The 70,679-nt window shown below is 46.1% G+C and overlaps 3 protein-coding genes and 1 long non-coding RNA gene across 8 annotated transcripts; 3 read left to right on the top strand and 1 right to left on the bottom strand.

Annotated features, from left to right (window-relative positions):
- The first annotated feature begins 12,532 nt into the window (after positions 1–12,532).
- Positions 12,533–19,791, top strand: cxcl12a (chemokine (C-X-C motif) ligand 12a (stromal cell-derived factor 1)). Of its 2 annotated transcripts, none has more exons than XM_049008459.1 (4): positions 12,533–12,691; positions 14,200–14,317; positions 17,179–17,262; positions 18,114–19,791. In XM_049008459.1, exons 1-4 carry the CDS (start codon positions 12,625–12,627, stop codon positions 18,148–18,150), a joined length of 306 nt encoding a protein of 101 aa, XP_048864416.1. In that variant the 5' UTR covers positions 12,533–12,624; the 3' UTR covers positions 18,151–19,791. The 2 variants fall into 2 exon arrangements, with proteins under 2 accessions (XP_048864416.1, XP_048864417.1); XM_049008460.1 differs by having other exon boundaries at positions 17,179–17,285.
- Positions 19,792–35,616: 15,825 nt separating this feature from the next.
- Positions 35,617–40,794, bottom strand: LOC125738928 (uncharacterized). 2 transcript variants are annotated; one of them, XR_007396933.1, is made up of 3 exons: positions 40,500–40,794; positions 37,232–37,515; positions 35,617–36,127 (listed from the first exon to the last, which is right to left on the bottom strand). It is a non-coding gene; the product is annotated as an uncharacterized LOC125738928 (long non-coding RNA). The 2 variants fall into 2 exon arrangements; XR_007396934.1 differs by having other exon boundaries at positions 35,617–35,760.
- Positions 40,795–41,649: 855 nt separating this feature from the next.
- On the top strand, positions 41,650–55,366 carry ercc6 (excision repair cross-complementation group 6). 3 transcript variants are annotated; one of them, XM_049008433.1, is made up of 21 exons: positions 41,650–41,744; positions 42,394–42,783; positions 42,943–43,063; positions 43,234–43,342; positions 43,695–44,370; positions 45,158–45,289; positions 45,486–45,644; positions 46,245–46,380; positions 47,156–47,326; positions 47,669–47,845; positions 48,871–48,987; positions 49,292–49,387; positions 49,969–50,187; positions 50,798–50,908; positions 50,986–51,105; positions 51,190–51,284; positions 51,825–51,970; positions 52,164–52,640; positions 52,851–53,052; positions 54,204–54,279; positions 54,452–55,366. In XM_049008433.1, exons 2-21 carry the CDS (start codon positions 42,404–42,406, stop codon positions 54,884–54,886), a joined length of 4,155 nt encoding a protein of 1,384 aa, XP_048864390.1. In that variant the 5' UTR covers positions 41,650–41,744; positions 42,394–42,403; the 3' UTR covers positions 54,887–55,366. The 3 variants fall into 3 exon arrangements, with proteins under 3 accessions (XP_048864390.1, XP_048864389.1, XP_048864391.1); XM_049008432.1 differs by having other exon boundaries at positions 54,201–54,279; XM_049008434.1 differs by lacking the exons at positions 41,650–41,744; positions 42,394–42,783; positions 42,943–43,063 and having other exon boundaries at positions 43,672–44,370; positions 54,201–54,279.
- Positions 55,367–59,476: 4,110 nt separating this feature from the next.
- drgx (dorsal root ganglia homeobox) lies at positions 59,477–64,893 on the top strand. Its single transcript, XM_049009791.1, has 7 exons — positions 59,477–59,612; positions 59,916–60,015; positions 60,940–61,040; positions 61,466–61,567; positions 63,136–63,308; positions 63,399–63,511; positions 63,946–64,893. The coding sequence occupies exons 2-7, from the start codon at positions 59,958–59,960 to the stop codon at positions 64,263–64,265; spliced, it is 867 nt and encodes a 288-aa protein (XP_048865748.1). The 5' UTR covers positions 59,477–59,612; positions 59,916–59,957; the 3' UTR covers positions 64,266–64,893.
- The last annotated feature ends 5,786 nt before the right edge of the window (positions 64,894–70,679 follow it).

Below are 70,679 nucleotides of genomic sequence, written 5' to 3'. Positions count from 1 at the left end.
GAAATGTTCTGTTTCACATCATCATTCCCGTCATCATCCTGGGTCTTTAACTCCTTAGCCCCACACTTCATATCTTGCTACTGGTCTGGTTTATGCAGCAAGTATAGCAGGGACTCTCTGCTTCTCCTGTTAGTTATCGAATCCAGATTTCCATGATCCCACCCAAATTGAGTTTGTGATTGGCTCTCTTTAATCTAGTTTGTGTTGGGCCCACCTAAATCCAATTTGTGATTGCCTCTCTTTAATACAGTGTGCCATTGTCCCACATAAATCCAGCGTATGACAATTTCTCTTTAATCCAGTTTTTGATAGTCCCCCTTTAATCCAGTTTGTGATGGTCCCACCTAAACCCAGTTTATGGTAGTCTCACTTTAATTTAGTTTTTGGTGGTTCCACCTAAATCCAGTTTGTGATAGCTCACTTTAATTCAGTTTGCGATGATCCTACCGAAACTCAGTTTTCCATGGTCCCACCTAAATACAGTTTGTAATAGATTCACTTTAATTCCGTTTGTGATGGTCCCACCCAAATTTATTTTGTGAAAATGGTTCTCACATTTATTCATTTTACGACAGTCCTACCTAAATCCAGTTTGGAAAGAACCAAACTAAATTTAGCTTTTGGTGGTCCCACCTAAATCCAGTTTTTGTTAGTCCCCTTTTAATCCAGTTTGTGATGGTCCCACCTAAACCCAGTTTATGATAGTCTCACTTTAATTTAGTTTTTGGTGGTCCCACCTAAATCGAGTTTGTAATGGTCCCCCCCTAAATGCAGTTTGCAATAGCTCACTTTAATTCCATTTGTGATGGTCCAACTTAAATTTAGCTGGCCATGGTCCCACCCAAATATTGTTTCTAACAGCCTCACTTTAATTCAATTTGCGATGGTTTCTGAGAATCAATCTTGAGAATCCAGTGGCTTTCCAAATCAGAGCATTACACACATTGAGTAACTGACAGTGTGGACATGAGTAACATGCATAATAAGCCCCTCAAAGGAGGTTATTCCAAACATACATTTGTGTTGTATTATTGTACAAATCACAGAAATAAGCAAAACAAACCATCCATCAATCTATATGTCTTCGAGCCAATCATCATGGCCAGAGTCATGAGGGGCCTGGAGCGTATCCCTGGCAACACAGGGCACAAGGCTGGGGTACACCCTGGACAAAATGCCAGTCCAAATAAACCATCAAATCCCAAATTGGACTGAGGTAAATCTTAAATGAAAACATGGAGAGAACATGAGAAAAAAAAACCTGAGGTGAGTCAAGCTCATAAATATATTACAGATGTGTGGGTGTGAGTATTTATGCACAATTCAGTCATTAAAGTGGAGGTCACTGTAAGGTCACTTTAAGGTCGTTACAATTTCGTGACACGTTCGAAAAAGCAAACCCAGCACGGAACAAAGCAAGAGGCCTTGTTAGCTGCTGCCTTTTATGCTCAGTCTTGCATTATCAGGACGTTGTTTGGTCATCTAAATGCCTCTCACCTGCCATGTTAACCCTGCCTGCAGCTGCAATAATACAGGGACCAGTCTGGGGGGGCATCCAAACCCCCATAAGCGCAGCACTGTGTCTGTGAGTGTAAATCAGCCACCCCCCACACACACAGTCCTGTGATGTCCCATGTCTGGAAAGTATCTTCACTTTCTCTACAGGCCGTGACTCTCCCCCCCGACAGACTAAACAGTGACTGTCTGATTACAGGAAACCTCAGAAGATGGTGCATGAGACCAGCTGCTGGACTGGAGCTGTAGGATGTATATCTGCTTACCCATAACCCTCTGCTGCACCCTATACCATGCCATCCGTACAGAGTAAATCACCACTAACTCGGTCGAGTTGCCACCCTGGATCAAATCTGCATTGCTGGCAGCCGTGGCAACAAGCAATAGGGGACCATGTGAAAACACATGCATCAAAAGTGCGTTAAGGAACACTTGGAGGGCGCTTTAAACACCAGGATGAAAAGCTATTATATCCACAAAGACTATGTGGTTTCAGACTGGTCTGCAAATGACTTTGTTGCTTTGGTTTCAGCCCATGAAGATTAAAGCACCTTAAAGCATTTTAACAATGTTTCTATGTGTGCTTTACCTTTTGCGGCTTTGGCGTGGGTTGTCGAATGACGGTGTCGCCGGTTTAAAGCTGGCCCCTTTCACAGGACACACCCAGGCTGGCTTCAGACAGGAACCTGCTAACAATTTTTCATTCTAGGAACATTTACCGAAAGTTATGATTAAGGTATGGAAACGATCAAAGTGTCCAGTGTTCCTGATGTTCCCAGAATGTTATCCCACTATTACAGCTATGTCTAGTAACATAAAAATGAATGAAATGCCTGATAGAACAGAGGATAACACTGTCGCTTTATACATAAAAAGATGGGTTCTAAGCTGAACAGTATGTTTGCAATATAAAACTTTTACAAATTTATATTTTATTATCAAACAATAATTTTCAATGTTAATTGCATTAAAAGGGTATTCAGGAAATTATGTTAGCATGCTGATATTAACAGAATCTATGTAAAAATGTAAAACATGGAAAAAATGTTCCAGTGATGTTGCAGTGAAAGTGCTCTTTGCCACCATTGAGAGAACCTTCATATAACATCGGCTAACATTCTGGGAATGTTCCCTGTTAGCTGGAAAGTGGATTCGGTTTGTTCTGATAACCCTGATCGCTGCACTGGTGGACAGGATGAGACCCAGGGGAATTCCATTTACTTCGGAGGTTGGAACTCGGAACTGGGAATGACGTCACACACGAGTTAACAGCGTTTCGGTACAGCAAGTCAGAAAGCCATTTAGCAATACCAGAAACCCGTTTCAATCAGTAAGATTTCTTGCTTAGCCGGATAACTTATTGGATTAATTTACCCCCCGTTTTAATGGCCTTTATCTTCATTCAGCCCAGGCTACCTTAAATCCAACAAGCTGTTCGCTTAAGCAAGAAATCCTGTTTAATGGTATTTTACGCATAAGAACACCATAGCAAGAAGTCCACAGATAGTGGTTGGACAGTACTGTGTGTAGAACTGATTTAATGAGCAACAAATAAGACGTAAGCGCTAATGAACAGTATAGAACTACAGCTTTAACTTTAACTCAAGTTTAAATTTCCAACTAGGAACTCGGAATTTCCAAGTTATGAGTTCAAACGGAATTCAGCAATAGGTCTGGGGCAGGCTGATGGCTAACACAAAGGGGACGGGGGGGGGGGGGGGGGGGCACTGTGTGCACTAGTGTGGATGGGAATCACCCAGCTGCCCCTGCAATCTTGCAGCTGTCCGTAGTTGTCGGGGTGTTGAAGCTCTCCTTATCTCTCAGGCAGTGCTGAAGACGCCTCAGTGCTCCCTGCCTCATCCCCCAGACCCCCAGATGGTACTGACCCCGCTCAGCACATGTTCTTCATGTGGGTTTTCCGGCTACGCCTCTACAATATGAAAGGCTCTCCATCACAGCTAGCTGCTTGTGTTACATGTCACTCGGCAGTTAAAGTTTAATGGCAGGTATTATTGGAAAGGGATTTTTTGGAGGGGCGGGGTGTCCCCATTTTACTGTATACCCCGGCTCCTGAATATGTAATGCATACCACATGGCTGGCATCTGGCCAGCTGGAGTGCAGCGTAAAATTAAAGAGTGAGAGAGTAGGAGAGAGTATGTTTCCCTATTACCGGCAGCATGCGGCTTGATGCTGGACAAACTAGCTATACATATTTTTTAGCAATCTACACCGCAGGATTCAGCTAATGCCCAGCGGCACAGGACCTACTTTCAAACGCATCCTGTTCCGTTTGGGAGCCTCCTGTTGGTGCGCTGGTCCACATTGGCAGAATACGGAACATGGAGGTATCTCTGTGTCTGGAACAAGGCAGGAGAAAGAAAACCACGGAAGGATTGCGATGGGAATTTCTCCACCAAGCCTACAGGACCTGGCTCCCAGAATTCCATGGATGCCGGTTTCAGAGACGCCCTCTCTCCATGCTGCTGGGTCCATCAGAACCACGGACTTATTCTGGATGGGCGGATCTATGTGTTTTCACACGCTCCCTCCAGAAAAAATCCCAGCAAGACAGCGAAGCGAAGCTCACACAAAGTACCCCAGCTCCACAGCGGACTGCCCCACAGGGGCTCGGTATGGCTAGCCCCTTTCAGAAATGCTAATTAACCATTACAATCATCACTGATTCACTAAGTGAGGCCCTGGTTCTGCCTTCGCAGTCTGACCCCAATCCTACAGACTGTGGTTCCCCTGCAAGACAAACCAGGATTCCATTGATCTAAAGACCAGAAGAAGGGGGACCGATGAACATCCAGCCTTTAATCCGAGCAGCGTAACAACATCGTTATAACAGATAAACAGGCCAAAAATCCCCAGAGGCTTGGAGGGTGGGGGGGGGGGTGTGTCCCCATTTACTCTGGTTTCCACACACCACAGAAACCACACTGCTTTTGGTGTGGCTCCAGTATGGGTTTGTTCCCTAAGATGATGAGTTTTACGCTTCACTTCATAAGCAGGGACCAGGGAGAGAGACGCGTGTTTTGCAATATTAAACAAAACAGTGTTTAAGCCAGCAGCACAATCAGAAACACAATGTGCTATAATAAACGACATACATTACATAATTTGCCAGATGCTTTTTTCCAAAGGGACTTACAAGCGAGGATCAGGGATTGGGTCAGACAGCGTCCCTGGAGTAGCTGGGGTTAAGGGCCTTGCTCAAGGGCACAATGGGGAAATTCCTCTGCCAATCACAGCATTTGAGCCAGCAACCTTCCGAACACAATAACAGAGACATAGAGTCAGGTCCTTACAATCCCATAAAAGCTGCAGTATAATTCATTCTGAGTCAAATTAGTTTCAGTTAAAATTATGTTGAAATTCTATAAAGATCGTTTTCATGTTCCCATGCCTCAGGTCCTCATTCAACACAGACCTGCCGGACAGATGCGGTGAAGCAGGTTCGAAACAGCGGAGAGCTCGGGTTGGTATAGGCTCCCAGGTCCAGGGGAGGCATCGCCAATGTCCCACCCTCCTCTTTCACCAAACCCACCGCCGCAGCTTGTCTTTCCCTGCTGGGCCTGCAGCCGGCCCGGGTGACTCCTGGGGAGCCTCTGACACTGGCACGGGGGTCAGGGGTCTGAGGGGCCAGCTGGAGATCAGAGAGCACCTGCAGGGGGCAGTACGTGCCTCCCGCGCGCCACCCGCTGAGATATGCCCTTTCCATCAGTGAGAGGGCGTGGGGGTTTGCTGCCGATTTTATGGCTGGGGGGGACACAGGAACACACACATTCCTGTGGCCGGTCGAGGAGCCGGGTGCTGCCCCCCACTCGCCGAGAGGTGGTCCTAGGACAGACAAGCCATTCCATTCTGGGGGGTCCATTTGTCGGTCCAAAAGGGCAGATAAAAGCCTTTAGCATACCCAGAAAGTGGTTAGATTGGGGCAGAATTACATCGTTACATCTCCCACCTACCCGAGGATCTCTGACGGTAGCTTGGCCAAAAGGAGGCCAGTCATAACGGTGGAAGATGCCCCTCCCCCACCTCTTCTCCTGTATCCTTCATTCTGTTATGTATTTGCAATTGCAGTGAATTACACACATTTCGATTCAATGCAAGGAGCCTGTTTAGTATAACTTGAGCACATTACCACTGACTCTTTGCATCTTGGGGAGTGGGGGGGGGGCTAATGACCTAGCCCCCCCACACCCCATGCTGCTCCAAAGCCAGGAGTATCAAAACAGAGGGGTAATGGGGAACAGAGCGTGACTTCCTGGCTTATGTCAGCAAGAAGCCGGGCTCCCGGGATCAGCATGGAACAGGGATGAACAGGACGGACCAGCCAAAGGCCACGTCCCATCCTGAAGGCGTGGTGAAGGAGTCAAAGAACTGTAAGTCACATGACCCATTAGCCCAGACCTGGCAGACAGACCTGCCTGTGCTCACAGTCCTGTCCTTACGATCCGTTTTCACACATCCCTCGTCTAAGTCGCGCTGCAGATGCACAGATCCGGGGCCCGGGGAACCAGCAGGACCGTCCCACAGGTGTGCAACAGGGCATGGAAGTTCTCAGACGTGGCCAGGTCCGACAGAGGAGCCAGGAAGTCACACACCATTACACACGAGGCGGCTCGTGAGCTGGGACTGCTGGTGTTTTGACCTCCAGAGTCGTTCATGTGCGCTCTGAAACGCTTCCAGGGTACCGCTTCACTAACATAACGCCCTCACCTTTCTGAGGCCGGTGTGACTGTCTGAATGTGGGGGGGCTGGAGCTCATTCACTCCCCCTGTTTACTCTTGTTGAAATAAACACCTAAATTGAGCGCGTGACCTTTGAGTCTGTGATGTATTTAAAGGGGTTCTTTGACGGCGCTGGAATGACGGCATTATGCTCTGAGGTTATGCTAAGCAGCTGCGCGTTAATGGAAACGCTGTTTACACATCTTTTTTTTTTCAGACTGGAAAATCCCCCCGAAAGACATTTCGGCCTCCATGGGCGCATTGTGCATGGGGCAGGCATTGAAAGAGCCGCCTAAGTGGCCCTTGTGCGACGGACTGCTTGTTTGACACGCCGCTCACGCTCCGTCTCGCCTTGCTCCGCTGCACCTGCCCATCCTCCCCCTGTCAGCGCTGCTCCAGGCCCTGTGTGCCACCCCCCTCTGGTACCCCCCTCTGCAAACACTCCAGGGGGGATGTATGCCTGCAGGCGGCACACAGCTGAGCTTTGCATGGATCCACCATTCATGTCTCCAGTTCTGTACTGCGTGAGGATGCTGAGCCAGGAACCCGTCCTTGTTGCTGGGCGAGTGTGATGCCGTGCTGCCAGTCTCTCTGCAAACTCCAGTAGCGTTTGCCTTTCCGACATTCCGCATTCCTCTGGATTTGGCACGTGAGCCCTCCCCAGGTCCGCAGTCCCCCACCGCCACCTCACACCCTGACCTCTGACCCCGAACGCCATGGCGATGACTTGTGTTGTCACCAGATGCCGGTCCTACGCCCACACAAACAAACTGCGCTCATCCCTTGGGCCCTGGAACCGCTGGTGATCACAGCAAACAGGAAATGGCAATTTGGAGCACTGTCCTGGATTCAACCGGACGCTCTTATGCTTGTGTTTCTGTGTGTGTGAGATCTCCAGGCTGGTCGTGACTGACCAGCCCCCTACAGTGCAGCCTACTTAAGCATTTCCTGGAATCTCAGCACTATTTAATAAAATTAAATCAAGCTGGGATTTTCTCATTCCGAAAATCCTGGGTTACACGCACACATCTGAGATGGTTTCAGTCTCCTATGATGTTCTTGGATTTGGATTAGTGATGATGAATCTGAAAACATGGAAAGATGAACAGTGGCTAGATCCCAGAGTGCAAGGCCCACTACCAGCGTTTACTCAGAAAGAAACCAGAATTCCCATGATGCACCTGCCCAGACTGAAGAGTGGGTCTTTGTGACTTTGTTAGCCTTAGTGGACATGGGCCCGGGGGCCTGCTGCTGTGGTCCATGTTTCCGATAGGTCAGGCTGCAGAGATGCTATCATGTTACAGGGATCCATCATCTGCACACATCTGGAGAAGGTTTTCAGGTCTCGTCCCCCCCTTTGATGGCCACATCGCTGCACCCCGATTCCAGTACACTCTCGTCATTCTCGCAAAAAAATTATCAGTATTTTTCTACTTCTTTAACAAACCTTTTAATCCAAACAAACTGAACATGACTCACAACCTTTCACCTCGCTTGGATGCACGACTCGCAGTGATTTCATTCACTCCCATGGAAGCAGAGATCTCACATACTGTGGCGGGCGGCTTTCTCAGACTTGTGCTCGCTTTAACTGCTACACCACCAACCGCTCCGTGCCAAACAGTGCACCTCTATTCGACTCTAGACGAGCAGGTGTGGAATACCACAACATGTCTGGCTGTTGGACTCCACTTTGTTCCCCCGTCAGAGTATTGTGAAATGAAAACGGGTTACATAAACGCACGCTGTGAGCTCTGTCGGAGGCCTGTGTCAGCCTGTGTGGTGGCTTTATTGTGAGACGTACCTTCAGCACCCCCACCCCCACCTCTGGACTGAGCGCCTTTCACAGAAACTCTGGAGCTATTGGGTAATGCAGGAGAGTAACGCCAAGCCAGTCCTAGCCCACATTGAACATCATGTTTTGTTATACTTGACATGATAGCATTTCACTCTGGCCATAAACTTGTCAGAACAAAACTTGGCAACGAGAAAAAAAATGCAGAACTTAGAAGCCCCGTCATCCTTAATAAACGGCTGGGGAAGGAAGAGAATTAAAAGGGGATCAAGAGTCAATCACGGTTGTGGGGATTGAGTGAAGGCGTCACATCTGTAAGCCAATCAGCCTCTAAGGGCCCTGCACGCGTCTACTGTGTGGCCTTTGTTTGAACACACCTGGAATGATTGGTTTTTATCTGCCTCGGTAGATAGGGGGATCTTCATTCAAACAACACCTTCAGCTGTTTCTTTCTGAAGAATAGCAGGATGGATTTACAGGTGTCGATTTCAAAAGAAGTGCACTTTTAGATGTCAGACTCCCTCATGTTATCTCCTGCTTGTTATCTATAGAGGACGAATTTAGCTTTTCATGGTCTTGGATATTCATCGGAGGCACAAGACAGTGAATCTGAAAGCGAACGTGGTTCTGAGAGACATCACACCCCCCCCTGCCAGCGTCACTCTGAGATCGTGATTAGTTTGATTATTTTTGTTATGGGAGATAAGGTGGTGGCATTGTGGGATTGTCACCAATTGGAGGCAGATAACCGTGGGAAAGCAGGAGAGTGGAAGAGGGGAAGAAAAAGCCTCTTTGTGGAGTGGTGGAGTCACCCACCCACCTGCTGTCTTAAAGAAAAGAGGCTGAGGCGTGGCACCTCCCATCCAGTTAGGCTGCTTAGAGCTGCTTAAAGAAACAGACTCCACCAGAACGACTGTGTTGATATCAGCCTGGGCCTGGTAGACTGGCAACTCTGGGACAAAACAAAGTGGAACCTGTAGCAGAGGCAGCACAGCTAAGCTTGCTAAGAATCAGAGGAACCACATCTCAGCTGACCGACGTAGCCCTGTTTCCTGGAGCTCAGGAGACAGTGAAGCAGACAGCTATCTAGCTGGTGGTCAGGCCACCATGTAAATGTGATCTTCACAGCATGAGAACAACAAGGTTTCTCCTTATGCATCTTTGACCTGGACCTACGTCCAGCACCTTCAGTGGTCTTCTGAAGACATTCTGAAGACCACGCCTATGAGTTTGGAAATCTCACACGTCTAGCTGTCACAGACATTCGGTGTCTAGGAGAAAAGATGGGCAAACGGGGGGGCCTTAGGCTGTCACAGTCACCTGACTCTTTTACTCAAGATGGAGGCAGTCGAACCCTGGTGTACCTCCTCTGCCAAGCTCAGCGTGCAGCTGCTGGGCTGCATTCAGCCCTGCCGGTGTGTGGCCCCCCCTCGTTTCCGTGTCAGGGTCCGGACATTCTCAGGGGCACGGCAAACACCGCTGGCAGTCCACACATGCTGCGTTAAGGGGCTGCCCTTCCTGTCCTATACAAAACAGCCTCCCGATACATATCTGGTTATATGCCACACTCTCTAATGCATCTGTACAGAGCAGTGTTTTCTTTCCACCAATTAAACTGATTTTCTTCTATTACCAGGGGGTCATGGTTCTCAGATGCATGTGTGATCTGGCTCAGGAGGCTGCCCAGGGGGATGCTACTAATCAGACATCCGAAATGGTTGTTTGGAGAATCTGCATCAATATGAAATCCAGAATTTTATTAGTGTGATTGTCTCGTGAAATCCTGCTCTGTATGACTGGTGCTGCCATGGGATGGTAGGTATGTGTGCGTGTGTCTTTGTGTGTGTGTGGATTAGGTTTATGTTACATTGTGGGGACCAAAGGTTGAAATAACAATGTGGAAAAACTTGTTATTTTGATGTTGTGTGGACCATTTTTCAGGTCCCCACAAAGATCTGTGAATGCAATGAACAGAAGGTCCCCATTTAGATTTGTTACACCAACATGTGTGTGTGTGTGTGTGATTGTGTGTGTAATTGTGCGTGTATGTGTACAGTACCTGAAAACAGACATGAGAGGAAGTTCTGCATAGACATCAGATGGACGATGCTCCCCGTGAACTTGGATAGCAAGCTGCCAGGGCTTAGATTACTGGATATTAAGTAGCTAAAAGCTGACTTTCACAAGCCCATTTACAATCTTCCTTCTGTCACCAAGCCCTCCCCTCTGATTTATGCCCCGTGTCAGGGCACAAATTACGCCACTTTTCTGACGGTCCCTAAACGATTATTGATTGCTGTTCCAGGCTCTGGGGGATGAACATGACTTACCCAAGCCCACAACCTCTAACTTACTGAGCAATCAAATGCAAATATATCTTTTAAAATAAACAGAGATGGTAACGAGCTGGAGACCAGCCCAGCGGAAATGAAACCGTAGATTTCAGAGCTAAACTAAACTTAGCAAACGCAAGCAAGTTAAAGTGGCTCTGGATCAAAGGCGAGAGACCCCTGAATGCATAGGTCCTTAACCTCTGATTGAGGGGTTGTTGGCCCTGCGTTGTCAGGAGGCCAACCGCTGGTGGCGGTGGTGGGGGATGGGGGGCGGAGTAGCCAATCCGTGGGGGGTTTACTGCCACTTATCTTAAAAGAGCCAAGTGGAGCTGAAATGGTGCTAAGTGATAGCGGCGCACGGTTCCCTGCAGGATCGTCTGTTTACAGAGCTCAGGCCTACAGCCTTAAGCAGGAGCATAGCATGCCTGCCTGTCCTGACATCTGAGATCTGTGATTAAGTTGTGATTAAGTCCTTTATCTCACATGGCTGATAGACATTTACTCAGCCCAAGAAACAACAGTGGATCCCTTAGGTAATAAAAACTTAAAAGGAAATATTTCTGGCGGATAAAAGTATGACTGCTTCACTTGAAAGCTGACAGCACCCCGATAGATGTTACTGCACGGGTCCTGCAAGCACTGCATTTCCAAAAAACCCCATCGAAAGCATTTGGATTCTCATAAAAACCCGAAGTGCTTGACAAATTGCTTGCCGCGCAGACGTTACGAATTACACATTATTACAGTGACAGCATTGGGACCTCTTCCCAGTTTTTCTGATTTATTCAATAGACCGCCAGGCTCTGTGTTCTGCTGTCGCATTTCGGCTGTGGATCAAGCTGCACCGCTGACGTGCTGTTTCCCGTGAGCCTCCAATACCACGAGGCGCTAGGAGGATTGATACCGGAGCGCGGGAAACGTTAGAACGTGTGTACATTACCTGCAGAAAATAATATACAGAAGTTCTTAGGCCATTGCTGAAAAAATGTCAAGGAAAACAGTTCATTAGAAGAAACATGTGTTATTTTTTCCAAATGTTATTTTTGCCATGGTGTGTGTGATGTGATGGTGTGCAGTGACTTACACACACTTACTGGACCCACCGGTCTGCTTTCCGTGGGGGCGGCAAATTATTGCGAGGGAGGGGGGCTTGCCTGAAACCTTATCTCCCCAGCCCATCCTCCATGGGTTCTAGAAACACTCACGGTCTCGTCAGGTCAAATGGAGCGAACCAGAAACTGCTTTACTTTTATTGACCATTGGAAAACGTATCTGGAGACTTTCAGTGTGAGTGTGAATTCACAGACACACACACACACATACACAGCCGTCCGTAAATTCCATCTGCATCTAGAGAGGCCTGTTACTACACATCTTTTTCTAAGAGTAGGCGGGGTGGGGTGGGGGGATGCTAACCTGAGCAAGTCTTTTTTTCCTGAGATGTGTTGATAAAAAAGACGATAAGTAAGGAAACATGGAAATTTGTAAAAGACAAAGTCTGGCTCAGGACACAGAGTTGTGTCAGCGCAACTGAACCCAGTCCTCATACAGGAACTGGACTCACATCTGCATCCTCTTATATGTCCAAATAATTCAGTGCCATTAGGTTATTTGCCAAATTAAACTGGAAAAATAAATGGAAAATGTTACCTGAAGGTGAATGTAACTCTTCTGGGATTCAATAAGTGCTGCACGCAGCTCTTTTGGCCAAATGACAAACCAGTTATTGGAATATAAATGCTGTTTGCGGTTTTGCGTAAAATCACTACCGCAATGCATTTTAAAAAAATAAATCATTGGAATGTTGGGTATAGTGAGAAAACTAAATACAATCATGTACGAACAAGCATTTAGTATTATGTGTGCGGAATATTCATTTCATGAGTTGCGTAGACGATGCCCGTATTTTTACGACCGGGTAACCAACGTGTATAACATGAAAAAAACTCGAAGGAGAATGGATGTGTCTGTAAATGCGTCGTCAAGATTATTGCACCAGTGAGAGTACAGTAAGAATTGAGTAAGGGGGCATTGAACCGCTACCTGGCGTAAAGCCAGACATTTTCACAGAGGAAACTTGCCGTTCAGAAGGTGATAAATCAAGGAGAGGACACGCCCCCCGTCTCGCCCCCCAGTCTCCTGCCCTACAAAGTGGGAGTTGCAGAAGGGAGTGGACTTATCACCGCGACGAGACTGCCCAAGACAGACTTTGCTAGGAATCTAAGATCTCGGACGCCACCCGCTATGGACCCCAGAGTGCCCCTGCTGACCACCCTTCTGCTGCTGGCGGCGTGCACGACTCTATCACACGGTGAGTTTGTAGCAGACATCACGCAGCCTGCCCTAGGCGGCCAGTGTGCGTCACTCGGCACAGCATGCATTTGCGCCAGATCCCTAACTCCAAAAACTCAATTTACCTGTCACTATGCCTATCTAATAAGCTTCGCCCGGGCGGTGTAGCGCTGTATTGCTGAGTGTCTCTGGACTGGATTTGTTCAGTTATTCACGTGTAAATTTAAATGCACTTTTTAAATTAAGATCAATAAATATCATATTGCATTTCTATAAATGCGGGATTTAATACAGTGTATCCTGCAGCGCTCTTGTTTTTTATAAAGTTACTAAGGTTGTATTTTTGGCGAAATGTTTAACTATATATTGTTCTAACTAATGCAGTGATAAATAAAACATTTCGGACTAGGGTGAGCGGAATAAATTATATCCGCATAGTGATATTGAACCTGCAGCCCAATGCTATGGCGTTTGGACAGCATTTCCACTTAGTAAAAGTTGCCTTGCTGATTAATGAGTGCGCTTCTTATCTCCTTTGTTTTTATTTAATTACTCCCAAATTGGGTTAGAACAAAAGTTGCAGTGAGAGCAGCAGGTACTCACTTCAATCGCTTCGGTATGGGTTTTATGGCTCTGGCTTTCACATGATAATATGTGAGTAACCATCAGCATTTTTGAGGTTTGCGGCTGGGATGCCGATGATCCGGCGGCATCAGGCTGGTTCTCAGCGTGTCTCTCCTGCAGGACATGCCTGCTGAACGACCATCGCACCCTAACAGTATTACGAGCTCTGGTTTCAATTTAACATAAATAAACGTATTTTTAAACAAAGTATAGAGAGTACAATCCAACTTCTTTTAAGGCTTGTTTAAAAGTTGCACCTACTGAAAGACGACGCGTTTAAATGAATTGTTTTTGTAAATGACCCAAAGCAAAGGGTCGTTCGATAGTAATGAGATGATTACAGAGATTAGGCTTTTTTCAGGACGATAAGCCGTGTGAATGTTATCGCATTTGTTTTGTGTGATGAACTCATTTAGGTAATTTACATTGTTTTATTTTTACTCACACCATCTCCGAAAATGCAATCTCCAGTATCCGGTTTTTATTTACCGAATCATCCAGAAACAATAAAGAAATGGTGACTGATTTCATGAAACTTTAGCTATTTTAATTAAATGTTTATCTATATTCATCTGAATTGGCTGTTCAAAGTTAAAAGTATATGTTCAGCTGCAAATCGTGAATTTTGAATGCATATTTTATTCGTAATATTTTTATATCGGTCCCATTGTGACTATTTACTGTTGTGGTGTCCAGTTGGTGTAATGTCTGCACTGGTGGTCTCACTCCACTTTTTAACTTCCATTCTGCAGTGTTCGTGTTTGCAGTGCCTGCACTGGGGGTCTCACTCCACTTTTTAACTTCCATTCTGCAGTGTTCGTGTTTGCAGTGCCTGCACTGGGGGTCTCACTCCACTTTTTTCAACTGTCTGTGCTCACCCCGCTCGCTGTCCTCTATCCACAGCCAAACCCATCAGCCTGTGGGAGCGCTGTTGGTGCCGCTCATCCGTCAGCAATGTGCCCATGCGGAGCATCCGCGAGCTCAGGTTCCTGCAGACCCCGAACTGCCCCTTCCAAGTCATGTGAGTACCGCACATTCAAAGCAGCTGCTCAGCGCAGTGTCATTAACATAGAAAGATGGAGATCCCTGCATTCAATAGGTTACCCTCCCCCGCCCACATCTGAGGCTTGTGGAAAACGGTCATCTTGACATAAAGGCCAACAGGAAGTTAATGCCTGGGGACAGTCCTCCCTTGAGCTGGCCCACTGTCCTATGCACTGTGTATAGCTTTGCCCAGTGACACTGTTCTTATGGGGACTGCTGCCCTTAACAGTGAGATGTTAAGTAAAGACGCCCTCCTGGCCTCCGGCACCAAGCCCCTGATTCATACACGGGAGAATCTTAGAGCGGAAAACTCCCCCAGTTACTGCTAAGTGTCTCCCGGGTCGTGTTACAAATGACTGGATCAAAATGAAGACCGGTGTCTGAGTTTGATCTAACACAAAGATCTCTAAGGACAGGAACTTCTCAGTTCCCCTCTGTTCTTCAGCGAGGTTGGTTAAAGGGTTAGCAGTCGCTAACCGTTTGATGTGTGTGGGGTTCTGTGCAAACTTCTTATGGGATTCGTGTGTTCAGACGTCTAGGATGAAAGATATAATCAGTAACGACCTTCAGGGAAGTAGTGCGAGTTCAAGTAATGTGTCCTAGAGCCGAAATTCTAGCTACACTTCGCCCTCGGTAAATACTATAGGTTTCATCCGGAACAGAAAGCTATAATCAGAATATTGCCGTGTTTTTGTTCATACGAGTGTCCTTGGCCCAATTTAAATAGGGAACAGCCGAAGATCAGAGTGGATTCGAAGCCGTTTGTGTCTGGGCAGAAATAGGATTACGGATGGTGTGGTCTCCATGTCCCTTTGAAGGCTCGTCACAGGGGCCCACTAACGAAGCCCAGTCGGCAGCCTCTGACAGCGGTCACGCGGGTCGCATCGCGCGGGCGAGCGTGGGCAGTGTCAAACCACGGCGAAATCAAGGCAGGAGAGTGAGAATATCGCAGGGGAAGCGGCTCTCACGGCACACAGCAGACGTGTGCTGGGCAGTTACTCCCACGCGTGACCTGGGGACAGTGCCCCCGTGGGCGTCTGCCGTCTGTGATGAGGACCACATGCGTGGCATCGCGTTGGGCTGCCATGAGTTTCTCATTGATTATTATCAGAGAAGAGAAGGCGGCGTCTTTCAGGATTAAACGCAGGCAGCTCGAGTGGCTGCGGCCTGCATATGGGGGCCTCGCTGTGCATGTGCCTCAACGCCAGACTGTTAGCTTTAATGTCAGCCTCAGATATATGGTGCGTGGGGAGATACACTAAGGTCACATCCTTCTCGCTGGTTGTAGTGCTAATGAACGCGAGTAATAAATATAGCATAAATACTGAGACATTTGGTAACGCTTTACATTAACTGCACCTTCATAAAGCCTTTTTAATGCATTCATAGAACATTCATAAGCAGCATGTAAATGTGACAGTTTAAATATACATTAATAATAAACATTATACAACTATATAATTATAATGTTTGTTGTTATCATATAAGTGGTGGTACGGTTGTGCAGTAGTTAGCACTGTCACCTGGGACCCGGGTCCGAGTCTCTGTCAGGGTTTCACGTGTGTGGAGTTTGCATGTCCTCCCCGTGTCGTCGTGGGGTTTTCTTCAGGTACTCCGGTTTCCCTCTCACAGTCCAAAAACAAGCTGAGGCTAATCGGAGTTACCAAAGTGTGTGTGGGTGGCTGGGTGGGTGGGTGAATGGTGTGTGACTGTGCTCTGTGTTGGGTTGGCGCCCCGCCCTGGGTTGTTCCCTGCCTTGCACCCATAGCCTCTGGGATAGGCTCCGACCCCCCTGCACCCCTGAACAGGGTAGGAGATTTCAGAAAATGGGTAGATGGTGTTAAGGTATATTAGGATGTTAAGGTATACTTACATGCTGCTTATGAATGTTCTGCAAAGGTATTATGAAGGTGCAGTTGATATAAAACGTTACCCATAATACAGACGTGATTTTTCAAGACAGAGACATTATAGCAGAGATGGAGAGATGCAGTTCAGACACCTGATTGGTGGGGACAGACTGTGCAGATTTGGTTTCCTGAGGGGTGGTCATGGCGTCCGATGTAAAACCCAGTCTGGCCCACTGCCCTCTCAGTTCTTGTACTGTGCCGCCTCATTCCAAACAATGCAACATTTTTAAAAGTTTTTAAAATACTCTAGTTATGAATCACATCCATATTGTAGCAGGTGGCTGAGCTATGTCATGTATGCAAGTGAGAATGCAGACTCAGTAGGGGGATAACGGCTCCCCACGTCAACCTAACGGCGATAAGTTCTGACTTATTGCCTCACACCACCTCACAACACAGCTCGATAGAAAGGATGACGGCTTTGTGGCAGACATTCCCCAACATTCATACAATTACACAACTTCAGCACATGAACATAAACACTAAACTACTCACAGTGTGGCGGCCACAAAGCATACTGGGAGATCATCTTAATGTTTAATGTTATTTGTAAATCTGGTTGTTTTGAAGTTCTCCAGACAGTTAGGCATAGTCCCCTCTATCAAACTGCAGTATCGAGCGAATCCTACGCGTCGAGTTAAATATTTACTTTCATTGAGGTTATGAGGTGCTGTTCTCTCCTTATGTAATGCAGTTATTTTAATTCGCCTGTGTGTGTCGCCGTTTGCCTTTATTAAGGCGAATTAAAGAATTAATTCTACCTGAACTGAATCACAGGGTCTCTGTCTCGTGGTTTACTTAACCTACTTGCCACAATAACATGCCCCCTCTGTAATTTCCGTTGCCCTCTTGCCAAGTCGGTATCGCCCCCAGGCTTGGGTGAAACGCCCGGCTGACGCCTCCATTTCCCTCACCCCTCCCTCCGCAGCGCCAAGCTGAAGTCCAACAAGGAGGTGTGCATCAGCACGGAGACTAAATGGCTGCAGCAGTACCTGAAGAATGCCCTTAACAAGTAAGGCGAAACCCTTTCGACAAGTAAGAGAAGCAGCGGGTAACCGTGGGAAACGGGAGATGAAATACGAGCCTGTTTCAATGCCAGCTCTCACCTTCCCAGAATGCTCAGAGGCGTGTGTGTGTGTGTGTGTGTGTGTGCGTGTGTTACTGGGGCTCGCTCATGCGGCCCCGTGTGTGGCATTAAAACAGGTCGCCGTGGTATTTCGCTTCTCCTGTTTCCTACCACTGTCATTGACCTCGTCATGTCCCAGCCCGACCTCACCCCTCCCAACCCAAACTGAAACCCTAAATCCCTTCACTCCGTTTACCCACCTCTGTTTCCTTAACACGAACTTCTCCTCCAAACAAACACCCGTACGCCGCATACCTCCGTAATCTCACAGGTTCTCCTGAAAGGCATATTTCCCAGCATCCTTTGAAGATCCATCTGTGTACCTTTACGCAGATCTGTCCTTAAAGGAAGGCGGAGCTTTGGCTTACATTAAGACAGGCGGCGTGAATGTCAGTGAGCTGCCCAATGGCAGACAGGCGGGGTCACGCGAAGGGCAGCTCTCTGTCCACGAGGCCGGGCCTGAGCAGCACAGGCTTTCTGAGGAAGCAGCTTCTCCGCTCCCATCTTCCCGTCCTCCCCCCATCGTGTTCTCCTGCCCAACTTCCAATTAAGTTCTTCCAGTTTGTTTTTAAACATCTTACAAGTGGTACAGAATCCAGCTTAGAGACAGCAGCTGGCTGCTTACCAGGCAATTTTCAGCTGCCAGGGCGACAGTGTTGATTTGATGGCTCGACTCAGCACCAGCTCTCCTTGTTAACTTATCCCCCCCCTCTCTCTCTTTCTCTCTCGTTTTGCAGAGTTAAAAACGCCAAGAAGGAGCAACAAGCCAATTAGCAGGCAGACAGAAGTAAAGATGGCCTCACTCTCCCCCCTCCCACAGCAGACCACACAGACTCCTAACGCTCATGGTCCCGGTCCTGATCCAGCACTTACCTGCCAGCACTGGGCCGCCGCTGCCAACTTCCCCGCGGCCCAACAGCGCCACGCGGCGAGACACGCGTCTGACCGGGTGCGTCTCCAAGGCCCTGAACATGAACTCCTGTTTCAAAAAAGATGGATGCCACCCCTCCCCCCCCCTCCCCCCCCCCCACTTCCTGTCTCAACGGAGGGTGAAAGGTCACTGAAGCGCTCTGCTCCGCCCACGCCCTGCACATGCTCCGCCCACTTCCCCGCCCACACCATGCTCTGAAGCCTGCAGCAGCGAGCCGTGTGCACGCCCAGGAAGGCGGGGCCATAACCATGCAGCCGCCACCCCGTTGGTATCCTACGCAATGGTAGCTCAGCATCCCTAAGATTTGGTGTGCAGCACACTAGGGATACTGCCTGTAAATGTGCACGCAGATGAGTATCTCCTTTATATACTGTCCTACAGCGCACCTCTGCATATCAGCGTATCCAAGGTGTGTGCTGGGAACACATACAGACTTTATGGGCCTACATACCTTTATGTAACAGATAGGCCTGAACTTTTATTTTTGTATGTTTCATAAACCTTATAAATGAATATCTGTTGTATTGATGTCGGCTTATCTTAACACTGAAGTATGATTCAGTGGAACTGGATTCTTGGCCAGTTAACAAACAGCTCCCCACTGTGGCCAATAACCCCCACCCACACCCCCCCCCCACTCCCACCACATTCAATGTGAAAGTAAAGACACCACAGCCAGCGAGTGGTGAACATGCCGTCCACACTGACCCACTGAAGGAATACCACGTTGCATTTTTCGGTTGTTTGTTGAACAGACTCTCCCCCAGGACCGGCTCTAGCTATAGGCGGAGTAGGCAGCTGCCTTGGGCCCCCGACTTACCTGTGTTGTGGAGGAAGTGAAATGATCATCAATTTTCTTGGTAGGGGTCCCTGCCTAGTATAGCTTTGCCTATAGAGCCCCTGAAAAGCTAGAACCTTGGTTCAGAAATCAGACTTAATCTCAGTGTTTTGTGTCACCTGAGCTCTGATCCGCTGGCCGGGTTTCCTCCGTCGCGCTCGCTGTTGCTCCATCAGTGAGACCCATCCTTAGCCTGTTTGTCCACCAGAGTAACTGGAGGTGCCTAGGAGTGCCTTATCCCTTTGTGGGGGTCACAGCGTCACACTCCATTGTGACAGGCGGGACTCGCCGGATTCAGAGAAACTCTCCAGTCTAACGTGCGGCCCGGGCCAGGAGAGTGAGTCCGTTTGATAACTAAACGCGTTAAACGTGACGTTAAACGCGTAGCCCGGCGCGTACCCACGGAGGACATGGTGCCAGTTTCAGAGCCAGCTGCCTGTCTGTACACTTTTCTCGAAGTAACCGGACCCTCTCAGTCCTCTCCTAACTCCCCAGACAATGTGAAGACACCTCGAGTAAGGCAGCCGCCACTCACATATTCGACGACTCCTTCCGCTTGTTTACTGTATCTCTCTGTCTGTATACCGCCGTTCATTGCTGTTCTTTTTTCACTTTTATATTTTTTAATAAAGACAGACAAGTAAAATGTTGTTGGCTCCCCTTCTTGCCGTCTTTGCCCATCATCGCTCCTTAAGCGCACATTAATTAGATGTCATGATAATCCCATAATCGCATTACAGCTCCGATGCCGGTGCCAGCCTAACACCGCGCACAGGTGCCAGGAAGCTCGGCTCCAATCGGATCATTTAGCGAGCTGTAGCCGGGGGGTGGGGGCAGGAGGTCAGGCAAAGGTATTCCATCGTGGCCAGGAGTGGGGTGAAGCCAGGAGAGCTTGGCGTCTTCTTGGGTGCTTCTGTTCTGTTTATGGCAGAACGTCTCTTGGCATGGATCTTGGAAATCCCAAAGCGGTGACCTGGGGATCAGGATGCCCCCCCCATCCCCGAATGCCTGGCTCATCAAAGCTGTCAGTGCCGATAACCAGAAAAGCCACACAATGAAAACATTAATAGGGATGTCACAAAACACGGGCAAACGTGTCCTTGCAGGTCACGATGACACCAGTTGAACCTCGGTGTTGAAACAAATGCAGGCTGGCGATAAGATGTGTCGTATCGGCGGTCCCACTACCCCGCAGTAACACACCCCTGCCACCGGGGATACCAGTGAGAAGCAGACCAGGTGTGAGCAGGAACCCCGAAACGGATCAGCTTTCACAGACTGACGGAGCATGCGGTGACCGTGGCTCTGAGCTGCCGGGGTCATGTGACCAGCAGCACCCTCCAGTCAGTGCTACGTTCCCAGAGTTTTATCAACAAGCTGCGTAAAATGAAAACAGTGTGCTGCATGTGTGGCTGGCGCCATAAGAGCCGGGGCCGCAAGAGAAGCTGCGGCTGGGGTCCTGCCTGTCCCGCTGCAAGTCGCTTGTGGCGAGAACGCAGTGTGGTGCATGTTGGTGGGACCCATGAGGATTATGGGAAGGCAAGGAGAGACACACACTCCACTTTTATCAAAGCAGCGATTAGTGTTTTAGAGACTTGTGGTATTCAGAGTCACATCTTGGGGTCTAAGCTTCCCGCACCAGCTGTTGGTTCAAGTCCCCACCACAGTACCATGTACACTAAAGGTAAAAGCACCAAAATTGGCTCTGGATGCCTGCAGCACTAGGAAAAGACACATAATGCATCATGTGTGTCACTTGGCTCCCATGGGGGGGGATTGTCATTATTAGCAAAGTCTGGAATTCCCCAAAATATCAGCCAGTCAGCTTTGATTGTAATACATTGACCCTACTTTCCAAATTCACACAATCAGGCTCACCCTGAGACAAGCTCAGGCTTGCGAAACCTCTCTGCGTTTGGCAGAGATCAGCGTGTGAGAGGCTGCAGCAAACTTGAACACGTATCATACACCCAGCACCACTGCCTGCTTTGATTTCAGAAAACAATGGCAGGCAGATGTATTTTGAATCCCTGCCCGGCAGGGGATGGACTTACTGGGGTTAATATCGGCAGCCATCTTGGGCTCTAACAATCGCTGTGGTGTGAAAATAAGATGGAGAACAGCTGTGGCACGGACGTGATGCATGCTGGGATTGTTTCTGGATGAGCCACACTCAGCATGCAATTACAATGAGATCTGAGTGTTAGTAGCTTTTGCGGTGTAAACCGTACACTGCTTAACGTGACCACAGAAGTTAACGTTTGGCCTATATGCACCGCATAGACACCGCGATCATTTTAAACTATCATGTCAGTCCAGTGTGTGCATTGTCACACCCCTCACTGTGCCATTCCTGTCTCCGCACGTGCGTCATAATGCAGCCAATCGCAACTGGATGCTGCTGTTAGCTGACCAGGTCAAAGGTCGCATTTTAGCCAGAAATTTGTCAGGGTGGTCCTCAGGTAAAAATCAGGGAGAAAACTGGACTATTAATGCTGATTTTATGACTCAATAATTCTCTGTGAGCTAATGTGAGCACCCCCACCTCCCCGGCAGCTCATGGCCCTGGGTTATTGTAACGGAAAATCGAGTGTTTTCATAAAACCATGCTGAGATCCATCTATGGGGGGTACATTATCTGCAGCCTGCCTATGATACACGACGCCAAGGGTAACAACCTATTAAATTTGCATACATCATGGTGGTGTTCAATATTCATGGCATGATGAACGTTCTCCTGCTGGCCTGCGGCTCGCTATCGGAGGCATCCTCGGCCTCCACGCGAAGCCCCTGCTCTCTGTCTGCGGCCTGCCCGTGCTGCCCTGCAGCCATGTGTATTCAGCCCGTCCCTGGGGGACTGTCACCGGAACACCCCCTATCTGATGACCCCAGGGCGACCCCGGGCTCGTGGTGACAGAGAGTCAGGATGGGGGGCATGTTCAACACCACTGATTACATCCACTTACTTAATGGCATTTAGTCTCTAATTGTGTTAAGAAATGGGACAGAGCTCAGGACATAAATCACTGCTAAGGACCAAAGGGACCAAGAGACATAATCCAGGGCTGCAGACAGGCCCAGCAGGACTGGACAGAGGGAAAGTGATACAGAGAGAGGCCCAGCTGGGGTGGGAACAGGGCAGCGGGGGGCAGCATTGATGTGAAGGTGAAAACCGTGAAAAACCCCCCCCATCATAACTCTCGCTGTCCAGCCCAGCTTCGAGGCTCAGGCAAAACTCCACACAGGACAAAGACACTTTTACTTCTTACTAGTTTGGCAAAAGATCTGTTGAAGATAATCTGCTAACCAGCCAGTGTTAAAAGCCGACGAGGTGGGGGAGTTACTTGTCTGCTATCACTGACTACCAATAATACTGAGAAATTGCACAAGGCTAGAACCACACACGCACACACACATACAGGCACGCCCTTTCGCCCTATGAATGGCACCCCCACCTTGCTCGTGTGCCGTATGACGGGGACACAAAGGCCATGCTGCCATACGAGGCTGCATGTTCCATGTCCCCAATGAGCTGCCGTCCCACAAACCGCACTTTCCAGTGTACCAGGGAGGCCTTCGTCACTGAACTCCCAGGCACCGCACAGCTGGATGTGAAGCAGGAATCAGCGGGCACACAGACCGAATCTGAGAGGTATTAGCTATGCTTGTTAAGAGAACAAGCACCGGATGTTTAAGGGCAGAAATGGGGGCTGCTGTCAGAGACGCACCGTGAACCAGGAAATAAATAATGTGCTAAATGGAAAAGCGCTTGGCAGAGGTTGACAGAAAAACTCATGTTTGAGAAGTAAATGTTTGTAAACTCCATTGATATTTATTTTACCATATACAGTCACAGTGCCAAAAAGTGCTTGGTTTCAAAAAAAATCTGCAAAATATAAAAAAGGTGACCATTATTCCTTTTTGATTCCACTTGGGCCTAATTTTAAACGTACTAATTTCAGTAATTGAAAACAGTCCATTTACCTTTGGTCTGTCAACCAGCGTCGAGACCTCCCTGAGTTTCCCAGGATGCATTTCTCTATAGTGACTGTCACATGTTTGGCAGAGTAACTTGTTTTGAATGCCTTGGGTCCTGTGTTGTATGTACCGGCTCCAGGCCCTGCCGTGACCCAGACGAGAACACTCAGCTGGAAGATGGATGGCTACTCGGTATCAGGGGCACCGTAAAGGGGGGAAGTTAGAATGATTCCAAGGGCCCCTCATTCAGGGGCCCTAAAAAAAATTGGAAAATAACTGGATTGGGCTGGACTGGGGGGCCCAATATGATATGCTTCCAAAATCTCTAGCAAAGCCCCTGTTTGGTATAATGTATAAAATATATTCTAGCCGATATTATCAATTATCCAGCTATAGAGGAACATTTGGTAACACTTCACTTAAAGCACACATGCACTGTATCATGCATTATAGATACTTTCATATTATGATCAGTATAAGAATTAAGGATGCTTTGTACTGCATTATGAAAGTATCGATAGTGCATTATAGATAAGAGCTTCATAGAGCATTCATAATGCATAACAAACATGTCTATAATGTGTTGTGCCTTTTTAGAAATAGTTATAACCATGTAATTTATGACTACATCACAATGCATTGTGGAAGTATCTATAATCCAGGGGTGCCCAACCTTTTTTAACTCAAGATCTACTTTTCAATGGCTAGTGTGCCGAGATCTTCCAGTTCAAATAGGGAGCCATAGCTATTACTCTTTTACTCTATTATTACTCTAGCTATTGCCTTTCTACACAGTTAACAGGCACATAGCAAATCCAAGCAAATCCAGGTTATTCTACTAATTGAAAAAGTGTAAATAAATGAATTCCTCTACCTTAGTGGAAGATGCAGCTGGGAAAAAACTGACTGCTGTGCTGCTAACTGCCCTTTCAGGTCTCGCACCTTCCGGCTGCGTTTGGCTGTTCTAGCAGGGAACTCGGCCTTGTAGCTTTTGTGCATCGTTTAGAAATGCCGCTCCAAATTGCCCTTCTTTGGTAAAGCTGCGCTCGCATTGCATATGAGACATATGGACTTCGAATTTGAGTAAACAAAAACATAATCCTCTTCCACTCTGAATGAAAATGATACGTTTTTGATCTTTTGGCTTCTGACATATTTGCGCGCTAAATGTTTACAGTACACGATTAGTTGCGCACAGAGAAATGGGCCTGTGTGCAAGTGCATGGATGATCGTGATTTTGCGATCGATTGAGAATTACTGTGGTTGGGCACCCCTGCTATAATGCATTTTACATGACTGCTTTAAGTAAAGTGTTAGCAAACATTCCAGCTGCGTTAGTAATTACACAAAGAAATACAGAAAAAGCCATAACCTCTGGGAATTTTGCAGATGATGAGACACACATCCTGAAAGATGGAGGGGCTGCCCGCTCGAAGGACGTCCTGCTTGTGGACAATGGGAGCGGCCTGGCTGGCCCTCAGCCTGCTGCTGACCTTGGCATTGCCTGCCACTGTATTGCTTTTAAATCTTTCACCAAATGCTGCCCAGGGCTCATCACATTCAGTGCCCAGAAACGCCAAGACGCCTGAGCGTTTCTGCAGGTGTGGATATTGGGCAGTTACATGACGGGAGTGGTGACTAAGAGTTCAGTGAGCCATCTCCTGCTATACCAGTGTTTCTTAGCCCAGAAAGTCCACAATCCTGCTCCTTCTCTGCTCCCAGCACACCTGTACCAGGAATTCGGTGTTCTTGATTGTTCGGTTTATGTGTGCTAACGCCATTAAGATCACCTGCTCATTTACAAATGGTTGAGGGTTTCAGAGAACCAAGATGGAAAGTATGACAACACAGGGACAACATGGAGTCCCCTGTAGAATGCTGAGAATTTCAGGTGCAGCCCCGTAGATCCCAGAAAGATGTGAAATCAGCAGCTCTGGCTGAATACGTATCTTGTCTGCACGGTTCAGCATAATCTGCTCCCGCGTCCATTCAGCCTGTCTTCCCGGCACGATGGGCAAGACACCCTCCATTCCAGACACTCTCTGCCACGTCCCAGCCAAGGTCCAGATTTACCCCATTTCTCGTGGTTGTCTTTTGTAGAGTTTTAACAGTTTGGCATGACTTACACTGATGTTAGGCTTCAGAGGACAACATGCCGACACATTCAGAGTTAGAAGCCAAGTACTGATACTGCTCAGAATGAATTATAAACATTAGCGTCTGGTTCAGCAGTCATCATCTTGAAAAGCCCAGCATCTTTTGTAACCGCAACTCTGTTTCATCACATTCCAGCTCCATATTCACTATGACGATGTGAACTGGGTCTCAGGACCAAGAGGAGGGATTTCGGGTATCCATCCCTCCCCCCCCCGGTCCCCCACTCAGCCACTAACTTTTACACATTCCTCCTGTCTCTGCATTCTGCCAAAAGCCGCCTTGACTTAACGCCCCCTTGTAAATCTTCTCCTCTTGGTCCCCCACTGAAGGCTGTAGATCAGCCTAGACATGGCAGCTCCTCGCCGCAAAGCAGACCTCCTGCTGAACTGTATCTCCTGTCTCAAAGTGTGCCCTTCATCTGGCCGCCCTTACCACTGACCTCACATCTTTCCTTAAACATCTGCGCAACAAAACATCTCTGAAGCATGGGAAGTTCCCCTGCAGAACACCTTTCTAGCAGAAACAATCCCTCCGAAAAACAGGCATGTGTCGAGGTCTTTGCAGCACCTACAAAACCTCAAGGGGGAATGGGCCGCACCATCAATGAACGTATCGGTTTCCCTCGGTGGGTGCGATGTGCGCGATTAGCACAGGCAGAAGGTGATTACATGAGTCCTGTAATTGTGTTCAGTGTCAAGGCTCTTGTGACCCAGGCTGCATCATGGCCACATAACCACCTTCCGGGGGCCGTGACAAAACGAGGGTCGGCTTTGCTCGTCTGATGTAAAGTGGCGGTAGCTCTCTGACCCGTAGTTTACATAATGACCGGCTACCCATGTGGCCGGGAAGGGGATGCCAGTCCCATCTGGCATGGAGCACTTCACACTCTCTGCAGATTTATGTAATCTGAGACCATCTCATGTTGTCCAGGGACTAGAGTAATGTCCTCTTAAGGACCCCTGAGATCCAATTTAGGTGCAGTAGGACTGCCTGAGTAAAGGTTACTGTCTCTGCCATTCCTCCGGGCCAGGAAGTAATTACGCTGTTTGCGAAGGTGTGCTTTTAAACCTCATACTTCCTGAGTGCTGCGCAAATCACCACATTCGTGTGCGCACCGGACCGGCATGCAGCCGCAATTTAAAGAAACGTCATGTAAAGCTTGCTTATCTCTAATCGACGTTTTTGTCCAAATAAACAGGCAGGTTAACAGAGACAGTGTATCCAAAATTTTCAGGTTCTGATTTTTCTTGGACAACATCTCTGTCACCTGTGCAGTTCTGTCTGCATTTTATTGGCTCGTCTGAAGGTCGCTTTTGGTTCTCAGACTAAGGCCTGGTTCATACTTACTGTAGGCGTGGCGACATAGTTCTGGACCAGCCACGTTCCTGGATGTTCATACTTCTTGCAATAACGCACCAGGCAACCGTGAACAGCAGGCCTGGGGTGGTGCTATAGAGCAAAGCTGTGCGTTTATGAAGCGTGGCGCGGATGTTATATTAAAAATAATGATTTTACTAAAACTAATTGCGCACTATGTACTTATAGTATTTACAGTACATAGACAGGTATATGGTGTTGCAGTTACAAACATATTTTATTTTAGTTTGCAGCCATCTGGAAGTCTTTATAATCCCATAGCGCGGAACCTTATACTTGCTGGCATTTCCTGGCTTTCTCAGCCAAGCCTTCTTTGAATCTGCTAGCCATGTTTGTTTTCAGTCTGATCAGCTAGGTTGTAAAAGGTGTTTATGTGCAATCTTTGTCCGATTTCCTTTCTGACTTTCTGCTACTTTTCACCTAGCTGATGGATGATAGAGGCGCGTTAGCATTATGAATGGATCATACACGTTGCTCAAATTTTCAAGTGGTACGTACACTTATGTATGGTCCCCTAATCCGGTTCCCCAAGTGGGGTACCCCTACCACCAGCCACTTGGTCATATAGCACCCAGCGCATGACCATGTCTGACACTAGTAGTCCATCAACCAAATTGCCTAGATACTATCGAGAATCAAAAAATGGTTTGTCATTCAGTACCAAATTTGAATAACTAAGGAGTAAAGCTCATCAGCATCAGTAAGCATGTAGCATGCCTGAACCAAGACCTAACAATGCTGATGACTGGTAATGTTGCACGCACATGTCTTAGAGACACGCAGGAAAAAACACTACACAGCTAGAGACAGTGCTCACATGTGTGCAGATTAGGAGATGTGGCTGACAGATCTGCATGTGCACACAGCCAAGAATGCCCTGATATTAAATGCACATTTGCAGAGCATGATGCATGTTTTGTTTTAAATGGCAGGCCTACTTTAGTGATAATTACTAAGAGAGTAATTTGACAAACCGCAATTAACTTACTGCTCAATACATGCAAATATCAATCACTCATAAACATTCTGTAAGTTCTTTACGACCAGTTAACCCTTAATGGGTTCATGGGCTGCTCAGCCTTTTACTGTAGGTGAAACCAAACCAGATTCTGGACTGTATTCAATAGTTCTTCTTCTTAAAGGAACAAAATCTCAACCTTACTATTTTTCAGATAACTTCAGGTTGAGCCCACATGACATTAGCCTGCATTTCAATATAAATTAATATATCAATGTCTGTTTTCACAAACCTACAAGCAAACAGAGATCTTTGTTTTTAAAGTATATGAATTTTGATCATATTTATGCTGCTGCTTTATCATTATTTATGCAATTTTGTACTTAAGTAATTTTTCAAGTACTGTCATGCAGTAGGTAAAATAGGTAAAACGCTGACAGGGAAAAAAGGATAATATGTAAGCATAGCCAAAGAAACATATGAACAAATAAATAAATATAGATTGGTGTAAGAATGTTTTTTTCTGTAGAAATTTCTTACCTGTTTTGGAATGTGGCTTTATGGGTAAGGCCTCTTCTATCCATGATCAGAAGGTTATTGGTCCAAATTTCATTGTTGACAGAGTAATGTTACCATTAGGCCCTTGAGCAAAACCCATCTATTCATTTTCTGTAAATTCAGGAGGGATTCTGGTCATGGAGGGGTCTGGAACCTATGGGCACAAGGTAGGGAGCAACCCAGGATGGGGCACCAACCCATCACAGGGCACAGTCACACCATTCAATCACACATGCACACCTATGGGCAATTTGGTAAATCCAATTGACCTCAGCATGTTTTTGGACCATGGGGGGAAGCTGGAGGACCTGGAAGAAACCCCACGACGACACGGGGAGAACATGCAAGCTCCACACACATGGAGATAAAGCCATGACAGAGACCTGAAACCTGGCTGCCGAGTTCAGAAGCAACAGTGCTAACCAATGCACCACCCTGCCACCCAGAATAAAACACATCATTTATAATTACATAATCCACCCTTTGTATTTGTGATTTTGGAGGGTGAATGACCTGGAATTCATAACAGTATTGAAGTTACGGGATTGGTACTGGTACTGAAAATTTTTGAAAGATACCCAGTCCTAGACACCAGTGCTCTTCCACTGAGGGACAAGAATGCCAACGCAAACTTCAAAGAGACTGATATGTCCAGCAGAAACACTAGGATTGAAAACAGCACAAAGAGAAGAGAGGTGAGCATCGTCAACATTCACTGTGCTTAGGGAACTTATCTCTGCCACCAAGGACTAGATGGCATGAACCGATAAACTGATATGCACCCCCAGCACAAGACAATATGAACGACTATGTCGACAGGACAAAGTGCAGGAACACTTACAGATACAGGACCTAGGAGTGTCACTCCCAATGCACTGCTTAGTAATGCCTGCTTAGTGGGACAAGGGTCCCCAATCGGGCAAGTTCCCTAATAATAATTAGGTCTAATTAGGGTCATTAGCTCTGTGATTTTACTGAGTACGGTCACTGAGGTTCACTTGCAATTAAGCGCCTGATAGTCTCCGCTTCCAGCAATGACTGGGCCCTTGATGGGAGAAACAACAGGCATCCTACAGCCTCACAATGAAACAAATATTTCACAATGAAATCTAGGAGGTGCAGAAACACCATCCGGCTTACAGACGCACCAACAGACTTGAGACTGACCCATCTACTGGGCCCTGAGTCTTGTGACGGTCCCACAATTCAAAGGCCGGCCGCATGTTCTCCTTTATTGCTTCACCGAGCGGGCAGACATGCTAAACTGTTTAGCGAGTGTCGCTCTCGTGCAACGGTACTAGATCACTAGTTCCGAGGAGCCGCAGGGGATGGTTAGTGGGAACCAGAGCCTCAGGCCCCAAGTGAAGGAACATGATTTGAAGAGGACCCATAAATACTGCATTAAAAATAACGATGCAGGACCAAGGGGTGCTAACAGCCATGTCACATGAGGCACAGCAAGCTGAGCTGACTTCCCAGCTCAGCCAGGGGCAGTCTCACCCCCCGGCACCAGCTGCAGGAAACACTGTATATTTGTCTTCCTCTAGAAGCATCTAAGGCTGTTATTAATCAATACACATCTACTTCCAAAAGCTGTGTGATTAATCTCCGCAGGGAGTAGAGAGGTCACCTGGGGCCTGGGATCCTTTGTAAAGATGCTGCCACCTTGGCACACGCTCAGTATGAGCGCTGCACCCTTTGAGGTCAAGAAACGAAGAGCAAGCTCAGTCTATTGTAACGGAGAAAGAACCCCAGAAAGCCAATGGTAAGAACACGAGGTTAAGGACGGTCTCAAATATCTCACTTTAATCTATTACTGCAGCTGAAGTTTCAGTGCACGAGAAGGTAAGACTCATCAGTCCCAGATGTGCTGATGTGTTTATGTAGCACGTCTATCTTGACTTGACCTGGGTGGAACACAGTGAAACTAGCGCAGGACTTTCCTCTAAGCCAGCGCTGCCCTGCTCAAGACAGAACTTGTCTTTTCTGAGCTGGTAGCAATCAGACTCTGGATACCAACCCCCTCAACAACACCTCCGGGGCATGTAGCCGGATCAGGGCCTGCTGACCCCTCCCCGGCAACACCATCGTATCCACAGCATAGCCCAGCTCTGGGCATGAGGGCCCCAGACGTGCTTTTTTTTTATAGGCATGACATATAAAGCCAGAGTCGTGTGAGGATTAGTGTCGTTTTAATGGCTGGACAAATTGGGCCTCAGCGACCTTCTTGAGGACAGGAAAGCAAGGAATGCGAGGACCATGAGTAACCCTTCCATCTTCATGACACACCTGAAGATCCATCTGTCCATGAATTCCTCTACTAACCTGATGCCTCCTCATGCTCTTCAAATGCTCTTATGTTACACTTCCTAGCCCTTGAGTAGTCTTATCAGGTTCTTACTTTGTCAATAGTTATCGTTTTGTAGCAGTTGTGAAGCTTCTGCTCTAATTCTGCTCACTCTTGTACCTGGACATTCACTGGACACTCAGTCTAGCTTCACTTGTCCCTAGGTGACTCCATGACAGCATGAGTATTTGCAATATGCTGTTTGTCTCGCGTTGGACAAAAGTGTCTGCGGAACATGTAAATGTAACTGAAGCCAAGATGATTGGGAAGGAACTAGTATGGGATCGATTAGCATCACATGTACAGCCCAGGTTGCACAGGAAAGAGAGTCCTAGTGCAGAAGCAGAGCAGGACTGTTGGGTTTGAGAAGCTCAAGAGGCCCATCACACCTCCTGCTGTTAATGCAGGCATCTGTGTGGAAGGCGGGAAAGGAGCCTCAACGCCGTTTCAGCTACACTGAGGGACCACACTGCATCATCTGGATCTCAGTCTGCTTCCATTTTCCTGAAGAGGTTTGATGTGTTTCATTTGGGAGCCTTTCAAGCTCCTGCCAAACCCTTCACTCTTCGGCACATTTTATTTGTTCTCGCAAATAAAAGGCGTTTCTGGCTAACATTCCCATCTTGTAAAGCACACTATTATTAAGCAGACATAACTAAACAGAGGGATATTTAAATAATGCCAGTAAAACTCAGGCGTGTTAGAACTGAGGTCCTAACATGCCTCAGTGGAGTGGACTTCAGTGCCGGTACCATAAATTTAACGAGGGAGAAATGCATTTAAACAAGTCTTACGTAGAAATAAGATTCACCAGACTATTTCAGTTTGTAAAGATAAAAGTTTTCCCGGTAGGTTTTATATGGACTTAAAAGCTAAACTGCTGTATTAAAGTTTTAAAGTTCATCAGGTTTTTCTCAAGGTGTGGAAAACTCTCACTTGTTTTTTCCCACTTGTTTTGTGGGGGTGGCGGTGGGAATGATATATTACATTAAACTATGTGTTAGTGAAATCCCCACTGTGTCAGCTGGCGCTGTTGGTGAAAAACATGCATGGAGTTACTATACTATCATTTAATTACTCTCATCAGACAATGAGTGCATAAAAAGAGTTACATTGTATTTAAAGATCAGATAATAGGAAATAATATCGAAACCTGTTTCTAAACGTCCAATAAAAACACTGATATCAATGGCTCAAGTGCCTTCAAATGATAAAAGTCCAATAAAAACACTGAAATCAATGTCTTGAATGCCTTCAAGTACTCCTGTTTATAGAAGCTGAGTTATTTCCTGTACACATGATCAAATCAAAAAGCAAAATACTTCGCCTGCCAATGAAAACACACAGTTGTTTTACTGCCCTGGCCTCACCGCCTTTGACACCACGAGTGTTACCACACAAGCGGCCGCCCTGCTGGACACGGAATGTGGCCGCCAACGTGTCAGAGTCCACTACAGCAGCGTCTCTGGGTTTTACGATCCATGTGTGTTACTGTCCGCCGAGTAGCAAAGAAAGGCTAACAATGCTGACCAGGCTAACAAGGGTGTTACAGTTCAGGCAGGCTGGTCTGTTGCTTAAAAATGGCTAACAAGGCTAACCAGGCTAACAAGGGCATTATGGATAAAGTAGGTTTTAGCATTAGCATTGCTTATGGCACCCTGAAGCCAAGCAGCCTTGCTAACAATGCAGTGTTGTCCAGTGTCCCTGACGTTCCCGGAACATTATGACACTACTTCAGCTAAGTTACTCACAAAAGTAATCCATTACAAACAGAGGTGGAAAGTTCAGGTCCAGAAAGTACAAATCCAGACCAAGGTTATCTTTCAACTAACCAGTTGAGTATAAAGAGTCACAGGCAGTTACAAACTCAACTGATTATCATTAACAATTAATCCTATTCCTAAAAAGTGTTATGAGAGCTACTTATTGGCTCCCTGTAAGCTACCAGTAGCTAGCGGGTGACGTGTTGGCTGCCACTGACCCACAGACACAACAATGCTCACGGGATTAAAAAACAATACTGGGAATACCAGCGGAGAGAAACTGCTCATATCTGTCCCGTGCCCCTATAAATACTGACAGGATGATAACCTTCAATGAATCTGGTCTCTTGCTCAACTGCTTCTGATTAGGAAGTACCATATTATAGCGGATAAACAAACAGTGTGATAATGACGGTGGCCTTTTCTGTGACACGGGGACTATTTGGCAGGGGAGGATAGAAGGACTGCCAACGCCAGGGCCAGAAAGGACGCAGAGGCCTTCATGCCAAGGTCCTGCTCTGGGTTGACACCGGAGGAAGGCCGGCCACCAGAATCCTGTTTTCAGCACAGTGCTGACCAGGCTCTCCAGCACAACAGACACTAGGTCAGGCCCCTTTGGATTTCCTCCCACGGCATGTGACACTTTGCAAGACATGGCAGTGGGGGACCTACAGAAAGTGTGAGAGAACATTACCCATCAGGCCCTGCACGGGCGCCACTATGTCAAGCGCCGTCAGCAGTTCAGCTGGGATTTCAAAAGGTCGCCGCTGGGTTAAGAATGTTTTCAGAATGAAGAACCTTCTCCCAGTCTGGGTACAAGATCCTTCCGAACATCTGCTCCCAAAGGACCCATACACATAGCGGACCCATGGAATCCAACATTTGCCACTAGAAATAATGAATGGCTTGTCTGGTTCACTGTAATCTGCATATGGATGACAAAAATCCACTGAGGGCTTTGACATCTCGGGGAAGCTCCTGTTGACCTCAATGAAGGCTGGAGAGAACGTCAGTAAGTCTGCTTCTGGAATACCCATGGGATCAGATACCCCTGCAAGATGTTGTGCCAGCACCATGGCTGGACTCTGCAGAGTCCCAGAGGGTCTATGGTGCTTTTCGAGAATAAACACGGCTCAGCAGAAACAGCTCCTTCAACAGCTAGACACAATAACTTAGCCGCCATGAACGAATCAGCACGAAACCTCTAATCAGCAGCTCTATCTAAGCTATTCCATTAGCTTGTGTTTCTCCAGCCTTTGAACGGTGACCCGCGGCTGGGTGTATCTCGCAGAAGTACAAAAGCACACTGGGACCGTTATGTGGACAAATGAAAGCCATCCCTGATGGCGTGTAAACAAAGAGCGAAGTGCATGAAAGCTGATCACTCTGCTTAAGGCTGAAGTGCAGAGCCCAGAAACATCACACAGGAAGAGAGAGTCCAGATACAGTGAGAAAGATTCCCTTGGGAGAGTTTGGAAAAGAAACAAATCCTCCAAAATGATCCCATGCCAATCCTAGAAAATGTCTAAGTAAAGCCAAAACCTGATTAGATGCTGTTTAGCCTGAAATGCCTCCAGGTTTTACTCACAGAGAACAATACAGATTGTAAAAATCAACTGGGTGGAGGTGGAGGAGGAGGCGGGGGTCTCTTACGGTAACAGGCACTTGGGAGTTACCTCCCTGGCCTGAAGGGGAGCAGGACTTCCAGCTAGCTTCGCAGGACACGGGCAGGAAGGATGAATCCGTGGATGGATGAGGAACTTGCTGCTCTCAAACGCCTGCTGGCAGCAGGATCGATGCTCACGGTCAACACCGAAAACAGAAACTGAGTGAAGCGGCGCCAAGAACATATCCTCCTGTACAAATGAAAAAACAACAAGGAAGAAAATGTTTGCTTGCATTACCAGGACAATTAATTACAACCTGTATGTCGACAATAAATTTTTCCACACGCAAATTTGCAATGTTTATTTAGGGTCGGCAGAAAGTAATTCCTGAAAACACAACAGTGCGTTGAACTTATGTTTCTTTTAAATAGATGTACTTATTTGGCCTGGTTTTCACCTTCTGTTCATAATCCTCTTTAATTTTTTGCTCAAACCCCCAGGGAATGCATTTTAAACTCTTTGGAAATGCCATATATGATATAAAACTAAAATACGGAAGACGGACACGAGGAATGTGTTCCCTGCAAGGCACTGGCCTCCCATCCAGGGTCCCCCTTGCCTTCTTGCACTGTTTCCCCAGAATCGGCTACTCTTTACTCAACAAATGGCCACACCAAAGAAAGAGTAGAGAGTGAGAACTTGTGGTACGTTCACAGCGGCCCCCTTGACAATCGTTGCATTTAAGGCAGAGCTTGAGTTTCCTGGGCAAACCGCAGATCCATAGATGTGGTGAGAGCCGACTTAATGGGCCAGATAAGCCAGGGAGCAGCAATGACACTGCTCTGGCCTGCTGGGTTGTGAGGCAGCGCCTGGGCCCAGAGAGACCCTGGCTCTGTTACCCACTCGCCCCAAACCCATCAGCCCATCGCCTTCCTCCCTTTGTTGTCCAGATTCACAAAAGCCGTCTGTTTCCTGACAGCTATGTGGAATATGTTTCTGCTTATAAAATGGTGAGGGGGGGGGGTGGGGTTCTTTTTACAGCTTCCATTTATAGCTGCCCCCCCCTAGACCCCAACCCCCAGTGCCCCAATGAAAAGCTGCCTTCCAGATCCGTTCCAGTTATGGCTCCATTGCGGTGGGGTTTTTGGCCTGCCGGGGCCGGTACCCTGGCCTCCTGAGACCTGGCAGCAGCAGGGACACCAAGAATCAGCAGGAAGTTGCTTGAGGTTTGGCTGTCTGCTGATTTCCTTTGCCTGTATATTTTTTCAAGGGTACGATGTTGACGACCAAACTTAACCTCATGCTGTTTGTATGTAGTCATTGAAGTGCCTTCACACAAAGTGTTTAAAGAGTCTGTGTGTGTGTGAATGTGTGTGTGTGTCGGGGGGGGGGGGGGGGGGGGCAGCCTAAAACCGAGGCATACCTAGTTAGGATCCAATTCCCCCAGCAGTTACCCAGTCCATGAGCAAGCCCATTCACTCTAACTGTTTCATATACATAGTTAAGAGCTTGTCTGTCTAGCATCTAGTATTGCATTTGTTTAGACTAAAATGTTTTCCATCAGGAAGGAATGTGCAGCAAATATGCCGCCACAAACACACAGATTATACACACAGAAACTCCGGCTATATATGGTGATGCAGGCGCTGAACTGACGCGAAATCTGTCAAACTGGAGCACACCTCCAGGCCACACACAGACAATTCATTTTTTATTTGTCTAGCAGTTTTATTAAAGAAAACAAATTAAAATACATAAACAGGCACCGAAAAGGAGCGCAATTGCAGCATGAGAGTTGACAGGGGTCAGGGTAATGCGTTTCATCCATGGGAACACGATTGATCACAGCAGCACTTGGCGGGATTTGACCTACAGGGAATAATACATTTAAAAAGCATAGGTACGTATTTATTTCAGTGTTTACAGGAAACATTGCACAAAATGACCATAATCAGCAACAATTTAACTTTAAGGGGCGTGACGTCTGCAGCTCATTTTCCCGCACATAGCGGAGTGCTAATATTAGTCATAATTTATCTCGATTTGTAGGCTCCAGGACAGGAAATTAAAAGTTATGCAACAGCTGCTCTCTCCTTTTAAAGTTAGCATGGAGACGGGGCTGCAGAACAATGGCTGACAATGAGCCACCAGCCACGAGAGCTGGAATAATAAGCAGATCCCACCAGGGAGGACAGAATCTCTCATCGCTCTTCTCAGTGGGGAGGATCTCCAACACCTGCCTCACAACACACACACACACAGACACACGCACACAGATTTTTAATTATATCTTTGTGGGGACTCTCCATTCATTTCTATGGGGGAAATTCTAACCCCCAACATGACAACCTTAACCCCTCCCAGACCTAACCCTAACCATAAGTAACAAAATATGAGACTTTTGGCATTTTTAGTTTTTTGATTGCATTCACAGATCCTTGTGCGGATCTGAAAAATGGTCCCCACAATGTCAAAATAACAGGTTTTTATTACATTGGGGAGAACATTTAGTCCCATGATTTAGGGAAGGTCAAGTGTCAGAAGCAGGATACTTGACTGTATAAATGGCCAGTGAGATCCCATGTCCATCGACTGCCCCCCCATCGAGCCTTGGGTAAGCACAGGGCCACCTCAGAGGCTCCGATTTTAAGTTTAGGTTTTCTAGTGATGCCCATGTCAAAAGCTCTGATCCTGCCGAAACTCAATCTGGCTGCTCCCCCCGCTGAAGCTGCTGTCAAAAAAGAAACAGCAAAGCTTCACCAGACAGAGTGCGAACGAGGTGACAGGGTGGCAGAAACGGACGAAAAAGGAGTTTCGCTTTGCCACCCACTCCTGGAAAAGTATATCTGAGGCCCCAGAATATCTAACCTGCAAGTAAAGTTACGAGCTTCATTTCGTTTTATTATTTAACCGTAAAGAACCTGGAGATCCCAAGCACTGTTCACAACTGGTGCACAAATCCAGCATAAATCCTTCCACCATGGGAACGACCAGAGAACAATAGAGTTTTTTCATGAATTGTCCCTTGTGCTGAAACATGCGTGCCGAACACGACACGGATGAGACAGTGGAGGATCTTCAAAGTCGTTCACATGAGTTACCACGGCTGCAAATAAATGATATGTGGTAGCGAAACACTGTAGCTCTGCACATGAGCTTATAATCATGATGAACCGAGATCAAACCAAACCTTAACTGTGAATAAGTGCAGCTGTATTTCACTAGTGAATACACCATGTTACCACTAATTATTAACATGTAGATAATACTAGTTTACAGTGCCAGTCAAAAATTTGGACACACCTACTGAAAATCATTTGATGGTCAACGAGATATTTACCTCAAGTCATGTAGTAAGTATTATCCTGTGAACAAAGAAAGAGATGAAGTGTTGTGACAGATGACCTGGGCCCCACACCCCCCAACCTAAACCCTAAAGAGCCGGCTTAGGATGAGCTGCATTGAATAGTAAGAGCAAGGTAACCAATTTGTGCCCAGAATTTGTGGAAACTCCTTCAGGACTGTTGGAGAAGTATTCAGGTGGCCACATCTGGAAGCTGGCTGAGAGAATGCCAAGAGGCTGCGATGCTGTCATCGAGGCAAAGGGGGGCTCTTTTGAAGAGTCTGAAATAAAAAAAAATTGAGATGCTGAAAACTTCTTTAGTAGTCACAATATTTGATATGTATTACATATTATGTATATAAGTCTTTTACTAAAAGGTGACTCACATAGCTAAAACAGAGACCAGCGCGTTAAAAGCAGGTGTGTCCAGACTTTTGACTGATACTGCGTATGCAAATTGCTGCACCGTGTCAGCCAGGTATGGCTCATTAGCTTAGCATCACACCACAATTCTACTGCATGTGGTCACTAAGTGAGAGCCTTATGTTAATGGGGGGGGGGGGGGGGCTGGATGGCCAATGAGAGGAGAACACCCAGAAGGGACAAAGTCCAGACCCCCTAGATCGATTATCTCTGACCTTCTGCAGGTCTACAATCTAACACCATGCGTCCCAGACAGCGACCACAGTCCAGCCTTAGAGGTTCAATAAGCTAGCAGCTGATAGCATTATGTCACACAATAACAGTCACAGCAGTCAGCAAAGCAACATACTTACTGATCCTTAACAGATGCAAGAAGCAGGGGCACAAATCAGGACAGGCACAGCGTGATGGGCATGAGGGGCGTTAGGCTGAGGCGTGCAGTGTTTTCAGTGTGTCTACACCCTACATAACCCTGCTGTGAGCATCAACACCAAGCTTGCAGCTAGAACATACACTGCTAGACAAGTTTAAGACACAGCATACGTTGTGAATGGACGAGTCCTGAGTCGGCTTGTATGCCCCAAGGCACCCAACATCTGCTTTTTGTACTGCCCAGCCTCTCTGGGCCATGGGCAGGGACACACACCCTAATCCCTACTATATTCTGAAAGTGAAAGATGCAGCCTGCAGTTTGCAAGGAAGACACACCTGTGGCCTGGGGTCGGGCGGCATTGATTCTGTCGCTCGGGCTCGCAAGCCTGGATTCTTTCTGCATCATGATAGTTCTGACTACAGCTAGGAGTTTCCTTTCAGACTCTTCCTGAATGGGATGCTTGCGCCCCAGAGCCCAGCAGCAAAACCTGGTCCAAAACTCATATGGAGTACAGAGCATCCCCTTGTAAGTTTCACCCCCACACAGGCCTCTCTATATCTACACTGCCTTTATTAGAAGATGTGTTTCACCATCACAGTAGATTTACAGCAAAAGCCACTAACAACCGGAGACAAATTCCCTGTATATGTGAACATACTTGGCCAAGTAAACCTGATTCTGATTCATTATGAATCTGAAAGTATACTGTACGTTATTAATCTGAATGAGTTTACTGCAGGTTATGAATTTTAAGGAGATTACACATGGTTATGGAATCTTACAGATCACAGAGTAGGGTATTAATATGTAACATGCTATAGAATTCAGGTAGTGAAATGTCATCTTATGAGAAAGGACTTGATTTCAGTTTTACTCCTCAAAGATTAAATAGGATGCAGATGTTGAACAGAATAATTTAAACTGCAACAGCCATGCTGGGGTGGGGAGGAGTGTCCACAGGTTGCCACATTATGGGATGGTTGCTCGTTGAGAAGGACAATGTGCTGTCCAACTCAGCAAACCAGAATGGTCACAGTCAGTGCAGAGAGCTCTGAGAATAGCTGTGCATTTGAGCAGGTTTGCATTTCATCACCTGACCTATGGCACCAGTAAACCCAAGCCAGTATCAAGGGGTTATGGAGCAGAGCTGTGCGCCTGCAGTCACTAACAGGAGCAGTAAACCCACCTAACAATCGTACGAAAATAAACTTCAATTTGGCTATACACACCTCTGACAGGAATCCTTTCTGCCCAAAGTCATTGTACTCACAAGCTGTTGGGACATGCTGAACCCCACAGATGTTTGACAAATGTTGAAAAACGCATATTTATCCAGGGTAAAGGATTAAAATCACAAGTTTATACTGCTTACAACAGGGTCCCCATATCCCACGAGGCACCCCCCCCCCCAAGTCATAAGGTGTGGAACAGTGTGCTTCAGTGACCACTGGGTCTGGGCTGGTTTGATGTAGTGGGTCCAAAGGCAAATTGGACAGTTCAGCAGAATAGTGTATCATCTTATAAAATTTCAGGTACTTTATAGTGAGAAATAATGACCCAACCTCAACACAATCTCCACCAATGGCATAAAATAGCATTTGATATAGATGGGACTCAACATAATAATATAGAAGCAAAGGTCCATTTGTAGGGGGGATGAATAAAGCAAAATTAAGTTCTGAGGGTAATGTTTTCCCCTTTTATGTTATCACCTCTAAAAGTTAATGCTATGGTACCACACAGGTCATGTGGAGTGAGTGAAAAGGGATTCCGTTAAAGTGTCCGTGCCCTCTAAATAATTATATTCTCCCACATGTTTGTACATTATACTGTAAATCTGCAGGTAATTTTACCGGTTCATATTCGGGCCAGTCTTTTGTATTTAACGTCAACATAACTCAGCCAAATTGAAGAAACGAGCTAGTAAGCGGGTAAGGTGACAAAGGGATATTATTTGAACGATTTCACAGGTGCGCAGTTTGGGTTAAATTAGCGGTGAGTTTCAGAGACTCTAACTGTTTAGTTTTTCCTCGCAGAAACATCTGCCGGTCGGACCTACTTCAGTTGATTCTGGTACTTTCATATAAACAGTTCAATCCGATGTAAACCTACAGTTTTGTTAGTTATTCAATAACGACCGAAGGGCTCCAAAGATGAAGTCAGCTAATAAAAAACATCAGAAATGTAATTTAAATAGTAAGTTAATACTACCTTATTTCGCATAAACGCTTTAAAGACAAGCCCACCCCCAGCATGTCGTAAGAATAACATTCGGGCTCTACAGTTACATTTTGTAACTGCGGCACCTTCCTATCGTTACATGCCCTGTCGGCCTGCGATGTGAGGGGTAATGACTTATGTTATTAAGGTCGCCCTTCTCATTTTATTATACTGGACCTCGGGCAGCCTGTGACCCCTTTTCCCGTCTTACCAAGCCTCAGCCAGGCTCCCCACCCCCGTTCTACTCACTTCATCTGACGGTGACAGCACGGTGCCCTTTCCCGGGCGGGAGGTTTCCAAGCCTGACCGTCAGATAGGAGGCAAAAACAAACAAAATACGCCGTAGTTCCAAAATACAACGTTATTTCCGAGAAAGAGGAAGGACCGTCGCCAGCTGCATGGACACTTTGATTACCCAGATGGGCAGTGTGATTAAATCATTTTAACAGGAATTTTAAAGCTACATCCCTACCCTTAATGCATTGCAGACTTGTGCAGATTTTCGAGTTTCATAAAAGCTCTACACTATATGAAATGCGGTTATTAAACTGATCATGCCCACACTTTGCATTATGTTACCTTGAGAACACGCAGATAGGATTTGTGTACTCCCATTGTAAAGCTTTTTTTCATGCCCAGACAGAAGGTGCCAAAGATTGTTCTTCCTAAGCGAACGCGCTTCGTGAAATATTTAAACGTTGATTTAATCTAACATTGTCTCATGCTGCAAATGTATATGTATGTATTGCGTGTTATTCTGTTAGACATTTTTCAGTTTATCGGTGACTTCACAGATTAAAGCTTTATACCACTGGCCAGATGGCTGTATCGTAAAATCCAAGCAGACCAGCTAGTGGTGTACCTCTCAGTTTGCCGGACGGCATACATCCATTCATTAAATGCTCATCCTGCTGCGCAAGTAAATCTAATGCTCGGGGAAAATGTGGTCATAAGCCAATTTTCAGACTGTGCGCGCCATCTATGGTTCACTTTACAAAATGCTAATTATTATTTCCAAATTTGACGGCTGCCGTATTAAAATAGAGAAATACAGAAGCCAAGCACAGGAACACGTCATTAACAGTGAACCGTATATCTTACAAAATTATTGAACTTGAAGGCATTGAAAATAAAGCGTATTATAGGCGTGGGATTATTAGTATTTTCTAGTAGTGTATTATAGATCTGCACGTGTGAAGAATGCAGATGAAAGACCTGAGAAGTCTGGATTATATGAGTGGCTTTTTGACCTAAGGCTTAGGTCCTACGCAAAATGGGTACGTGAAGCCTTAGTGATACTGCTGAAAGGGACAGTAAAATATAGACGCCTCCCGGACGCACAGAATGCCGCGACCCTCCTCGCCGCATGGGGGCGCGCTCGGAGTTTGGGCAGCCCTAGCGGAAGCTTCAGCACGTCTTTCATTGTAGTTCTGTTCCGGAAACGGACTGGTGGTGTAATATGCTAGTGAACATGCTTTTGTAACAGATCAAGATGTAAGTATCAAAGGGCGAGACGCATTTTGTTATGCGAATCTAACTTTGTGTATTAATAGCGGCTGTATTAATTTGGTCTAGAGTTCACTGGTCGGCCAGTCATGGTTAGCGTGCCGCTGTGACAGAGAAAGGTACAAGACAATAAAACTGTGGCTTTCCTTACCTGAATTCAGTCTCATGTCATGGGCTTGAAAGTATCAAAGCAGACAAGTTGGCGAAATGTCGTTTCCCAGTTGAATAACAATGACAGGGTTCAGTGACTGGTCTGGAGCAGGGAGATGTGTGTCAGCGCAGGATGCTGTCTAATAAAAGCAAATACCGGAGTAGGTTGGTGAGACGCATCGTGTGTCGGTTTTCTGATTGTGTTTAATGCTTGTCTTTCTGTAGTCACTGGCGCAAGGCTCGATTTTCAAGTTGTTTGTTTTGGACAAATTATTTGTTAATGAAATACTTCCTCTAAAAATGTTTCATTTTCAGTTTTTGATCATTTTTTTCCGTTCGTTAAAACGGCCTGAGTGTCATAGTTCGTTTAATTTGACTATTTATTTGTTATTTATTTGTTCATCTGAAGGATTCTTGTCTTGAAATGTATTATACACTTGACATACTAAGATGAGTGGATGTAGAATGATTACTTTTTACTGTGCAGTAACACCGAAATGCCAGCAGATGGTAGTGAGGGCCAAGACCTCCAGGTGCTGGCAAGCCCTGGATGCTCTACTAACACCAGAGGGACAGAGATGGGGGTTGAACATGGACCTGGAGGACGGGTTGTTGGCCCTGACTGGCTGGCCACCCCGGAGCCGGAGCTGCACGCACGGCCCCGAAACTTGGTCCACATTGACCGGCAGCAGATCCAGGCTGTTTCTCAAGGGGCACAGGCTGCTGAACTTCAGGGGCTGGGCGTGGATGTGTATGACCAGGACGTCCTGGAGCAGGGCGTTCTGCAGCAGGTGGACCGGGCCATCCAGCAGGCCAGCCAGGCTGCAGCGCAAGCAGAGGCCCAGAAGGAGTACGAGAGCGTCCTGGACGACCTGCGGTACGGGCGGTGACCCGGCCTACATATGCATTGTGATGTTTAGAGTTGTACATATTCTTGAGATGCTTCCTTTGGCTTATGCTGATTGTCAGCATGTTGTGGATGTGTTGCCATGGTGCTTTGGGGCTCATTACTGAACAACTGAACTCGTCTGTTCAGGTCCTGCACCATTGCGTTGAAACACATCAATAAGATCATTGAGCAGTTGGCCCCCCATGCAGCCTTCAGCAAAGACATCAGCAGGAGGATGGAGTCTGTCAAACGGCAGAAGGAGAACAAGGTGATCTGGTGTCTCTCTGAGCCAATGGGGCGTTGCCATTAGGGGGCACACATAGAGACTTTTTATTGGTCAATACGTGTAGTTTTAGTGCTTGAATGTGCACATATTTCGCTTGGGTCCGTGGTGTTCAGTAAAGGTTTCTGTCTGAACTCCTCAAATACACATGGCAGGAGAATCAGCTGAAGAAGATAAGAGCCAAGCAGAAACGACTACAAGCCATCCTAGGAGGAGATGATGTTCAGAGGATGGAGGCTGAGCTGCTGGTTGAAGGAGATGAAGGTGAGACTCATTAGTAAAGCCGGGGTTTCTGTGAAACATGAGCCCACAGGTCAGATTAAGCCTGGTGAACTTTTTGCATCATTCCCTGCCTCCTGCATGCTCTACCCAAACACCACCCCTCACCAATCCCATCTAGAGTGTTTCTAGCAGGTATGAACATGTCTGACATGGACAGTCTCCAGTTGTGTGCCACATGTGTGAATGGCCGACTTCGGAAAATGTCCGGACCTGATTCTCAGGATGACGTTCATGTGTGGAAATGGTTTAGATATGGGATCACGGGAAGTTTTAATGTAATTAAATGCATGGTTTTGTCACCAAGCCTGCAGTTTTCCCTCTCTCCCATTGTCAGAACCGGGCCCGTCCTCACTGGGCAGCATGCTGATGCCTGTGCAGGAGACGGAGTGGGAGGAGCTGATCCGCACAGGTCAGATGACACCCTTCGGTACCCGTGTGCCCCAGCGGCCCGAGAAGGAGCCCAGGAAGGTGATGCTCAGCGAGGGCTCGGGGTTCGACCGCTACCTGGCTGACCAGGCCCTGATAGCCATCAGCAGGAAGAAGCCGGCGGTCAAGAAGAGAGATTCCCGTCGCCTTGGTAACGACACTGCGGGGGATGAGCGCATATCAGTGAGGGACCGGAAGTTGCAGAAGCGCATGCGGAAGCTGCAGAGGAATGCACTGCGGACGCACCCTAAAGCCAGGCCCAGCAAGGAATGGGACCACCTCCGCTCGAAAAAAAAGGGGCCAAGGGACTCTGATAGCGAAGGATCAGAGTATGTGCCCAGCGACGAGCTCATGGACCCCGATGAGCCGGACCGCGACGACGGGTTCAGGGTTGATGAGGAGGAGGAGTACGAACTGAAGCCCTATGTGAGGAAGGCTGAGAAGAAGGCCAGGAGGCCCAGGAAGGCCCCAGTGAATGAGGAAGACTACCCCAGCAGCTCAGAGGAAGAGGAGGTAGCGAAGAAGGGTGGCGTAAAGAAGCGTAAGGATGATGGCGATATAGATGTGTACAAGCAGAGGATAAGGTAAGTTTGTGAGACCGTGGTCTCGTGCTCGGCTGGGCCCAGCAGCGCCCCCTCCTGCCAGCCGGCCATAATCCCATGATAGACAGCTGTGCCTTAACTTAGTGGATTGTTGGGCGCCTGAATTTTCATTACAGCTTCTTGTTCGTTAATGCCTAAGTGAAAACCAAAATTACTGCTTGCTCCAAAATTGAATATTCATATTTATAGAAACTAAATGACATTGGCACGTTTCCTTGTGCGGCTCTAGGAAGCGACGTAAAATTAAACAACGTGTTTCTGCTTCTTATTGGTGCGAGGAAGCGGGGGGTAGAGGAAAAAAAAATGTAATTAACTGAACTGAAGCTTAGTCCTGACTTAATTACAAATATAGTCTGGGCACCGAAATAAAGGGAATGGTTTCATTGTCGAGTGACAGGCCCCGGACTCAATGAAGATGGATTTTTTCCCTCTCCCTCTCACACCTTTCATGGGGAGCTCAAATGCTTAATTGTCTGTATCAATCTTAATTTGCTTCCTGACGACACTGCCACTAACCGGCATATCGCTGCAGTCGGGGCAGATCAATTAACCACCACCTTGTAGACTGGCTAACGCGGCGCAAGGGCGCTGGATGGGGGCCCTGGCAATCTGTAGGGATCAGGGTGCTGGAATACGGGGGGGCAAATCGTCCCCGTGACGACTGACGGTCTGTGCCGGTTTGTACTCTTGATAAGCATCGATTGGGGGAGCTGTAGGTGTCTGGGTGGTGAGGACCTCGGCTTAACTGCAACGTGCTTCTCTCCTGCAGGAGGTGGAAGCGTGACCGGCTCAAGGAGAAGGAGCAGAAGCGGCAGCAGGGGGAGCAGGAGTCCGAGGACACAGACGCTGAGTTTGACGAGGGCTTTAAGGTGCCCGGGTTCCTCTGGAAGAAGCTTTTCAAGTGAGGTCCCGCTTTGCGGCTCCCTGTTAGGAAACGCTGTCTTATTGAACAGGAAGGAATTAGCCAACAGGCTGATTGATGGTGTAGAGGCAGAGTTCAGACTTCTGGGTCCTGCTGGGTGTGATTAGCCAAAGCCGGGGATGCTGTCTGCTGTCGCTGGCCTGAATCGACCCGCTGGGTGCGGCTCTATCCCCAGGTATCAGCAGACCGGGGTCCGCTGGCTCTGGGAACTGCACTGCCAGCAGGCGGGAGGCATTCTGGGAGACGAGATGGGGCTTGGGAAGACCATTCAGATCATCGCCTTCCTGGCAGGCCTGAGCTACAGCAAGATCAGGACCCGCGGCTCGAATTACAGGCAAGCCCCCGCCCTCCCCCCAGACTGACAGTCTCGAGCACCATTAATATTTCAGCAGCTGGATTGCCGATGGAGAGAGGGGGCGGCATAAATTATTAATGGCATTTCAATTATGATATTCCTTTAATTCTTTTAGCGGAGACATCAGAGGAAAACAAGAGCGTGATGGGCGGAGACTGCAGGGTTGGGGAAATTAAACCTGAAACGCGTAATTAAAGATGTTGGAGGCAGCGCCTGCGTTCTGCCGACGCGCCGGGCAGAGTTTGCCGGGGTCAATACTGCATGTAGCATCGACTCTCCACAAATTGATTGTTTGCAAACTCGATTAGGGCTCGATGGCAGTCTGGAATTTTAGATGGTCCATAATGCGCTCGCAGTCGCATCCTGTCCATTCATCTCGTGCAGGAAAGTGCATCGTGCCGCTAATGTGTCAGCCTCCGCGTGCCCTCTCCCTTCCTTTGATTTACTTCCTTGTTGTTGTCCATGAGCATTTTTATTGGTCGGGGCTTGATGTAATGAGAAGCAGTGGGTGTGTTTGCCGCTGAATCCGTGTGCTTATCATTTGCCGACCGCCCGCCCCCCTCCCCCACCCATGTACAGGTATGCCGGCCTGGGGCCCTGCGTCATCGTGTGTCCAGCCACTGTCATGCACCAGTGGGTGAAGGAGTTCCACAGCTGGTGGCCGCCGTTCCGAGTGGCTGTTCTTCATGAGACTGGCTCCTTCACCAATAAGAAGGTGAGGACCCGTCTTCCTGCGCCGCGCTCGTTAGCTCTTGTTTGAAGCCTTCGTTAAGACCTGACTGGTCCACCTCAAGCACCCTGCTTTACCACTTCACCACCTCTAAATTAAATTTATTCCGCTATTAATGGCCCTGTCACTAATACCGATCGATACAGATGTCATGTGGCGTGTAGCTTTTGTCTCGCTCTGGCCTTATGGGTAGTGCGTTTTGCTGATTATCGGGATGTTTACTTAATTAAACGGATTGAATTCAATTACAGGCTAAAAGTAACGAATCTCTTTCAGAACCGTTTATGGAGACGTATGTTTTCCTCACATCCAAATAAACTGAGCTGTCCTTTTTCCTGCAAGGCCATTAATCACACAGGGCTGAAGTATGGTTCACCTCCCGTAGGGCGTTGGATCGTTCGCAGTGATGCGCTTTTAATTAATTAGGAGGAAGACGCTCGCGCAGAAAAACTGGCTGTACCTCTAAGGAAATGATGCTGTGTTGAGGTTTGACCCTGTGTAGCACGCGTTCACTTCTCAGCCTAGAGTGGTGATGTCAGAGCTGTCACATGACAGCAACAAACCTAGAAGCATGTCCTGCAGTGGTGATGAGGCCATCTGGCGGGGAATTCCAGGATGATTTTAACAGCTGGCTAGCGAGCAATCGGCCTGCCTAGCTGGTCGAGACTATTATTCAGTCACGCGCGTGTGACGGGAGTGAGATCGCGTGGCTCGCCATCACTAACGCCGGCTGCATTCCCCCCCCCCCCCCCCCCCCCAGGAGAAGCTCATCCCAGAGATTGCGGCCAGCAACGGCATCCTGATTACCTCCTACTCCTATGTGCGCATCATGCAGGACTACATCCAGAAGTATGACTGGCACTACATCATTCTGGACGAGGGTCACAAGATCCGCAACCCTCATGCTGCGGTTACGGTCGCCTGCAAGCAGGTGCGACCACGTGTGTGTGTGTGTGTGTGTCGTATCTGTATTGCACCGTAATAACTAACCAGCCCTGACACGCTGGTGGTTAACTCTGTTACTGTGTAGATATCTTCGCATAGGCGGCACCACGCTTCCTTCACTGAAAGGGTATTGATCGGATCGGACCTTCCCTTTTTATCATGTGCTAATTGTCTTAGTGGGCTGGTGCATAAATCAGCCTGGGTGTGGGACGACCCTCGTGCGTAGAGATCGAAGGGGCTTTCCGAGCAGGCAGTAAGTGATGATCACTTCGGTAGAGCGTGTGTCGCACTCTCCTGACGAGGGCCATCCATCCCCCCTCCGCCACAGTTCCGAACGCCCCACCGCATCATCCTATCCGGCTCGCCTATGCAGAACAACCTGAGGGAGCTTTGGTCTCTCTTCGACTTCATCTTCCCGGGAAAGCTGGGAACCCTTCCCACGTTCATGGAGCAGTTCTCTGTGCCCATCACCATGGGAGGTTACTCCAACGCCTCCCCCGTGCAGGTAGGGCACCGCCCGGCCTACTGCTGCCAGCATGTGACCCTGAGCGGGTCCTCGACGGATAGTAATGGGTCGTGACAGACGGTCAGCGTGCAGGCAGGAAGGAGCTGACTGCACCTCGAGGCTGAGTCCCGCCCGGGGAGAAGATGACCCATCATCAGTGTTTGGGGTGGGGTGTGTTGGGGGAGGGGGAGTGGGGGGGTAGCTTTATCCGCATTCCCTCGTTAATAATACACCGACCGTATGGATTTATGCGCTTAACTTCCTTTAAAGGTCTATCGATGTTTCCTCCGCCAATAATAAAAACCTTTACAAATTATTAATGTTATTAAATGGTTGCCGATGACAGCATCGGGGCCCCTTCTGAGAGCCGCTGCTTCTCACCAGCCCCCAACGTGTCGGTGTAAATACACAGGGTGCGAACAGGGATCCACAGGCAATAGTGCCCTACCCCAGAAGGCCCCTGGAGTCTGACTCTGAGGTAGTCTCTGCTCCCATTAGATGTCTGATTAATTTAGTCGAACCCCAGCTATGGGGCCTTCATGACGAGGTGGCGGTTAACATACATATGACCCATTATTGTAGCATATGTTATCTGGGCCTGGTTGTGTCCCACCTCCCCCTGTTGGCAGAGAAGGGGGGGGCTGCCCCTCTGCCTTTTGTTGTCTCAAGTGGGCTGTAATCCCCACTTATTGTATCCCCTTCAAGGTTCTCTTTGATCTCTAACCCGCCCCCTCCCACCCCCTGGCCCCCACCCACCTTGAATCACTGGCAAATGGTGCGGGGTCTGCTGCTGGATTAGGGTGGTGTTTTCGATAAGAGGGGTCCTCCCTCAGGACGAGCAGCAGCTCCATGAATCTTTAATGCGCCAATCTGCCGAAAAAGGAGGGGAAAGGTAAAGCCCCACCAATGCCTGGGGCATTTCAGAGCAGGTGGCTTTGGTTATGTAATCCAAGATGGTGCTCCTGCTCCAGCACGCTCCCGGAAGCTGCTCCGGAGTAAATCGGTCCCCCGCGGTCCCTCGACAGGTGCAGACGGCCTACAAGTGTGCGTGCGTGCTGCGCGACACCATAAACCCGTACCTGCTTCGGAGGATGAAGGATGACGTGAAGACCAACCTCTCTCTGCCGGACAAAAACGAGCAGGTAAAGGTGGTGGAGAGAGAGAGAGAGAGAGAGAGAGAGAGAGAGAGAGAGAGAGAGAGCGCGTACGAAGCGGAGCCTCATGGCTGTATTTACCCCCGGCGGCGTGCAGACACACCACGGCCTGCTGTATTCCACATGGAGATTGCCTTTGTGCTGTGCTTTGTAATGTGTGGAAGACCTACTGTTTTGCCCAAAAGTACATTCTGCTGAAGAGCAGCTCCCATTGGCTGCTACAATTCAGTACATTGTGGGTTGTGTATTAACCTGAATAGGATTTAAAAAAAATATTTTTTTGCTGTTATAGGTTCTCTTTTGCCGATTATCTGAAGAGCAGCGTCAAGTCTATCAGAATTTTTTAGATTCCCGGGAGGTGTATCAGATCCTGAATGGAGAGATGCAGGTGAACACGATTTGCATGAGTTTGTGGGGGACGATAAAGGGGTCCATTTTATAGTAAAGGTCAGATTGGCCTGTTATGTTCTCTGGGTGCAGAGAAAGTTCTCTGGGAACTTCAATCTTAAAGCGAAGTTCCGGGGGGGGGGGGGGGGGGGGGGTTGGTTTATTTGCCTGGTGACTCGTCTCTGGCCACAGTAGCTGGGCTTTCCATGACAGACTCAGCTTCTGCAGTGGGGACCAGCAAAAGAGCGATTCATCACCCTGTCCCAGGATGCTTTTGGTGCAGGGGTCACAGAGGATGGCTGTGTGTTTACAAACCTCTAATGGGCCTGTACAGTCCATTAAGCTGCATTTTTAATGGGCTGTCCACTGCTAGGTCAGGGCCGGGAAAACGGCAACAACAGACTCAAACATCACTTTGTTTTATTGAAGGCAGTTTTTAATTAATCAGCCTTATTAATGCAATGGAATTTTTGTTAAGGAGGCTTTTTCTGAGCCGTGACTTGTTTCTGTTGCGTGTGTGTGTGTGTGTGTGTGTGTGTGTGTGTGTGTGTGTGTGTGTGTGGCTGTCCGGGCCTCGCTCAGGTCTTCTCAGGCCTGATCGCCCTCAGGAAGATCTGCAACCACCCGGACCTGTTCTCAGGCGGCCCCAAGATGCTGCGTGGCATTCCGGAGGAGCAGCTCACCGAGGAGGAACGTTTTGGCTACTGGAGAAGATCCGGAAAGCTGATAGTGGTGGAGTCCTTACTGCGGCTATGGTTCAAGCAGGGTCACCGGGTGCTGCTCTTTACACAGTCCAGACAGGTAGGGGTGTGTGCGAGCGTGTAAGCGCGTTTGTGCATGTCAGAGAGACGGGGAGAGAGCTGCACTGCTTTACAAAGCCAGAACACGGGAACTACGCTGACGCATGGACCACTTCAGAGTTTTTTCACTGTCCATCCCTATTAATAGTAGGGGGGTAAATGATAGCATTTTCCTCCCAGCTGAGTGCTGTTGAGCTAAGATATTTTGTCATGAGAGACGACAGAATCTAACAGACCCGATTTCAGTCATGAATTTTGATGAAATAGGCAGTCAGACGGAGATCTAAGCATCGAGCAACACGTGATGGTCGTATCGGTGGAAATGAGAAGCAACAGATATGAGGACGAATGTGGCTCGATGTGCTTTTCCTTTGTGTGGAGCGTGTGGGGAATTAGGCTGGGTGGGGCTTTTGACACTCGGCCACCATAAGGAACGAACGCATCCTCTATACTTACTGCATTTTTAAGGAGCTGTCGAGCTCCAGCTGTCAAATAAATTTGCAGCCCGAAGGATTAGCACTTCTGTATATGTACTATTAATCCTCTTTAATCCTATTAGTCTAAGTCTCTTCTCGGGGTATCCCAGCTGTGAGATAACTCTGTCCCAACAGATGCTGGAGATCCTGGAGGTGTTTGTGAGAGAGAAAGGATACACTTACTTCAAAATGGATGGCACCACCAGCATAGCCTCGAGACAGCCTCTGATCGCTCAGTACAACCAGGTCCGCTCTGCTGTGTTCGTCTCTGGTCGTTCTGTCTCTCCATCTCCATGTATCTCATCCAGGTTCCTCTTCTGCAGGACACGTCCATTTTCCTCTTCCTGCTGACCACCAGAGTTGGCGGCCTGGGTGTGAACTTGACCGGCGCCAACAGGGTCATTATCTATGACCCGGACTGGAACCCCAGCACGGACACTCAGGTGAGCCTGTGTGGCATGAGGATTCTCACCCAGGCTGCTTTCTGGAGTCTCATCTGCCTGCGTGTTCATCTTAATGGACCTTAGGCTCGGGAACGTGCCTGGAGAATTGGTCAGAAGCTGCAGGTGACTGTGTACAGGCTGCTAACCGCTGGGACCATAGAGGAGAAAATTTACCACAGGTTAGTGCTGCTGCTGTTTGAGGCCTTCAGGCAAGAAGCTTGAACTTGCGGTGGTGGTGTGTGTTTTGCCATGTGCCGAAAGCCACAGTGGGCTGGGTGCTGCTGTCTCTTAAGTCATGTGACCTTCTGTAATTCCCCTTTTATGTTCTGCACACGCCTCTTGGCAGCATCGTTTCTTAATTGGCTTGCTAAGTCGGTCATATTGCCTCGACGCTTGCAGGCTTGAATGCTTATTGCGCATCAGGCACTAAGGGGAATATAGGTCATTGTACGGCGGCCCTAACCTGTCGCGTTATTCAATCTTAACAGCTCCAGGAATTCCCAAAGATGGCGCCGTGATGGGTTGTTTACAGGCTGAATGAGTAATTCATTTCTTACTTATAACCAGGAATAAGTTTTCCCGCTGTGAAAACGTTCTGTGGGGTAACATTTCATGGTGGATCATGGGCGGGCCGGGCAGTATTTCTGGCCATTATGACTCGGGACGTGGGCCGGGTCTGCGAGGCGGCCCCCTCATTGTAACTCTGCCCGTCCCCTCAGACAGATCTTCAAGCAGTTCCTCACAAATCGAGTGCTTAAAGACCCCAAGCAGCGACGCTTCTTCAAGTCCAATGACATTTACGAGCTGTTCACGCTGAGCGACCCCGACGGCTCGCAGGGAACAGAAACAAGCGCCATATTTTCAGGTAATTTACAAACCGAGCCAATTACGCTTCTGAATGGGAAATTAAACGCGGTCCGTACCAATGCTGGCAGCCGCTCTTTTATCCTTGTTCTGACATTCGCGCGTTTAGATTTACTTGGGTCAGCTAAAGGAGGTTTTGCTCTGTACACCTGATAGCATCGCTAAGCCATCCCCGTTTTGTAAAATGCTACCAGGTACTGGTTCCGACATCCAAGTGCCTAAGAAGCCGACTAAGAGGAGAACGGCTCCACAATCGAGGCCGAAGTGTCAGAATGGGACCATAGACCCGAAGGACCTCCTACCAGATGTGTCGAGAAGAAGTGCGGCCTCCCTGTCTCCAAGTGACGAGGTGACTGCTGTCGGACACGCGAGAGGATCGATGGTGCCCAACGGTTACGGTGACGGCCCTGAGGGGGAGGGGAGCGTCGGAGTCGCTGGGAACCCCCAGGACCTCCCTCAGAAACAGAGGGAGAAGCGGAAGCACTGCGAATCCAAGGGCAGGGTCGCCAAACGCAGGGACGCCCGCTTTGATGGGCAGCGCATCCCGCACCTGGTGAAGAAGCGGCGATTTAAGAAAGCCAGCAATGATGATGACGAGGAGGGTGGGCGGAGCAAAGATGACCAGAGGAAGAGCGATGACTACGTCTTGGCCAAACTGTTCAAGAAGTCAGGTAAAAGTAGTAATAGTGATAATAAAAGAAATACCTCCTGACATCATAGCCAGTGAAAGAAACTTAAGGGATGATGTCATGTGCCAGTAAGTTGCCAGTTTGTCTGAACCTTTTATCTGAAAGCCAGTCAGGAAAAATGGGTGGGTTGGGTCCATTTCTTCACAGAAGCAGCTTTGTTCATTGTGTACTTTTTTCCCCAACCTTTCCCAGGCATACACAGTGTGATGAAACACGACACGATCATGGAGGCCTCTAACCCCGACTATGTCCTCGTGGAGGCGGAGGCTGAGCGTGTGGCGAAGGATGCCCTCAGGGCACTTAAGGTGTCTCGCCAGCACTGCAGGCTGCCCTTCGCACGAGGCCCTGCACGCGACGGCAGCAGTGGTCCGTCAGGGACGCCGGCCCCTTCCAGGTATGGCCCTGCCCATGTTTTCGCTGACACCTGTCTCAGGGGATTTTTATTAAACCTGTGTTTTGTACTGGATAGGAAATCAAGAACAGGCTTAAGATTGTCAAAAGTGGTTGAAGGAGCCCCTGAACAGCCATTGTGTGTCTGCTTTATAAAAGCATTTTAAACTACTTAGCCTCATGCACCAAAACAGGAGCATGGAAACCCCAGCAATGGTTGCCAGTCTGATTCAGATTAAATATTGAATACTTCCTAGTAAGCCCCGGGATGCATCTGCAGTAGCAGAACAAACGTAAGTTATGTTTATAGTCTGCTAACCATTAACTACAAACCAAACTTAAATCAACTTGCAATCAAATCAAACTCTGAGTAGCGTTGTGTAGAAAAGCGGGGGTCATCTGAGATTGCTCTGCCTTGGACCATGAGAAAGTTGCACACTCTGCCTAGGCTGGATGAGACCAGCCCAAGACGTTAAACGCAGTATAGCTAACCCTTCACATTCGCAGCTTTGGTTATTCACGAGTTGGCCATTAACAATTAAACAGGAATATTTTTGGACGTTCCCGAAACGCAGTAGAAACTCAGACTGCATGTAAGCCAAAAACAATACTGAAAATGACTTGGATCACGTGACATCATGTAATACACACGTGACGCGTGTTTGTTAAAGTGCACAACATACCTTTAATATTAAAAGTCTTGCCTTGGGTTTGCCGCGCACCTTTGTCTTGGTAACCAGCCTCACTCACATGGCTGCTGTCATTGTGCCCATGTTTCTCACAGTAATCTTTTCAGTGCTGCTAATGTAGTGCTCCCAGTGCATGCAGTACTAACCTTGTACATAAAAGGGCGTAATATAGGGCGATGGTTTGTATATTATATAAATAGGTCTGGATAGGAAATGACATTGACATGCAAAGTGTACACCTCAGTACTGTTTGTTTAGATATTGGTAATAAATAGACTATCTGTGTTATGTTTCAGGTTACCAGACTATTATGGGGTACCTATTATTTGAGAATATTCCCATTCTTCCGCCCCTAACCCTCACGAATGTGAAGGGGCCACTGTACTTCAGGTTATGCTCCTCTGCCAATTCTGCATGCTGAAGTAAGACTTTCTTTGCTTTGACATCTTCCCCTTTCTTTCAGCAGGAGATTTGGCCAAAGGAAGAATCCCATGTTAGCAGAGAGCCATGCTCTTGTGGAGTGCTCATCTGTCAAATGCAAGGTACCCCGTCAGTTGTTCTGTGTCATGCATGAGGTCGACAGCAAAGCGGGTGCATTACGGGGTGTGTCCTTGTTGCTCTGCTGTGCAGTGCTGCCCCTTGTGGTGGTCATGGGAGCTGTATAATCGACCTCTTACCTCCTGCTCTGCTCTTTGAATGACTCCCTTTTGTTAGGATGCCGCTGTCATAAAGAAATTTGGGTCTAAGAAGGGCCGCCCCCCCAGCCACTTCAGCGGACAGGAACTGGAGGAAGACGCCACTTCCACAGCCCTCTCATCTTCCTCCCTGCTGGCCAAGATGAGGGCCAGAAACCATCTGAGCCTCTCGCAGAGCTTGGAGGAGGAGGAGGAGCAGCAAGATGAAGGCAGCGTGGCTGCTACGCAGGTCCCCACAGAGCACGACGAGCTGCTGGTGGAGCTGAGGAACTTCATAGCCTTCCAAGCCCAGGTCGACGGGCAGGCCAGCACTCAGGAAGTCTTGGCCCATTTCAGCCCCAGGCTGTCGGCCTCCCAGACGGCAGTCTTCAGGGAGCTGCTCCGGAACCTCTGTCATTTCCACCGCAGCCCTGGCCACGAGGGCATGTGGAAGCTTAAAACTGACTTTCGCTGAGGTGCTGGCCGTGTTGGCACAGTGCTTGTGTACACTTTGGTGCTGCTCTAAAGACAGTCTGTCTGGGCTCTGCTTGAGCGTTCCTTTGATGCTAGTAATCAAAGGCTGTCGAGTAGATGCCGTAATGAAAACCGCACAAATCCATGTGCCATTTGCTCAGGTTAGACTGCAGATGAACATGAAACTCCATTATGGAATATCAACCATGGTGAACTTGACTAGAACTATTCCACAGACCGTTTTGTATACTTGAATGTTGATTGTAAATTAATTTTCTTGCTCATGAACACTTCCTGTAGTTGGCTTCCTGATGTTTTTCTTGAATTTTATAGACATGTTGTATATACATTTGAGTGACAGCCCTGTCATGACACTGATCAGTCTACCTCTTACCTCTCCACCCTCCGTTACATATAATGCAACTGTGAGTCTCAGGTGCCTATTTAAGATTTTAAAATAAATAAGGGCACTATGGAACAACCGAGTGACTTGACTTCTGTTTTTCCGCATTGAATTCCCTTCTATGGATCTGCTTAACGCCTGAAGCCTGATTTTAATTTTGAGACGGTTTCCTCCGAAAAAAAAATTAAAAGCCTGGCGGTAATTTAAAGGAGCATCGAGATAACCGTAGTCAACCTTCACGATCGAGGATTAGAAGTTCAGTCTGCTGCTCCTGGATTTGCTCTGCAAAAGCTAATCCCGAAAACATTGGTGTATGACACCGACGTTTACCATATGATGGTCAACTTTTAGGACATTTTCATTGAGAGTCTTTGGGTACGGAGAGAGGTCACGTGATTTCGGCACCCTATGCCTAATTGCATGCACTGAAACCATTTTGTGCTGCGGGCATTTTCCATAAGTCATTAGGCATGTTTTTGCATCTTCTTGCTCTTGTTCCAATAATTTGGGCAAAGTTATTATTTAAATTATGAGCTAAATAAATAAACTTGAACAGTCGTTCAAATCTGTCTCTCGTGGCGCGGTCTCATTTACGTATTGCCATCCTCTAACCGGACTAGATTTGAACCGAGTAGCGTTAATCTTGACTTTATACATTGACAAATACATATATTTCTCTGTCAGATGTAAGTTACAAAATATATAACAAATAAAACCGCGTTTGCTCAATTGCTTTTTAGTTGACTAACGTGGACTATATCGTTATTTTTCGTCGGGGTTCTGCGAGTTTGGTTACAGAAATTAGTCCGGCCTTAACTCGATCTGATAAAACTAATCTTCAGAAGCATCTGGGTGTGATCATGTTGTGGTGATTGTTGGTATATTTAAATACGGAATGTTTTCCGTTTACCATAAACGGCTGGTAAATATTTTCGTGCTTTGCAATCGTCAATGACTTATTTGAATATTCAAATCCATTAATACTGCTGGCATTAGCTTCACTATCAGGCTCCGCGCACATGTGGAAATCTATGGAAGGCTGGTGTTTTTCTCAGGTGGACCGCATTAAATTTTATTTCTCGATTGTTCTTACGGTTTTGTGTTCTTGAAATTTTCTGATATTAACTGGAAAGACTAACGCTTCGGCAGCACTCAAGAAAAGATTTCTGAAGAGTGACATATGTAGGCTGAATTTGCTAAAAAATGATTCATCTGGTTTTAAAATGACATATCTGTTTATTACCTGTTTATAATAGTAATCGTAGTAGTGTCCTTTTAAACGTGGATTTATTAATTGCATTGTCTTTCGTTTTTATTCATCATTACGGTCATTTACTTCGTAAATCTGTTACAGTGTTTTTTAAGTTGAACCGATAGGTCTGCTAATAATTCGTTTTTGTTAAAATAAGAGACATTGAAAATGTCGTATATGAATGAATGAATAATTTCTGATCGACAGTAGCCTACATTTCTGACGTTTATCTTGATAAGACTGGCATCCGCTAACAATAGTCTAAATGAATATAGTATTTAAAAGTAATTTTAATACTGACTTGTCCATATGCCCTTTCCCTTTAAAAGATAGGTCTGTAAATCCATCTTCGAAATGATTCAATATGAAAATATATGTTTGCATAGGTTAAGGAAGAACTAAATATTTTAACTCGTTAATTGATTTCCGGAAATAATCAAAAATAAAGAAAAATAATCGCTTATGCCATTTTTAAAGATTAATTTCTGAAATAAAAACTCTAAATCCATTAAACTATACTTCATATTTATACCTGAAACAGTGTTTTAACTGAGTTGTATAGCGCATTCTTCGCGCATGTATGCGGAGCGCCCGGTTTCCCGCATGACTTCACCGATCCAGCAGGTATAGAGTGAAGATGTGCAGGCGCTGTATGAACCTTGAAGCGCCGATGTTTCTCCTTCGGATGGCGCTCGACCTCTCCTGGTCATTATCAACGATATTGTTAGTACCAAGATCACGCGCTTATTCAAAATGCGATTGCCCAACCTAAGCCAAAGAACTACCTATATTTAGCCTAGCACCGAGGACATGACAATTATTTACTTTCTTATTAGAAATAGACGGGTATTTGGATATTTTCGGGCAGTTGAAAAATGCATAGGCCAAATTGACACTCAATTTCCATTAGAGGAAGTTGATTTAATTATTTCACATTCTCAGGCATTAAAGTGGGCCATCTTAAGGAATTAAAAGGTCAAAATAGTTTTTGTAAAATTGCCGTATCACCAGGGTTCACATTAAATACTCAATTTTTATGAAACGCACTGCCAAGGGCTTAACTAGAAAATTCTACTTGAAATATCACTACAGAAGAATTTATACACTTGCAATGATACACTGCATAGACGACATTTAATATACTTAAAAACTGTACGGATATGGTAGTTGTACTACATTATGTAATTTACTTAAAGTTGTAAGTGCCTTTTCTGTGTAAAGTACCAGGTAAATGCAGGATAATCTTGTGGGCTGTGTTTAATATATTTTCTTGAAGCGTCACTATCTGCGGAAACGGAACAGGACAAGGTTCGCACGTGGTGCTGACCAAGGTGCTGATATTTAACATTTTACTCGAGTTGGTCTTTTTTCATTGATATTTGTAGTGTTTTCTGAGCTGTAATGTTGACGTTATTCCGAAATTACTCGCAGAGCTTTGTGATGAGGCTTCATTAATAACTTTTTCGTATCTGAATTGTAATAACACAACACTTAATTCAGTTAGTATTATGTCCGGATGTCCTTGGAGAAAGCCAGGTGTAGGCTACTCTTCAGTACAGCTACAAACAGCAAACTGCTGTCTGTACGAGGTGTAAATACTTTAAACAATATTAATTTTCTTTTACCGGGTTCAAAATAAAACGAACTGACGCACCTACGACGCAATTACCTTGATCGTTATAATTTACTTTTTAGTGGTTGGGACGAGTTTGGGTTCACAGCCGGAAGATGCGTCAAATAGACAGGCAGTAACGCGAGTACCGAACCCTAATCTCTCTCCTGAGAATCAGTCGACACCAACTGGATCAATCATATATGGTCTTATTAACAGAAGCTGAACACTCCCGTCACACGATTCACTAAAAACAAAGACCAATAAACAAACAAAATTTCAATTAAAATAAGTCTCCACAAAATAGAGGAAACTTATCAACAGTTGTTTGATTTCAATTTTCCATCGCATCTCGCCGAGGTCATAATACCAACTTTATTTTCAGCGGTGCATAAATTAATTACACGCATTTAATAACCAAAATATCATTATATTCCCCCCTTAATATCATAAACGTTTTACGCCAGGGAAGCACTTAATAGTGCAGGGGGCCGTAACAGGCTATTATCCTTGTGTAATGCTATTAGAGAACCAATTATGAGCCATTATACTTGCTTTTTTGCAGTTTATGTGATTTCATCCAATCCCGCCCTCGTCTTCAAAATTTCAGCTGGTACTTAGAGCCTAATTTTCAGAAGGCTAAGAACCGGCGATGTCTGTGTTCCGGGTCCCAGATGAGTTTTAAAAGTAATTGAAAGGGTCCCGTTGCATATCATTTACTGGGAAAGAGGAAATAAATCCAAGGACCCCTTGCTGTGAACAAAATCAAAATTTGGATGTATGAGCTCTCAGCAAGCGAAGCCGTGTATAAAGTGGACCCCTAACCCATCTAATGTGCAATTACTGGTCTGACAGTCAATTTAAAATCCAGAACCAGTCATCTAGATTTTTAATATCAAAAAGCGAAGGAATAAAAAGTGCATGGCTGTCGATAAAGGGCGCGTGTGTTTGGAGATGATTTTGGGAATAACAACGCATACCACATGGCAATTGGCGAGGAAAGGTACATATTTTAAGTGGTAGGTGCGATGGAGATTTGACGGTTTTCACCACGTGGGATGCCCTGGAACACCCAGCGGGCCTATCCAAGTCACTCAGAGCAGACAATGCTGGAAATAATAAGATTATGACCAATTATGCCGCAGATTATAAAGGCAAGTGCTGAGAGGTTGGTCGTGCTGTAGACGCTTATAAAGACATCTGGTCATTCCCAGGGCTGGGCTGATTTCCCCGACAGTGTGCGAGTTTTAGTGAGAGAGACAGAGAGAGAGAACGAGAGAGAGAGAGAGAGAGAGAGAGAGAGAGAGAGAGAGAGGAGGGAAGAGAGAGAGAAAGAAAGAGGCAGACTGAGTGTACGCAGATGACCGAGCGACTGTTACTGCCGGTAACTCAGGCACGCAGGAACCGCACCATCAATCTCAGAAGGGGGCTCGCACGTCGGTTCCCAACAACTACATCAGGTACGCTTCTTCGTGTTTGAATGATGTTTTTGACTTCTACCTGAAACGGAAAGGACAACCAAGAACATTTCGTAACTGATGTTCAATTATGTTTGTGCATGAATTATTCTCTCTCGTGATTTTGCAGGTGTTTTGGCTTTCAGTTGTGAAACGGGGTTATTAATTAAATGCTGAATAATCCAATGAGACAGTTGTGTACAGTTCACCTCCCAGTGAACAGAAAATCTGTAATATACATATTTAAATTAAATACACCCCTAATTGGCAAAGAAAGGTCTAAACTCTTTGCATCCTTTTTTTCAGATCGACTGCGAACTTCACCCGTATCCAGATAAACTTTAGAAAATGTTTTACTTTCATTGTCCGCCTCAGCTGGATGGGGAATGCTGTAGGACAAATACTAGTAAGTATTTACCTTGACTCTGAGCTACGTTCAATGTTGTTGCGGAAAAGCGGGTTGTCGGAAAAATGCATCATATCCAGTTAATTTAATCAAACTGGTTTATTATAAGTGAACAGTTTCTTTTGTGTTTTTTTCGTATTGAAAGCTGACTTTAAAATTAGCGAGGCGAATGCAAATGCGTTATTCTTGTATTTTTGCCACTTGGTCGTTGTTTAAAGTTAAAATATCAAATAGTACTATTGTGTGTTGATTTAAAACAAGTCTAAATGTTTTACTCAACAAAAATATTAAGATTTTAGTTTGAAAATATCCGCGGATACATATACAAACAAATGAAGGGTTTAGTTTTACCTTTTACCGCAACATTATCGCCGCACGTGGTATATTTCTGGTTATGATATTTCCACTACAATTCTACTGGAAGCATTTTATTGTTTTTACGACCGTCGTTCTTCCACCTGGCACCATCCTTTAGGCCGAGCACTAGTGTTTGCCCTAGGGCCACGCCGGGCTGTTTTGTTGCCTGCCTGGGCACAGATGTTTGATGGCTAATCGACATCTCAATGTGGTCACGGTCGTCTCCTTCAGACCCTCTGCATTAATGTTTAACGCTGCTCATCTAAATATTTACAAAGCATGGAGCTCTGCCTACCAAGTTTAAAGCGATTTTAATGTACGGCTCTTTAAAATCGTCTTATGCATCACTAATATGCCTGAGTAAGTTTTCCCCATCGAAAATGGCGCACCAAGTCTCGAAATGTATGTTACAATAGTTAAATGATGATTCGATTTTTTAATGGGGATTTCACAATAAGCATGTTAATACCGGCTGTGAGCGTGTGTCTGTGTGTGGGTGTGTGTTTCGTGTCACTGAAGTGTCAAAATATTACTTAAAATGATATCTTTTCTGACCGTGTTTCTCAGTAAACAGCGGCTCCTTCGGAGGCCACGCAGCCGGTGACTTCGATGACGGATTTCTTAGAAGGAAACAACGCAGAAATAGGACTACGTTCACTTTACAACAGGTAGGCCACTGAGTCAAGTTGCTTAGCGTAGATGTCATGCGGCATTGATAAATATTAATCGAAAGTACAATTTTGTTTAGTAAATTATGAGCGCTATTGAGTTAACTTTGTGAGAAATTGTGAAAATCCTTTTCGTCTGTATTTGTATATACATGTATTTTTATAGCCTGTAAGTTTTTTTCTCGTATAGATATTTTTTATTGTTTTAAACTTATTTAAATTGTGACAATTCTGTATCTGTTTAATTTATTTGCCATGCAGTGTTTGGAAAAGTGTCAAAAGAAACAAGTATTTCAGTTCGTTTTTTTTTTTTTTTGTTGTTTTTTCTAATGTCCATACGAGTAATAACGATATACACAGTGTAACTTAAAATGGTTATCGTTACCGGCCGGACACCGGTGAATTTGCTGCGTTGTTTATTTCAGCTAGAAGCCCTCGAAGCGGTTTTCGCCCAAACGCATTACCCCGACGTCTTCACGAGAGAAGAGCTGGCAATGAAAATCAACCTCACCGAAGCCCGTGTCCAGGTGAGCCGACTCATGAACACACACCCCATAAAGTGTTCAAAGCACGTTTGGCCAAAGAAAGTAAATTAAGCCACTCTGTCATTTTCGTGATGCACTTTAATAACATCAACATAATGTGGAATATTAGATTAGGTTGATTAATCGGTCATTCATAATTAACTAGCGATAATGTTCTACACTAATTTGTCCGCGTCTCTAAGGTACAAAATTACTTTAATACAAATCCATTTCCGGGCTTCAGAAATAGAGGTAAAAAGCTTTCGTTCTTAAAGCCTGCTCGTTGTTGAAAGGTAGTGGGAAAATATTTTTAGCGGTAAATTTGTTCATCTCTTTGGCTCATCGAGGCAAGGACAACAAACGGGAGCGCGCTCGTGCACACCCGCCGGACGACATTAGCATTCTGCTTGGCGAATGTTTAGTGCCTTTCCTTCTGACAATTTACATTCATAGATTGGTCGGCAAAATATTCGCCGTTATACAAACATAGGCGCATGTAATGAAATTCAGTGTGTCCTATATGTAATTTCCTGCTTCCACGATTTGCTTTTGGGTTTTGTTGTGAGCGCAGATCTAATTGTACGAAATATAATAGTTTGCCTTTTTTTCCCCAGGGTCATCTTACTATCGCTTAAAACCAATGACTGCACATAGATAATGGAATTCGCTGCTGTAAATTAGGGATTGTAAACAAATTATTTCCCTCTAATCGGATTACCAGATTCGTATTATTAAATCTGAACATGAATCAGTCGCAGCATGCAGGGATATTAAACTTACATTATTATTAGAAAATAAATTTTCTTTTTGTTGTAGTGTGTAGACCTTCCTTTTAAGTGTCAATTGGCCTTGGCTGCATTAAGAACAAACTGCAAATTGAGATTAATGGGGCAATTACAGACTATTCAGACGGAGGAGATCATGACTTCTAGCTGGAAGGTGCAAGGGTGAGATAGCGCCGTGACAATTACAATCCGAATATTGTTGCCCTTCCTGTAAACTGTTGTCTTATTATTCGGAGTGAATACTATATGTTTGTGTTTGTCCGCTGACATTATTGTACCTATGGACAATACTGCCGGGTCTGCGGAGATAGGACCGCATTGTGCCCTTCGTCCATTCAAACGTGATTAATGCGTTAGAGAGCACAGTCTTAATCGAATCTGATGTTGTCAAACAATCACTAAATAGGGAAATAAACGACTTCATCACGGTTCTCTCTCAGAAGCAGGGGCACTGTCAGTAGGAAGTCATTAAAATATGATAATGAAAAATTGCTCAATTAAATGTTGTTATAGGCAATGACCTTCATTCAATTAAGATACAAGAACTTCACTGAATATGCAGAGCATTAGTGTTAGCTGAAGTTTTAAATAAGTCGCCATTTTTACGGTGAGGTGACACGATACTGGGCAGAATTAACAATAGAAAACAGATTAAACATTTTCCGTATTGAAGATGTGGTTTTGCAAGGCTGAGATTAAAACAGGAAAGAAAATGTCGTAAGACTAAAATGAAGACATTTTTGGCACACCTTTGCATGTCTGTTCACTGTCTTCACCAACCGACAGGTATGGTTTCAAAACCGGAGGGCCAAATGGAGGAAGACAGAGAGAGGAACGTCCGAGCAGGAAGGGGGCAAGGAACAGACGCGGGAAGGGACTTCTCCCGTGAGGAACCTCAATTCTCCGTCACCCGCTGACCAGAGCCGTAACAAGAAGGATCAACTAGAAATCCAGCAAAGGTACGTCATGCGTTTAGCCGTCATTTTCTACTTGGTAAAATACTATTGGAAAAATACCTGACACATGCACGTTTCCCGTTCATATTCAAGTCTGAACAGAACGGTCGGACCAGGTGGCCCATTTTTCCCGTCCTGCCTGCCCGGGACCCTGCTCAACACGGCCACTTACGCCCAGGCCTTATCCACAGTCGCGTCTCTAAAAGGTGACTTCGCCTCGTTTTGTATAGCTGCTGCTGTTGTCGTGTATTTTACCAAGATTCCTCATTTAATAATAATAATAATAATAATAATAATAATAATAATAATAATAATAATAATAATAATAATAATAATAATGTATCATACGCGTATGCTGTTTTAATAATTTCGCCTACTATTTTGGATATGTCTCTTTGCTCCGGGGCGGTTTTTTCCCCTTTACCTCCAGTAGGCGATGCTCTTGTTATCAAATCTCGGTGAACTTACTTTTTGTTTCGACTTGGGTGGGTGATTATGTTTTATCAAATTAGTATCGCATCCGTGACGTACCTTCACGCGCTGTATAATTTAAGTTTGGGTAGGACTGGTGAAATTGTACGGTAAGTTTTGGGGAGTACACACCCTCACCCTGTGGCTGTGCTTTTCCCCCTGTCCCTAGGAGGTCCCCTCTGCTCCTGCTGTGTTCCCGATCCTATGGGCCTGTCATTTTTGCCCCCTTATGGTTGTCAGAGCAACCGGACGGCCAGTGTGGCAGCGTTGCGCATGAAGGCGAGGGAACACTCCGAGGCTGTGCTGCAGTCGGCTAACCTGCTAGGGGCGGGCCAAAGCGCAGGTGTGGGTCCGGCAGCAGGTGTGGCCGTGGGCGGGAGCAGAAGCAGCCCTGGGCCCATCACCAGCAAAGCCCCAAGTCAGGAGAGCTCCCAAGATAAACCGGCGCCCGGAGCCAAGGACCCACTTGAGAAGAAGTGCAGCTTGTGAGTGCCCCCTAGAGGGCGGCCGCTGTCAGAACACTGATGCAAATAGGCTCTCTGTACAAAAGACATGAACGTTGCCCCTTTTGAGGGCTTTATCTTGTCCAAATACCATAATCTATTCGTTTCTAGTATTTACTGATTTGTGGAGTATTTGATTGTGTTTGGGCAGTTTTTAGGGAGTGGGGGTGACTCAAGGACAATTTTTTGTTACTTATATTAAATAAACAGTGTTACTGATAAGTAAAAATATAGGCCTACACCGTGTATGACTGAAGACAAAAGATTTGCACTGGATGCCTGTATTAAGTCTTGGGCAGCATGCTCAGAGAATTAGAAGTCACGATCACCTCAAAACTACCCTGGTATGCCGTTACTTCAGAATCAAGTTGTAAAATACCGATGCTTATAAAGTCAAAGATTACAAAATATTCATATAATTACAATGCGCACGTGGAAATATCATCTGCGGGAGGCTGCGTCAGGTCATTTCCTTGTATCCGTGCTTCGTAAGTATACTTTAAAGTTGAATGCATACAACGAGCTAGCTGTGTATAACATGTTGTATCATCATACGGTTACGTTTTTGTCTTGTTTTGACATGTATTTAAAACAATTAAAGAAGTAGACATTCACGTATGTCTCTTGTAGCTCATTGCTTGAGCCATCTGGCTCAAATTAATAATTAATTCACTTTCCTGTTCACTAGAGGTAAAATTGCCAGAATGGGTCTGATTATTTATTTACTTTTAGGAGCAACCTTGGTTCCCTCGTTGGTCGCATTGCCCGCAGTTTCCCAGCAAAACTTTTTTATTTTTACTAAGAAATAATTAGTCGTCATTTGCAGATGTATATTTACAGCTGTTGGTTTCTTACGGCACCTCCGCTGAGGTCATGAAATGTAGAATGTATTTAATTCTGTTTTATTCTTTCACAGTGTGTTTCCCAGAAAGAGAGATAAATAAGGGAATAGTTGTGCAAATGAAAAATATTTAAAAGGATTGTACGTGAAAAGTAGTTAGGCTGATTAAATTTCTGTCCTTGAGGATTTTCAGGAAATTACTTTTGATCGTCAATAACACAATTAAGTAAACTACACACACATTAGCATGAATAATTGATAAGAAATTATGTATTACCACGAAGTACTGATTTAATATTTTATGATGCAACGTCCGGGTGACTCGACAACACGAGATAATGTCAGGCGTCCTGCGTGATTTTTCTGGTGCTCTGCGCTGCCTACGGATTTCTTCGGCCGTTTGATAAGAAAGGTACAGAGACTAAAGTCGCAAATGTATTTTGTTTGCGGAGGACTGTGGTGTATCTGAATCAATGCCAGTGAATGCGACATATAATAAATTAATAAAATGGTCTTTGTTTTAAGAATGATGTCAGTTTGTAGCGGCCTTTCGGTTTGTAGTTGTCGAAAGTGACTTGAGAAATCTCAGCCTTACCCACCGGCTTTTTTTGGTTACGCATCTCCGGGACTTACAGACTTAGGGACTGAATCCCCGTCAGAACCCAATTAATCGAGGTAGTTTATTCACAGACTCACCTTCTTCCTGCGATGCGAGACGGTTCGCTGTTGAAACTGCATCAAAAGGCATTTTGGGTAATAACCGCTCACTTATTAAAACTTTCGACACACTGCGACAGCTTCATTTGAGTTCTGCTAATGTGTTTGTTTGTTCTAATGCATACTAATGTTTTAATTAAGAGTTTAGCCACTACCAAATATAAATGAGATAATGGTTAAATCACATTGGACCAGTAATTTGTGATTTCATAAAGATGTTGTTACGATGCTGCAACTGTACATTTGGAGTTATTGATAATGCGATGTTCTTATTAACTATTTTAATCATTTTAGAGGGGCATTATTTATATTAAATTAACTGGAGGGCTGCCAAAAATCGAACGTCTCTTTTAAGAGAAACAATAAGACATAAATACAAGTGGGATTTCCATTCTTTGCCGCATATGGGACTTTCCTCATTTGGTTGTAATTATGAAATATTGTCTGCCACAGCAGTTATGCATAAGCCCTTGAAAATAGTCGTATGTGCAGATGCCCCGCGTATAAGTTCTCATGAAGTCATCTCTAGTCGTCACTGTTTTGTAATTCCTGCATTTAAAGTAATCAATACACCAATCAATCATGCTCATCTCTGTCGGAAATTATACCAACGTAGCAGTCTTTAATGCAGTGGATAATGATGTTTACAAGCAACCCAATAACCACATGGTACTTACTCAGCACGGGGCCAGCCAGCGCCGTATCATTTTAAATTCCCATCCGAAATTGGGCCGGACCACTGCCAATACACTCTGTCTGGACCAAGTTATGAACCTTTCACGTGTTAAGGTAATCTGAAAGGGCATAAACTAGGCTACTTGAATAAATGTTTTAATCAACTTTAACTTAAATTGTCGTTCCCAAAATTTCCTGCACTTGCGCGGCGCTGTTGACATGATGAACCTGCTTGAAAATAATACAGAAACCAGGCTGATCTGTTAGTCACATCTCCTGGAGAACATGGAAAGGCAAAAATAGGGAACGATTGCCAAGGATGAAGCAGAAACATATATTGGTCTTTACCACTAGAGGGACCCAAAGTGCAGTTCTGGGCGAAACACACCATTAGATTAAAATCTCAGCTGCTCTACAATGGGTCAGTGTAACAACTCAAAATTCTGCTATATCAAAGCTTTGTTCAGATGGAATCTACCTGCCTACCTGATTGTTTATATGGAATGTGATTTTAGGATGTAACTCTGGGTTGAACCTTGGGAGGGTTGAGATCTCCACGCATTTGTGTTCATTTTTTTGGGGGGGTTTTTGATTATTGGGGGGGGGGGGTTTACAATCCCCACCCCCTTTGGTAGTACAGCACCATGGTGGGTTGCACAGTGGCCCACCCCCATTTCTGGCAATAGCATAATACCAAATGACATAATGTTTGTCTTTTGTCCATTTTTAATAAACACAATGCACTAATAATGACAGTAATGACATGTGTCCTTATTACCTTCTTGGACGATGAGTCTGACATACTGAGGTTCATTTCAGAGACTGACTACTGGGTAAGGCTGTAACAGAAAAAAATGTTTTAGTTCAGGTAACCTTTCAATGTGATGTTTTCCTTCAGTTGCTGTGAAAGACTTTTTTTTTTAGAATTTTGTAAATTATGCTTACTGTAACTTCATTACAAGTTAACGTTCAAATGAATAAGCAGATACATAGCAGCTATTTTAAGAACATTGAAATGAAGTATCCAGTGAGTTAATTAAGCAACACATAACCATTAGACATCAAGTTTAACTGGAATCAGTTTTGTCTTCATTTAACATTTACATTTATTTTATTTATCAGATGCTTTTGTCCAAAACAACATACAAGTGAGACAAATAGCACATTGCAAACATTCGTGCTGTGGAGAAGTTGCCTGGGCATGAGTGCAGCTAGGCTGGGCCTCCAAAGAATACCCAGGTCAGGGACGGATTATGGGTTGTGTGGGCCCCTGGGCAAAACATTCGCGAGGGCCCCCCACCACCACCAGCACCACCACCACCACAACCACCACAATTCAAGGGCCCTTGGCAGCCAAACGCCCTCCCTATAGGGTCAGTGGCCCTTGTAGGCAGAGGATCAAAGAATGTAGGCCCTCTAAAATAGACAAACGAAAATACATTGTTGATAAGCGTTGCAAATTGTTTTGGGCTGCACCCCAAGGGCCCCTGGGCAGCGACCCGCTGGCCCGGTCCGTAATCCGTCCCTGACCCAGGTACAAGTGTCAGCAGTACTGGAGCAGACTGTGCTATGCTGAATCAGCATTAGAGGAATGTCTCCCTTTGTGTATAATTATCAAGGTCTTTTCCCCAGTTGATAAAACCTTTAGACATGGAGGCTCAAACAGACGGAGATGCAGATCAGGCCCAGTTTCAGGCTTTTCGACGGGCCATGTGTGTGACATAGAAACATATGGGATGTGGCTTCATGTACAGATACATAGTATCTAAGCGGTGCTTAGCGTCTGTGCTACAGTGAAGTTACAAGGTACAAGGTGCTGGGCTCAATGTCTGCATATTTGATACACAGGCCGTTTGCTCTGAATGGATGTGAAGAGTCTGACTATTTAGTTTTCAAGCAGTATTGAGGTTGGTTGGTAGGAACCTTAGATTTTCAATCACAGAGGTTGAATATTTCTAATAAATACTTGGTAATTAGCTCTCCTTAGTTTGTTATCCGCTGCATGGTGTCCCACACATGTGAGGGTTTGAGAACCCAACTGCAGACAGATACTTTAAATGAGATACTTCTGTTATACATTATAGTTGAGAGCTAACATATTTTCATACTGCAAGGACCGCTAAGTACACTTCTTCTGAGAGGAAATCAAACGTAAGCTACACTGAAACAGAGCGGCAAAGTGGGTAAGGTACCAAATGTGGTAAAAAGGTCTCAGCCATAGGTGCAGCCACCTCTCTGGATACTTGTGACTTCATGTGTCCTCCATGCAATCGGGCTGAACCATATGAATGGAAACATGCTTGGGGGTGATGATTTGCAGAAGCTGAAAGGGAGATTTCGTGCGTGGGAGTAACGTAAATAAACTCGCTGAAACTCTAGAGAAGCTCCAGGCGCGGAGCCATGCTCTCCAGCTGCTCTGGATTAAGAGACAGGCGTTGAGCATGAATGAAGTAAGGGCGTTTTGATACGGAGGGAGTATGTATATTTTTGGCCGCTAGGTGGAGACGCGAGCTCCGGCAGCGTGCGAGCCCAGTCTATACTGTAACCGGCTCCTTGTCTGGAATAATTCGGTTTCACCCAGGGGATGTCGGCTCAGAACCAGGTACAGAAGGTTCACGTGTAATTCATCTTTACTACAATTTTCCGCATCTACTAGCATTACAAACAGCTTAAGTAGAACGTGTTCGTTAAGAATGTCATATAAAAAAACTCTGTGACACACTAGGTAAAACACCAAGCTTTTACCGAAACATCAGTGGTGTGAATCAATCCATAAATAAACATACTCCACCCACACGCAAAGCCGAACGTGTAAAACGACAGCATGACTTTCTGCGTCATTGAGTATCACGATGGTTAAAGTACCGGCTTTTTAACACGGAGTTGGAAGTTTAATTATGTCCATATATATTTAATACATGTATTTTACATTATTTTATTTAATAATGATTAAATAAAAAATTATTTTCTAGTGCCTTCTTGGTTAAGCTTTTGCAGTTGAAATGCATTTTTTTTTTTTTTTTAAATAAGTCCTTAGATAAGTGTTTTTTCAGGGTGGTATAGAGATTAAGGTGCCAAGTGCTTAGTCTGAAAGCCTATAGCTCAAATCTGGCAGAGAAATTAGTATATTCAGTGTGTTTTTTTAATTCTCTGGCTTTTAATTCCTTATAAAATGTATATAGAAAAAAACTATAAGCTGCTGCTGTGGCAGATTGGCAGGGCGGCTAGGGTACCAAGTGCTTAATATATTAATATAACTCATAAATGCTTTTTTAAAAATCCCTTATTTCCCTAGGAAAGGTATATATGAGAACACACATTTAGCGGTGCCAGGGTGGAACAGCTGGTAGACCTACAGTCTTACCTGTTTAATGTGCAAGTCTAGGATTTGAGTTTGGCAAAGGAAAAATCTCAAACATTCTCTTTAAATCCCATGTCCCTTTATTCCCATGGAAAATACACCTTTAAACGGTTATGTTTCAAGTTGTATTGTGGAACCATTAGTCAGGTGCAGATATTTAACCTGCAAGTGCTGGGTTTAATTATACCAAAAGAAATTCCCTATTTAATGTGTTTTAATGCTAAGTCCCTTAATCCCTCTTGAAAAAGTTGGTCAAACACCAGGCTAACCATGCCAGAGTGGTACAGTTGACAGGCAGCTAAAGGTGTTACATCCTTATAGTTTGTTTTCTTTGGTCTGAATCCGTTGATGGGTTTGTAAACTTGTGGTCTTCTCCCCTCGGTTCAGTTTGTTTTCACATAGAGAAGAATCCAAGCAAACTGAAATACACCAATTACTTGTCATTAGGGCTGTACTCTCAAGGGTCTGCCAATTGTGCTCCAGCTGTAGGTAAATGTACATTACTGGTCAAAAGCTCTTGTTGTGCACTAAGGATTTCTACATTTGCATGTTACTCACTTAACATTTACTAAAAATACACTTGATTTTCTTTGTCGACAAATGTTTTTATGCAGTTTAACACGGAGGAAAGACAGAAATGGCATTTATTCATCCATCCATCCATCCATTTTCCAAACCGCTTATCCTATTGGGTCGCGGGGGGTCCGGAGCCTATCCCGGAAGCAATGGGCACGAGGCAGGGAACAACCCAGGATGGGGGGCCAGCCCATCGCAGGGCACACTCACACACCAGTCACTCACACATG

Source organism: Brienomyrus brachyistius, chromosome 3 (assembly GCF_023856365.1).
Source record: "Brienomyrus brachyistius isolate T26 chromosome 3, BBRACH_0.4, whole genome shotgun sequence".
Taxonomy (NCBI): domain Eukaryota; kingdom Metazoa; phylum Chordata; class Actinopteri; order Osteoglossiformes; family Mormyridae; genus Brienomyrus; species Brienomyrus brachyistius.
The sequence above is the reverse complement of the archived record's forward strand: the minus strand, read 5'-3'. Positions and strand labels throughout refer to the sequence as shown.

Excerpts from the sequence above, each read along its gene's own strand:
- cxcl12a (XM_049008459.1), top strand. The coding sequence starts at position 12,625 with ATGGACCCCAGAGTGCCCCTGCTGACCACCCTTCTGCTGCTGGCGGCG. Across the intron at positions 12,692-14,199 it reads GTGCACGACTCTATCACACG|CCAAACCCATCAGCCTGTGG; the intron begins GTGAGTTTGTAG and ends CTCTATCCACAG. Across the intron at positions 17,263-18,113 it reads CTGAAGAATGCCCTTAACAA|AGTTAAAAACGCCAAGAAGG; the intron begins GTAAGGCGAAAC and ends CTCGTTTTGCAG.
- ercc6 (XM_049008432.1), top strand. The coding sequence starts at position 42,404 with ATGCCAGCAGATGGTAGTGAGGGCCAAGACCTCCAGGTGCTGGCAAGC. Across the intron at positions 42,784-42,942 it reads AGCGTCCTGGACGACCTGCG|GTCCTGCACCATTGCGTTGA; the intron begins GTACGGGCGGTG and ends TCGTCTGTTCAG. Across the intron at positions 53,053-54,200 it reads GGGACGCCGGCCCCTTCCAG|CAGGAGATTTGGCCAAAGGA; the intron begins GTATGGCCCTGC and ends CCTTTCTTTCAG.
- drgx (XM_049009791.1), top strand. The coding sequence starts at position 59,958 with ATGTTTTACTTTCATTGTCCGCCTCAGCTGGATGGGGAATGCTGTAGG. Across the intron at positions 61,041-61,465 it reads CTACGTTCACTTTACAACAG|CTAGAAGCCCTCGAAGCGGT; the intron begins GTAGGCCACTGA and ends TGTTTATTTCAG. Across the intron at positions 63,309-63,398 it reads CAACTAGAAATCCAGCAAAG|TCTGAACAGAACGGTCGGAC; the intron begins GTACGTCATGCG and ends TTCATATTCAAG.